Source organism: Triticum aestivum, chromosome 6B (genome assembly GCF_018294505.1).
Source record: "Triticum aestivum cultivar Chinese Spring chromosome 6B, IWGSC CS RefSeq v2.1, whole genome shotgun sequence".
Taxonomy (NCBI): domain Eukaryota; kingdom Viridiplantae; phylum Streptophyta; class Magnoliopsida; order Poales; family Poaceae; genus Triticum; species Triticum aestivum.
Genome location: NC_057810.1, coordinates 307,127,649 through 307,199,737, shown reverse-complemented (window position 1 = coordinate 307,199,737; position 72,089 = coordinate 307,127,649).

Here is a 72,089-nt window from a genome sequence, read left to right as displayed (position 1 = left end):
GCATCACCATCTCCTCTTCAAGGAAAACCAACGCAAGCTCAAGACGTAGCAAGAAGGATTTCTAGCACCGTTGCGGGGGAGGTCTTCGCTCAAGTCAAGACATACCAAGTACCCATCACAAACCCATCTCCCTCGCATTTACATTATTTGCCATTTTCCTCTCGTTTTCCTCTCCCCCACTTCACTCTTGATGTTTTATTTTCCCTCTCTTTCCCAGTCTCCTCCTCTCTTTTGCTTGCTCTTTGTTTGCTTGTCATTATGTCTAGTTCCTTATCCGCTCCTATGTCTCCCAAGTTTGAAGTTCTTCACTTCAAGCAAAGGCAAGGAGAAAACTTAAAAGATGCTTGGTATAGGATGATGGAATCTTATCGCAAATGCACCCTAGAGGTGAACTTTAGAATTCTTCTTTGCAATTTTTATGTTGGATTAAACATGACGCATAGACAACTCTTGGATTGCATTGGCAAGGGAAACTTCATTGAAATTGATCCCAGTATTGCGCACGAAATTATAGAGGGAATAGTGGGAACACTACCTCAAAAGGGAGGATCACATCCTACCCAAGAAGAAACCCAAGTGTTTGGAAAGATTTGCGAAGTAACAAAAAATTTACAAAAGTCTCTTGAACCTCTTAAAAGTGTTAGCGGAAATCTTCACCGCATGAATATGTTGATTACTCTTTGCAATAAGCGGTTCGATTCTTTAGATCTAAAAATTTCCGAGTATGAAGGTAAGCGGAAAGAACCTCCCGTATTTGAGCATGACTCCGCTAAAACACTGAAAATACAAGATGACACTTGTTAGATCTATCTTTGCTTTTATGCCTAGCTAGGGGCGTTAAACGATAGCGCTAGTTGGGAGGCAACCCAATTTTCTTTGTGTTTTTTGTTTTTGTTCCTGTTTAGTAATAAATCTTGCATCTACCTTCTGGTTAGACGTGTTTTTATCTTTTAATTAGTGTTTGTGCCAAGTAGAACCAATAGGATAACCTACGATGATAGTTGATTTGATTCTGCTGAAAAACAGAAATTTGTGCGCACGAATATAATTTTGTTAAATCACAGTAACATGTTTTTGCGTTGATTCGTTTTGCTTCTGATCAATAAACAAATTTTCCAGGACTTCCTATTTTGTTAGGATTTTTAGAGTTCCAGAAGTTTGCATTAGTTACAGATTGCTACAGACTATTCTGTTTTTGATAGATTCTGTTTTTCGTGTGTTGTTTGCTTATTTCCATGCATCTATGGCTAGTAAAATAGTTTATAAACCATAGAGAAGTTGGATTACAGTAGGTTTGACACCAAAATAAATAAAGAATGAGTTCATTACAGTACCTTATGTGGTGGTTTTGTTTTCTTTCACTAACGGAGCTTATAAGATTTCCTGTTGAGTTTTGTGTTGTGAAGTTTTCAAGTTTTGGGTAAAACTTTTATGGACTATGCAATAAAGGGTGGCAAGAGTCTAAGCTTGGGGATTCCCAAGGAACCCCAAGATATTCAAGGATAGCCAAAATCCTAAGCTTGGGGATGCCCCGGGAAGGCATCCCCTCTTTCGTCTTTGTTCATTGGTAACTTTACTTGGAGCTATATTTTTATTCGCCACATGATATGTGTTTTGCTTGGAGCATCGTGTATTATATTAGTCTTTGATTTTTAGTTTACCACAATCATCCTTGCTGTACACACCTTTTGGGAGAAGCCTATTTGATTAGAATTTGCTAGAATACTCTATGTGCTTCACTTATATCTTTTGAGCTTGATAGTTTTCGCTCTAGTGCTTCACTTATATCTTTTAGAGCACGGTGGTGTATTAATTTTGAAGAAATTGCTAGTCTCTCATGCTTCACTTATATTATTTTTAGAGTCTTTTAAAATAGCATGGTATTTGCTATGGTTATAAAATTGGTCCTAGAATGGTAGGCATCCAAGTTGGGTATAATAAAAACTATCATAGGAAGTGAATTGGATGCTATGATCAATTTGATACTTGATAATTGTTTTGAGATATGGAGGTAGTGATATTAAAGTCATGCTAGTTGGGTGATTATGAATTTAAATAATGCTTGTGTTGAAGTTAGCAAGTCTCGTAGCATGCACGTATGGTTAAAGTTGTGTAACAAATTTGAAACATGAAGTGTACCTGGCTTGTGCATCCTTATGAGTGGCGGTCAGGACGAGCGATGGTCTTTTCCTACCAATCTATCCCCCTAGGAGCATGCGCCTAGTACTTGATTTTTGATGACGTCTATATTTTTGCAATAAGTATATGAGTTCTTTTGACTAATGTTGAGTACATGGATTATACGCACTTTTACGTTTCCGCCATTGCTAGCATCTTCGGTACCGTGCATTGCCCTTTCTCACCTTGAGAGTTGGTGCAAACTTCGCCGGTGCATCCAAACCCCGTGATACGATACGCTCTATCACACATAAACCTCCTTATATCTTCCTCAAAACAGCCACCATACCTACCTATTATGGCATTTCCATAGCCATTCCGAGATATATTGCCATGCAACTTTCCACCGTTCCGTTCATCATCTTCATGACATACTTTACTTTTGTCATATTGCCATTGCATGATCATGTAGGTGACATCGTATTTGTGGCAAAGCCACCATGCATTATTTTTCATACATCTCACTCTTGATTCATTGCACCATGCCGGTACTCCGCCAGGGGCATTCATATAGAGTCATATCTTGTTCTAGTTTCGAGTTGTAATTCTGATGTTGTAATTAATAGAAGTGTGATGATCATCATTATTAGAGCATTGCCCAAAAATAAAAAAATAAAAAAATAAGAAAGGCCAAAAGAAAAAAAAGGAAGGCCCAAAAAAAAGAAAAAAAAAGAAAAAAAGGGCAATGTTACCATCTCTTTTTCCGCACTTGTGCTTCAAAGTAGCACCTTGTTTTTCATATAGTGAGTCTCATAAGTTGTCTTGTTCATATTAGTTGGAATTTTTCATTATAGAACTTGGCTACTATATTCCTACGATGGGCTTCCTCAAATGCCCTAGGTCTTCATGAGCAAGCAAGTTGGATGCACACCCACTAGTTTTCTTTTGTTGAGCATTCATTTATAGCTCTAGTGCATCCGTTGCATGGCAATCCCTACTCCTCATGTTGACATCAATTGATGGGCATCTCCATAGCCCGTTGATTATCCTCGTCAATGCGAGACTTTCTCCTTTTTTTGTCTTCTCTACACAATCCCCATCATCATATTCTATTCCATCCATAGTGCTATATCCATGGCTCACGCTCATGTATTGCGTGAAGGTTGAAAAAGTTTGAGATTATTTAAGTATGAAACAATTGCTTGGCTTGTCATTGGGGGTATAGAAGTTGGGAACATCTTTGTGTGAAGAAAATGAAGCATAGCCTAACTATATGATTTTGTAGGGATGAACTTTCTTTTGCCATGTTATTTTGAGAAGACATGATTACTTTGATTAGTATGCTTGAAGTGTTACTATTTCTTTTATCAATATGAACGTTTATTTTGAATCATTTGGATCTGAACATTCATGCCACAATAAAGAAAATTACATTGAGAATTATGCTAGGTAGCATTCCACATCAAAAATTTCTTTTTTATCATTTACCTACTCGAGGACGAGCAGGAATTAAGCTTGGGGATGCTTGATACGTCTCCAACGTATCTATAATTTTTGATTGTTCCATGCTATTATATTACCCCTTTTGGATGTTTATGGGCTTTATTTTACACATTTATATCATTTTTGGGACTGACCTACTAACCGGAGGCCCAACCCATATTGCTGTTTTTTCCCTATTTCAGTATTTCAAAGAAAATGAATATCAAACAGAGTCCAAATGGAATGAAACATTCGGGAGCGTGATTTTTGGAACAAACGTGATCAAGAGGATTTGGAGTGCAAGTCAACAAGTTGCCGAGGCTCCCACGAGATAGGAGGGCGCCCCCCCCCCTATAGGGCGCGCCCCCTGTCTCGTGGGCCCCTCGGGCGGCCACTGACGTACTTCTTCCTCCTATATATACCTACGTACCCCAGAAACATCCAGGGGCAGGACGAAACACAATTTTCACCACCATAACCTTCTGTATCCGCGAGATCTCATCTTGGAGCCTTCGCTGGCACTCTGCCGGAGGGGGAATCGACCATGGAGGGCTTCTACATCAACATCCTTTCCCCTCCGATGAGTTGTGAGTAGTTTACCATAGACCTACGGGTCCATAGTTATTAGCTAGATAGCTTCTTCTCTCTTTTTGGATATCAATACAATGTTCTCCCCCTCTCTTGTGGAGATCTATTCGATGTAAACTCTTTTTGCGATGTGTTTGTCGAGATCCGATGAATTGTGGGTTTATGATCAAGTTTATCTATGAATAATATTTGAATCTTCTCTGAATTCTTTTATGTGTGATTGAGTTATCTTTGCAAGTCTCTTCGAATTATCAGTTTGGTTTGGCCTACTAGATTAATCTTTCTTGCCATGGGAGAAGTGCTTAGCTTTGGGTTCAATCTTGCGGTGTCCTTACCCAGTGACAGAAAGGGTTGCAAGGCGCGTATTGTATTGTTGCCATCGAGGATAACAAGATGGGGTTTATATCATATTGCTTGAGTTTATCCCTCTACATCATGTCATCTTGCTTAATGCGTTACTCTGTTCTTATGAACTTAATACTCTAGATGCATGCTGGATAGCGGTCGATGTGTGGAGTAATAGTAGTAGATGCAGGCAGGAGTCGGTCTACTTGTTGCGGACGTGATGCCTATATACATGATCAAGCCTAGATAATCTCATAATTATTCGCTTTTCTATCAATTGCTCGACAGTAATTTGTTCACCCACCGTAATACTTATGCTATCTTGAGAGAAGCCATTAGTGAAACCTATGGCCCCTGGGTCTATCTCTTATCATATTTGCTTTCAATCTACTTTTATTTGCATCTTTACTTTTTGCATCTATATTATAAAATACCAAAAATATATTTATCTTATCTTACTATCTTTATTAGATATCACTTTTGCAAGTGGCCGTGAAGGGATTGACAACCCCTTTATTGCATTGGTTGCGAGTTCTTAGTTTGTTTGTGTAGGTGTGTGGGACTTTTGAGGAGCCTCCTACTGGATTGATACCTTGGTTCTCAAAAACTGAGGGAAATACTTACGCTACTCTGCTGCATCACCCTCTCCTCTTCGAGGAAAACCAACGCAAGCTCAAGACGTAGCATGCGACAAGTGCACAACCTCTTTGCTACAGCCATGTCGACCTCGGCATCATTGGATTGGTCAGTGAAGAAGTTGAGGTAGAGGTGGTTGTCGGAGGTGTGGAGGAAGATCTGAGGAATCTATAGACGATGTCCAGGGCACTGCTCTGTTGTGATGGATGGTTCCGTCCTTGGAGCAGCTACGGCGAGCCGTAAGACATCGAGGCTGAAGCAGTACAAGACATACATCGTTAATCTCAAGTGGGATTCTAATAGCATCTCCAATAGATGTTGTAAAATACATTACCAAAAAGTGATAGATGTAGCATTTACATCACCAAAAAACACCTGACTACAACAGATGAGATAAAAACTGTTGACTCGGGAGTTAACTGTCAAAACTGAAATTTACTATGGAATCTGAATGTTACTATCGAAACTAAACGCACTGGTAGCAGAGAGGCACTTCACATGTAGTTTAGGTCGCTCGAGCACTAGTAGTAGAGAAACAATGATCTAAATCAGCAGACGATTGATGGGGAACACAGTAGCAGATAGCAGCCGGAGCAGCGGCGCCTAGAGGAGCAGCACAAACTAGAGCCAGAGCAGTAACTTGTGTAGCTGCAACAGCCTGTGTACCAGCATCAGCAGCGCGAGCGAGAGGAAGAGCAGAGCAGCACGAGCGGGGGGAGAGAAGATCAGCAGCACGAGCGAGCGAGCGAGGGTCGGAGCAGCAGTAGCACCACGAGCGAGTGAGCAAGGGCTGGAGCAGCAGCAGCAGCACGAGCGAGCGAGCGCCGGAGCAGCAGCAGCGGCGTGACCGAGAGAACGAGAGCTGGAGCAGCAGCAGGAAGAGCGCGAGCAAGCGAGCAAGAGCTGGAGCAGCAGATCCGGCTGGTATGGACGCCACCGCCGAAGGGGCCTCACGCTGGGGGAGAGCCGCTATGGAGATGTCGCCCGCGGTACCGGCTTCGAGGTAGCCACGCCATGGGGGTGCGGGTTGGAGCACCGCCGGCGCCAGGATTTCAAGTTAAGGAGAAGGTGCAATGCAATGAGTAGGCCTCAACTTCATCTGAGGATCGGTAAGGATGTTGCGGTTCCGGTGGAGCAGGTTAAGGCCACGCTGTGGGGAAGGAGCAGCCTCGATAGACGAGGCGATCATCGGAGCAGATCCTTGGAGGTGGAGGACGGGGCAGCTAAACCGGCGGGACGACAGATCCTCATCCAGGGAGGTGGATGAGGGACGTCAAGCTGTTGCAGTGGATGAAGTCATCAGGGAAGAGGCTCTGGCTGGGCAGCGGTGAAAGTGCAACTATCCCTAGGTGGTTTTGGTAATTCATAACAACATATAGCTCATTTGAGCTAATGCTATTCCAAGACTATTATTTCAGGAAAGCTCAATGAATGGCATGGCATGGATGATGAAAGTGGATCCCTCAAAATACTAAGGACAAAGGATTGGCTCAAGCTCAAAAGCTCAAGACTCTTCATTTTATATTTTAGTGATCCAAGATCACATTGAGTCTATAGGAAAAGCCAATAGTATCAAGGAGGGATGAGGTGTTGCTTAATGAGCCTCTTGCTTCATGTGCTTTGTGATATGCTCCAAAACCCTCAACTACTTTCCCACATACACAAATGACCTAAACCCAAAGCCAAAATTGGTCACACCGATTCTTCCTATCCGGCGCCACCGATTCCAAAAGTCATAGCCACTGCCACAAACCCTAAGCAAATCGGTCTTACCGATAGGGATCTCGGTCTCACCGAGATGGGGTTGTAATCTCTTTGTTCCCCTTTGTAACGTTTCGGTCTAACCGAAGTGAGTGATCGGTCCCACCGAGATTGCAATGTAAACTCTTTGTTTCCTTTTTGTAACATTTCGGTCTCACCGAAAAGAGCAAATCGGTCCCACCGAGTTTACCTGACCAACTCTCTGGAAAGCTTATTACCAAATCGGTCTTACCGATTTTGTGTAATCGGTCTTACCGAGATTATGTTATGCCCTAAACCTAACCGAATCGGTCTCACCGAGATGCATGTCAGTCCCACCGAAAATCACTAACGATCACTAGGTTTACTAAATCGGTCCGACCGAGTCTGTTGAATCGGTCCCACCGAGTTTGATAAATTGTGTGTAACGGTTAGATTTTGTGTGGAGGCTATATATACCCCTCCACCTCCTCTTCATTCGTAAAGAGAGCCATCAGAACGAACCTACACTTCCAACTTACCATTTCTGAGAGAGAACCACCTACTCATGTGTTGAGGCCAAGATATTCCATTCCTACCATATGAATCTTGATCTCTAGCCTTCCCCAAGTTGCTTTCCACTCAAATCTTCTTTCCACCAGATCCAAAACCTATGAGAGAGAGTTGAGTGTTGGGGAGACTATCATTTGAAGCACAAGAGCAAGGAGTTCATCATCAACGCACCATTTGTTACTTCTTGGAGAGTGGTGTCTCCTAGATTGGCTAGGTGTCACTTGGGAGCCTCCGACAAGATTGTGGAGTTGAACCAAGGAGTTTGTAAGGGCAAGGAGATCTCCTACTTCGTGAAGATCTACCGCTAGTGAGGCAAGTCCTTCATGGGCGACGGCCATGGTGGGATAGACAAGGTTGCTTCTTCATGGACCCTTCATGGGTGGAGCCCTCCGTGGACCCGCGCAGCCGTTACCTTTCGTGGGTTGAAGTCTCCATCAACGTGGATGTACGATAGCACCACCTATCGGAACCACTCCAAAAACATCCGTGTCTCCAATTGTGTTTGAATCCTCCAAACCCTTCCCTTTACTTTCTTGCAAGTTGCATGCTTTAATTTCCGCTGCCTATATACTCTTTGCATGCTTGCTTGAATAGTGTGATGATTGCTTGACTTGTCCTAAAGTAGCTAAAATCTGCCAAAGTCTAAAATTGGGAAAAGGTTAAGTTTTTATTGGTCAAGTAGTCTAATCCCCCCCCCCTCTAGACATACTTCAAGGTCCTACAAGTGGTATCAGAGCCTTGGTCTCCATTTGCTTTGATTTCCATAGCTTTTGGTGGTCATATCCTTGGTTTCACAACCTAGGAGAGTATGGCGTCTAGCGAGGGAAATTATCACCGTAGAGGTCCTTATTTTGATGGTACTAATTTTGCTAGTTGGAAGCATAAGATGAAAATGCATATTCTTGGACATAACCCCGTCGTTTGGGCAATTATTTGTATTGGCTTGCAAGGTGAATTTTTCGATGGGAGAGAACCGAACCATGAAGCTAATGCGGAAGAATTGAAGATGCTGCAATACAACGCTCAAGCTTGTGATATCATCTTCAACGGATTGTGCCCCGAAGAATTCAACAAAATCAGCCTTCTTGAGAATGCAAAGGAAATTTGGGATACTTTGATTGATATGCATGAAGGTACCGAGTCCGTCAAGGAATCCAAGTTGGATGTGCTCCAAAGTCAGCTTGACAAGTTCAAAATGAAGGATGGTGAAGATGTCGCTGAAATGTACTTCTAGGCTTGCTCTTATCACAAATGAGATTGCCGGCTTAGGGAGTGAAGAGATGACCGACAAATTCATCATCAAGAAGATCCTAAGAGCATTGGATGGAAAGTATGATACCGTGTGCACATTGATTCAAATGATGCCAAACTACAAAGATCTCAAGCCAACAGAAGTCACTGGAAGAATTGTTGCTCATGAGATGTCACTCAAGGATAAGGAGGAACTTCACAACAAGTCAAGTGGTGCTTACAAAGCCTCAAGTGAAGCCCCCACATCATCAAGTGAGAAACAAACCTTCAATGAAGAATTGAGATTAATGGTGAAGAACTTCAACAAATTCTACAACAGTAGAAGCAAAGGAAAAAGCTCCAAGTCAAGGTCTTACAATGACAAGAGATCTTCTAGTCAAGAGCGCAATTGCTACAATTGTGGGAGACCCGGACACTATTCCAATGAGTGTACGGCACCTTACAAAAGAAGAGAAGATTCTCCAAGAAGAAGGAGCAAAAGAGAAGAATCACCACCAAGAGAGAGGAGGAGTAGAGATGATCGTTATGAACGAAGACCCTCACGGAGAAGCAAGGATTCGGAAAGGAAGGATAAGTCATCAAGGAGCTACACAAAACAAAGACATCAAGCTCATATTGGTGAATGGGTATCCGGCTCCGACTCTGACAATCACTCCGAGAGAAGCTATCACTCCGACTCCGAATATACTCAAGATGAAGGTGTTGCCGGTCTAGCACTTGTGTCAACCAACTCCTACGACATATTTGATTCACCAAATGAAGGTGTTGGAAGATGCTTCATGGCCAAAGGTCCTAAGGTAACACACCCCGAGTATGTTTATTTCAATAGTGATGAAGATGACTTGCTTGTGGATGATGATTTACTTGTTGACAACTCTAGTGATGAATACTATGATGAAACATCAATTAATCATGCTAATCAAGATAAAACGAATGACAATGATAAGGAGAAGATTGAGCTTCTAACTAAAGAACTAAACACTCTTAAGTTTGCTCATGAAACTATCTACGAAGATCATCGAGAACTTTTAAGGGCTCATGAGAAGTTACGCTTTGAAAAGCTCAATCTTGAGCAAGAGCATGAGTTCTTAAAAGAAATCAATGATGATCTCCGCAAGAAAAGTTCTTCTTACATTGCCAAGCGTTTACTCTTATCTACTTACATGCCTCAAGTCAAGTCTAGTAACAAGTACAAGAAAGATACTTCCTCTAGTAGTAACAATAACAATGTCAAATCCAATATTGTTGCTTCTAGTAGTTCTCTTGATTCCACTAATGATTCTCTTAGCCAAGTTACACTTGAGCAAGAAAATAGCTTATTGAAGGAAATTATAGAGAAAGGTGTTTACAAGAGCCTTGCCGGGAGTAAGCAATTCGAGGAAATTGTACGCAAGCAAGGAAGGCACCGGAAGAATCAAGGTGTTGGTTTTGAATGAAAGTTCAATACCAATGGAGTTGAGTGGGAAGAAGATCAATACCCCAAGACGAAGTTTGTTCCTCAACAAGAGAAGTATGATCCTACTTCCTTCAAGGGAACACAAGCTCAAGATGATCTTCCACCACAAGACCACAAGAACAAAGGCAAGGACAAGCTTCAAGAAGAGATTGATGCATTTGAAGAAGCACCTAAAGCCTCGTTCAAGTGGGTTCCCAAGACTACGTCAAGTTCTACATCATCAAGTACAACTACAACTCCAAGGATTACCATCAAGATGATGTGGATCCCAGAGAAGAAGAACTAGAGAGTTCCTGAGGGTGACTCCGTCAACATTCTTCACTCATATCATTTTGGCAAGAACAAGTGCAATCAACTTCCACATCTTGCACTAGTTCAAGGAGTCACAAACCCTCATGTTGGTAAGGCAAGGGACAAGGTAACCTAATGATTTCATGGACATCATCTTGTGTGTGCATCACTCTATGTCTATGGATATTCTTGTTTGTTCCTTGTGGGACTAACCCATGTAGGTAAGTTGAAAGTGCAACTCACTCCAAAGGATTGCTCCAAATGATCTACATCAACATTGAGCATCTACATCTTCAACACCTACATGAAGTCATCATCGACAAAACCCAAGGTTAGTTCATCCCTCTAAGGGGGATCTCACATCCAGGGGGAGCTTAACTCTAAGAATTGAGTCAAAGCAACTCTAATGGTGTGAACACATTAATGCATTATGTAAAAGTGGTAACCCCACTTGAGCTTAAACGATGAGTATGACCTATGATCAAATGTTCTCATTTGACTCCTAAGTCAATATACTCATATATAGATGACCTAGTCATCGCCAATTGTTTGATAGATGCTAGAATTGGTTGTGCATGCTTTGCCACATATTTCATTTGCCATCTTACTGTGTGAGCATGTTGGTGCATATTTTACTCATTCAAGGACATCCACTTGTTGTTTTGATTGTTTGGTTTTTCTTCTTGCCAAGTGGATGGACAAGAATGCCTAAGAACCTTCTTTAGCTATCTATGCTTTTCTCATCTCAAACTCTATTCATGCTACATCACAAAATTTGATCAAGTCATATTCGAACCACTCTGTGTGAGGAGCACTCGGAGTCCCCGATTTGTCATAGACTTAAACTTCCAAAACCTCTTTGTGACTCTCGGTTTGACCGATTCCTCCGTTTTGGTCCTACTGAGATCATTAAGTTGATCTGAGTTTTCAATCTCGGTCCAACCGATTTGAACTTTTCGGTCACACCGATTTGCTGTAACTGTACACAGTTATGCATCTCGGTGCCACCAAGTTGTTCCACTCGGTCACACCGACAGGGTCGGGCTATATATAGTCACGGGCAAAAATTTTGGAAATTTCTCCGAAACCCTTCGCCTGCGCAATAGCTCGCTCTGCCATCGGAGGTCTTCGGATCGTCACCTCGTCGCCAGCAGCCACCAGTAGCTGGTCTCCGCCGCCGTCAACGGATTTCGCCCCCGCCGTTGCCGCCGTAGCGAGTCCATCGCCAAGTTAGGGTATGGACTCAATCTTTGTGCTATCCATGTCTGATTCCTAGCACATTGTATTCTTATGGATTCTTGCCACGATTGAAACACTTCTATCCAGCCAAAGTAATCCGTAGATTAGATGAGATTCAAATTTTTAGGGTTAGGTTTCCGCCGAAACCATCTCGGACCCACCGAGTTGAAAAACTCGATCTCACCGATTTGGCTTATGCCATTGCACTAGTGACTCTCGGTCTGACCGAGGATTACTAATCGGTGCGACTGATTTGAGGATTCTATGAAACCCTAGCAGTCTCGGTGCCACCGAACTGTGACTCGGTCCAACCGAGTTCATCAGTTTAGGTTCCAAAACTGCTTTGCTATCACCGAGTTTGAAAATCGGTTGATCCAAAATGCTTTCTATGGAAAACTAAAACTGAATTTTTGAAACATTCTTTTGCAAAAATCTCTGCATTTTGTGATGCTCATCTATTCTATCTCATCTATAACTCTTCACAGGGTCAGCAGTCAGGTTTTTACAGCATGTCAGACCAGAGTGACCGCCAAAACAGGTCAGAAGAGCAGATGGACTTGAGTGAGGGCACTAGTCCCTCAACTACAGATGAAGGGAGCAGAAGTACTCCTAGCAATCTGCCTAAGGCTGCTACTAGGCAAAGGAGGAAAAGAACATCAGATTCAGAGGATGAAGATTACAAAGCTGAGGAAGATGAGGCTACTTCCAAGAAAGTGGTGCTCAAGAAAGAATATGGCTCTGCACATAGCACTAAGCCTGGACTGAAGAAGAAAGTTCCTATCAAGAGGACACCAATGCCTAAAGCCAGAAAGTCCACTCAAGTGCCAGGTCAGACAGATCCCAAAGAGGCACCTGAGAAGAAAGTCACTTCTTCCAAACCTCAGAAAGTCCCCACTGGAGAGACTATGAAATTCACAATTGAATCAGAGGATGAAGGTGCTCAGGAGAAGAAGGAGAAGGCAGAGAAGGAGAAGGCTGCCAGGATGCCAACTCAAGAGGAGGCATCTGAATATTTCTTGAAGACCAAACAGGAGCAGCTTGGTTACTTGATAGCATCTACACTGAGGATTGAGAAGGGACTGGCCACCCTCACTCAGAATCAGGAGAGCCTTGAGAGAATCATGGAACTCAAATTCCATGACCTTGATGTCAAAGTAACTGAGATTCAGTCAGTTCTGGAGCAGCTGCAGGAGGACATGCAGGAGAAGCAGGGCAAGACAACAACTAATGTGTTTGCCAGAGTGCCCAGAGCCCAGAGGTCAGTTGCAGTGCCAGTGACAGACACTAGAGCAACAACTTCAGCACCAGCCACAGCACCTACAGTTCCAGTGCAACCAGCTCCAGCATCCACTCCAGCACCCTCTACTTCAACTGAAGCCTTTGTCCTCGGAGTCATCAGGACACCACCACCAGAAGATCTAGCCTGAGAGTCGATCTAGCACTATGCATTTTCTATGAACTTTTTGGTAACTTGTTGCCAAAGGGGGAGAAAACTGTATAGATCATAGGCTTCGAGAGAGATAGTGTTGCTTTTGTTCTCTCTTGCTTTATTTGGTGGTTTTTTAAACTTTGTTTACTTTGACTGATTGAGATACTATGCTTGTGAGACAGTGATGATCATGTGTTTGATCATAAGCTACACTTATGCATGTTTGATGATATTATCCTATCTATCTTATGTGATCATTCACTATGCTTGGTGATGAGTGCATGTATTCATTGTTTATTATTTTGAGCGCTCCACCAAGATGTATGTGACATGGAAGAGTAACCCATGAGCCTAATTCATTGTGCATTTGCAGTCCAAAGCAAATCTTAAACTATGCACAAATTTAGGGGGAGCTCTTGCTTATCACATATTTCTCAAAGCGACGACGTTATTCAATCTTATTATCATTTGTCGAAGCTTTGATCTATATGTTGTCATCAATTACCAAAAAGTTGGGAGATTGAAAGTGCAACTATACCTAGGTGGTTTTGGTAATTCATAACAACATATAGCTCATTGAGCTAATGCTATTCCAAGACTATTATTTCAAGAAAGCTCAATGAATGGCATGGCATGGATGATGAAAGTGGATCCCTCAAAATACTAAGGACAAAGGATTGGCTCAAGCTCAAAAGCTCAAGACTCTTCATTTTATATTTTAGTGATCCAAGATCACATTGAGTCTATAGGAAAAGCCAATACTATCAAGGAGGGATGAGGTGTTGCTTAATGAGCCTCTTGCTTCATGTGCTTTGTGATATGCTCCAAAACCCTCAACTACTTTCCCACATCCACAAATGACCTAAACCCAAAGCCAAAATCGGTCACACCGATTCTTCCTATCCGGCGCCACCGATTCCAAAAGTCATAGCCACTGCCACAAACCCTAAGCAAATCGGTCTTACCGATAGGGATCTCGGTCTCACCGAGATGGGGTTGTAATCTCTCTGTTTCCCTTCGTAACGTTTCGGTCTAACCGAAGTGAGCGATCGGTCCCACCGAGATTGCAATGTAAACTCTCTGTTTCCTTTTTGTAACATTTCGGTCTCACCGAAAAGAGCAAATCAGTCCCACCGAGTTTACCTGGCCAACTCTCTGGAAAGCTTATTACCAAATCGGTCTTACCGAGTTTGTGTAATCGGTCTTACCGAGATTACGTTATGCCCTAACCCTAACCGAATCGGTCTCACCGAGATGCATGTCAGTCCCACCGAAAATCACTAACGGTCACTAGGTTTACTAAATCGGTCCGACCGAGTCTGTTGAATCGGTCCCACCGAGTTTGGTAAATTGTGTGTAACGGTTAGATTTTGTGTGGAGGCTATATATACCCCTCCACCTCCTCTTCATTCGTAAAGAGAGCCATCAGAATAAACCTACACTTCCAACTTACCATTTCTGAGAGAGAACTACCTACTCATGTGTTGAGGCCAAGATATTCCATTCCTACCATATGAATCTTGATCTCTAGCCTTCCCCAAGTTGCTTTCCACTCAAATCTTCTTTCCACCAGATCCAAAACCTGTGAGAGAGAGTTGAGTGTTGGGGAGACTATCATTTGAAGCACAAGAGCAAGGAGTTCATCATCAACGCACCATTTGTTACTTCTTGGAGAGTGGTGTCTCCTAGATTGGCTAGGTGTCACTTGGGAGCCTCCGACAAGATTGTGGAGTTGAACCAAGGAGTTTGTAAGGGCAAGGAGATCGCCTACTCCGTGATGATCTACCGCTAGTGAGGCAAGTCCTCCATGGGCGACGGCCATGGTGGGATAGACAAGGTTGCTTCTTCGTGGACCCTTCGTGGGTGGAGCCCTCCGTGGACTCGCGTAGCCGTTACCCTTCGTGGGTTGAAGTCTCCATCAACGTGGATGTACGATAGCACCACCTATCGGAACCACGCCAAAAACATCCGTGTCTCCAATTGCGTTTGAATCCTCCAAACCCTTCCCTTTACTTTCTTGCAAGTTGCATGCTTTAATTTCCGCTGCCTATATACTCTTTGCATGCTTGCTTGAATAGTGTGATGATTGCTTGACTTGTCCTAAAGTAGCTAAAATCTGCCAAAATGTAAAATTGGGAAAAGGTTAAGTTTTTATTGGTCAAGTAGTCTAATCACCCCCCCCCCCTCTAGACATACTTCAAGGTCCTACAAGCGGTGAGGCAGAGGACGGAGGAGGGTGGGGTTTCTTGGCTGGAGCAGAGAGGTTATGGCGGCTTGGGATTTCGAATGGAGAAAAGGAGGCGATGGGAGGGGGGAACCATGACTCGGGGACGCGCTTGTCCAAAATGTAGGGTGTGTTACAAAAGTACCCCCACTGATTTGAACTAGTTGCCCTTTCGGCTCAGGGTTAGAAGGGGGATTTCACGTGTAGGGATTTGGCAGCTGGAGGGAGTTTTCGTGCATGTTGTAATTTCGGGATAGCAAGGTGCGGGGTGTGAAGGCATGAGTTTTGGGAGAACGATATCTGAATTTTCAGGATATAACAAGGCACGGGTTGAACTTTAGGGACAAGCCTAACATGTAATATTGTACGTACCAAATCAATTCGCACTTCCCTCAATGAAAAAACGAGAAAAATAAAGCTATTCACACCACACAAAGAGAGTCTTGTCTTGTTTTACTGTACAAATGCTATTCAAAGCTATGTATGAATCCATGTTATGTCCAATTAAATATTCCGTTGTTTGTATAATGCATGTAACCTACTCATACCAACATTTTAGTTCATTCCAAATGTCTATACTACCGCTGCAATTCGAACTAAATTTGAATTCTTTTCTCTATTTGAATAAGAATCTACAATCATGATTGTTGCCAACTTAAACATCATTCATGTATTATCTTAACAACACACCACATGATTACTATAGAGATAGATATGAACTCGAATTCAAATTTTTGAACACACTTAATGTTGATCCCAAATAATAGTACATTTGATGTACTAACTAGATACTCATGATCTAAACCATGTTCCATAAGTACACCATGTTTATCACACAAGGTATAGTGCCCCGCCCCATACATTGTGACAAGTATTTAGCCCTGAGTTACAAAAGCCACACAATATCCCAAATTATAATCAAGGATCTATATATTATATGTAGTACTAGCAAGATGCCCATGCGTTGCATGGAACATCAAGATACATTTGTATGAGTACTTTATCTTGTGGGAGAAAAGGATGAACGAGGGAAGGCCTTATTTGCAAAAGTGGAGAGGGGTGTGAGTATCTTTTTTCAAAATTACTATAGTTTCCTTCCTATCCGTCAGATATAAAACGAACGGCCTATATTGCAGGATGATAGGAACACCATCATCACCAACTCTATTTATATATATATATATATAGAGAGAGAGAGAGAGTAACACTACTCTAATCCCAGGATTAGAATAACTATTTGGATCACGTCAGGCCCTATATAGCGCGCGAGGGTGTTTCCGAACTCCCCGAACTACCCACCAGCGCTAGAAAAAAATTTGGCCCCGAGGCCACGACCACGAACTGCCCACCATCTCCCCCCGACCCTCGATGAAATCGCCGGCGATCTCGCCCTGGACCCCCCGCCATCGGTGCCCCACCCCAGATCCACTCGCCACTGGGAGCCCCATTGTGGAACGCCCTAGGAGGCTGGGCCGTGGCTCGCCCCCGCCTCTCCTTCCCCGCCCAGGACCTTCTCGTCACCGATGCCTCGCCCTACCTCTCCATCCCATACCCCCCGCCGATGGTGCCCCGCTCGCCTTCGCCCCTGCCAACCACGCGAGCTGCCGCCGTTCCCCGCGAACCGCAGGTGCCGCCGCCCCCGCCAACCACGCGAGTCGCCGCCCTCTCAACCCCAGGTGCCGCTACCGCCGTGCCGCCGCTGCCTGCCTCCTCCCGCAACACCGCTGTCGGCCCCTGCCACCACGTGTCGCCGCGGCCCCCGTCCGGCGCCACAGCCCCACCACCGGTTATCCCCACATCTCCTCTTCCAACTCTGGTACGTCTTCTTTCCTCACCTCAAGATCATCCTCAATGGAGATCCCTGTCCCTGCTCCCCAACCTGGTCTGGGTTCTTCTGCCGCCATCGCCTCCACATCACAGCTCCGGTAGGCACCTCAAGTGCCTCTTCCCCTGCTGGCTCAAAGTATGCTGCAGTCCAAAGTGTCAATTTTCAGCATGCCATGGTGATGTATCAAAGACGAACAGTTTTGTGTAGGAGAAGTCCATGTATTACTTCTCAAATTTAGGGAAGTTCGATTGTTTATGCCTGTGGGACTGTGACCTTTTTATGACTACCAAAATAATTGTGGATGTGCACCTCCTCCCTGCTACGCCCCGACCACCAGCGCCTCCCTCGTTTCTCTGTACGCCGCTGTGCCACCCGCCACCACCGATGGCATGCCTGACAGTGCACCTCCATGGCCAACCTCCAGCCTCTTCCTGGCCCCCACCAGCTTCGCTCGTTGCCATCTTGAACTTCTCTTGGAGGCTAGTTTGACCTTCCTGAGTTTGGTGCATATTTGGTTTTTCTGTTGCTCGATAGTGAGACACTGTTGATATCCTTGAGCTCTCTCGTTCTTCCTGCAAACAAGGCCAGGTTCAGTTTTGGTGGCTTGACCCTGCATGCTTTGGGTGCTACTTGAATTGCATGTTGCATCTGTGACACCTTCTCCTACTCCACAATCAATGGACACAACATGGCTACAATGTTCCTGCTATTCAAATTACTCTAAATTTGTATGGTCGACACTTCAATTTTTTGTACTTCCAGGTGGCATTCAAATGTTCAACTCGGCGCCATGCGGGATGTTGCAGAGCTACTGTGGTGACCATACTTAGGTGAGTCCGAGGCGCTGGAGTCCGTCGGCGCTGCTACATGCTCTTTCTTGCTGAGGTCGAGTAGCTGGAGTGTCGTGGTGTACATGCTCGTCACCCTCGTAGAGTCCACCGCTGCTCTTTGCTTCATCTTGTTGTTTGTCTAACCGTGAGAGAGAGCATGTATTTTCTCTTCCTGTACACTTACTACTCTAAATAATATGATCTCGTCAGTAGGTTGGTATTTTACTAATAATGCAGCATAATTAACATTCTACTAGTTGAAAAATTGTGTTTGGGTCGCACTATTGCTAGTGCATTTAGCTTTGCTAAAAGAAAGTTAAAATTTTGGTAACATTAGAGGTGCTTTGGCATAGTGTTAGAGGATATGCATGCAGCGCATACCCTGATGTGTTCAGTAAAAATGTTGGATGGCCTTAAGGCCCATTTAGCGTCAAAGAAATTAGTTGCAAAAAATTCAAGAAGTTCTACATAGCAAGCCTAGAGACGTACAGTGAAGTTCCACTAAAAACATACGCCGGGTACTACGGTTATGCGTCGTTCGCGGTGAAGTTCTACTACGGCTGTACGCCAAGTGCAACTAATGCTAAAAGACATCATTGGAGAAAACTGCATGCCGCAGGCGTGCCCTTCCGCAGCACAGCCCATCATTACGCCTGTACACAACCAGCCACCACGCAACTCTCCCGAGCGGGTGCAGAACCACTGCTTCTCACATCCTTGACCCCCCTCGCTGCCGTCTTCCAAACTCAAGGCATTGGTCGTGGCAGGCACCAAGAAGCAAGCAAAAGCCCGCTAGTTCATCTTAAATGTGACCTCTACTCCATGTTACGTATAGGGAAACCATGTCTTCTCTGTTCTCTCGATTTTCCTAGATGAGGTTGCAGCTTGAGCTTACTTCAGAAGTTCAGCTGGAGAGAAAAACCAAGAGGTTCAAATTAATATAACATGGTAGTTCGATGTTTCTATACCAAGAATAAAACTAGCATCATCTAGAAGTACGTTAACTCCCGAAGTTCAAATTTGACAACTTGGCGATTTTGAAGAAAATGATATCGGTGCACAAAAAAAATTCCCATGAATTTTGCCGTTACGAAAAAACAATAACCAAAAAGAATTGAATTTTTGCTCAAGTGAACACAAAAATTTGAGTGGTTCTATGTTAAAATAAATAACTGGAAAAACACCAAGAAGTCCAAAATTAAAAAAGGATCAGTTCGATGTTTATATAAAATTCAAATTTTCCTCATTATTGAAAAATGAAATAACAAAGTAAAAAAATAAAAAAACAAGAAGTTCAATTTTTCAAAATAGAGCAGTTCAATAGTCACAAAATAGGTTGTTCACCATTTTAAAAAACCTATAGAAGTTCAAATTTAAATAACGAACCGGTTCAATATTTATTACAAAACTAGGATTTTTTTCCGTTACTACAAGAAATAAACCAAGAAGTCCAAATTACAAAAATAGAGAAGTTCAATATTTATAAAAATCTCAGATTTTCCTTGTTACGAAAGAATGAAAATTATGAAGTTCAAATTAAAATAAAGGTGTGGTTCAATGTATATGGAAAACTGAAACTCTTTTTGTTTCTAGTAAAAATAAAAGTAAGAAGATCAATTTTAAGGAAATTGTATGATTCTAAAACCATATTTTATTCTCCGAAGAATAAAACTAGGAAGTTCAAATCGAAATAATAGAGAAGTTTGAAGTTTATAGAAAATTCAGATTTTCCTTGTTACTAAAGAATAAAATGAAGAAGTTCCAATTTAAATAGGAGAGCGGTTCAATATGTATTACAAAACTAGTACATTTCTTTTACTAACAATTAAAAAACCAAGAAGTCCAAATTATAAAAATAGAGAAATTCAATATTTATAAAAAAATAACTAATGTTTTCCTTGTTACTAAAGAATAAAATGAACAAGTTCAAATTAAAATGAGGGAGTAGTTTGATGTAGACAGAAAACTGAAATGGTTCCTGTTTCTAGAAAAAATAAGAGTATGAAGTTCAATTTAAAGAAAACTAGAAAAATTGAAAGAACAGAGAATGTCAAAAAACGTAGAAGTTCAAATTTGAAAACCATAGAATTTCAATTTGAAATAACCAAGAAGGTAAAAAAACCTAGAAGTTCAAAGCAAAAACCTAGAAAATTGTTTGCTTATTTAAAACCATATTTTTCTCTAAGAAGTTCAAAGTAAAATAAGAGAGAAGTTCAAAGGTTAAAAAAAGTTAGATGTTTTCTCATTACTAAATAATAAACTGAAGAAGTTGAAATTAAAAAATGAATTAAAGAACCGACCATGAAGATAAAAAATAAAAAAAGTCAAAATCATGTTTATTTAAAAATCAAAAACAAAAACTTTACTCAAAAAATAAAAAATGTGAAGTTCAAATTAGAATAACATAGAAGTTCAAAGTATATTAAAACCTAGGATTCAGAAGTTCAAAAAAACAATGTCATTTTGGGCAATTTTCCCCAGTACTAAAGATAAAAACCAAGAAGTTCAATTCTAAAAAATGAAGTAGTTCAATGCATATTAAAAACTTAGTTTTTTCTTTTTATTAAATAATAAAACCAAGAAGTTCAATTTTTAAAAGCGGAGGAGTTTGATATTTATTTGAAAACTCATTTTTTTCTGGTTACTAACGAATAAGACCAATAAGTTATATTCGGAATAATGAAGAAGTTCTATTCAAATAAACCTAGAAGTTGAAATTTAACGAAGCAACTCGATTTCTATCAAAAAAATAGGATTTTTTCGTTACTAAAAAAATAAAACCAGGAAGTTCAAATTAGAAAGATGGAGAAGTTCAATGATTATAGAAAACTCAGATTTTCCTCATTATTAAAGAATGGAAACAAGAAGTTCAAAATAAATAACAAAAGTTCACCTTTTAAAAATAGAGCGCTTCAAAATTAATAAAAAAAGATTATTAAATTCAGATTAAAATTCATAAAAATTCCAGAATTTCTCACGTAACCGAGAGAAATTCAGATTGATAACTGCCAGAAGTTCACACACTACACGATGTGCATTTTGTATTAAAAAGGAATAAAAAAGCAAAGGCTAAAATTTTTATTTTTATAAGTTCAAGTCCTCGGTCGGAGAAAGTTAAAAAAATTATTGGGAGAGGGGGTTGTACAAAAAAAATATCATTTGTGTAACACTGACAAATGGATGAGAAAATTACAAACGAAAATATGTCACAGAAGTTCAACGTGAAAACAGAAGAAGTTCAACTACTAAAGTGAATAAATTTCAGATGAAAAACTTTTAAAATCGCCTCGAGTATGAAAAAACGATCAACACGGGAAAGTTGCGTGTTTACAACAGCTTTCCACCGGTATATCACTTGCTCAATTCCGGTGAGTGGATAGAGAGCTACGAGCAGTGGATAGAGAGCTACGAGCAAACAAAACACGTCAAAAACAGAGTGAAGTTCAAGTAAACATGCCGAGAAGTTCAAGTTCTTCACGCGGTGCATTTTCGAAGAATATGTTTTGCAATAAAAGCAGAACGAATGATCTCGTCATTTTCCAAATTACTTGAAAACGGCTAGGAATTAGATAAAACCATCAACATGAAAAAGTTTGGCATTTTCTGTAGCTCTTCAATAGTATATTATTTGCCCCAATCCGATAAAATTTCTTGAAATTACGACCAAAAAACTTTTTAGCCATTTTCGAAATTGACTTAAAACAGTAAAGAATTGGGAGAAATAATACATACAAACAAGTTTCGCATTTCATCTAGCTTTCCAATGTCATATCATTTGCTGCATTCGGACTTACGGTTCAAAAATTAGCTTCAAAATACAAATTCGCTGGAACTTGTATCGTTTTTTAAATTTCTTATAAACCGTTCAAAATTAGAAAAAACTTTCAACATCAAAAGGTAGCACATTTTCATATGCTTTCCAACGCCGTATTGTTTGCCTCAATTGGATTAGCCGTTTAGAAATGCCATCAAAAATACGAACTCGGCTATTCGGTTTGCGAAATTTTATGATTTTCCAAATTAGTCTTTAACCATAAGAAATTACAGAAAACTATCAACATGTGAAAGGAGCTGTTTTGCAGCAGCTTTCCAACGCCATACTATTTGCCTCATTCTGATAAACGATTTAGAAATGCGATCGAAAATACGATTCATGTTTTTTGTATGAAAAAACGCTTTTCAAAACTGCTCTTAAACCGCTTACATTTTGCCAAAACTTCAACTTGGGTCATGATAGTCGTGTCCATAGCTTTCCAACCATATATCACAAATCTCATTTGGACACTTTTTGGCTGAAGTTTAACCCAGTACTTGGGGAAGGTCAGGCACGTTACTCGGGAAGTTCACGTTGTGATCAGAATATTATTCTGATCCCGTGATCAGAATAGTGTTTATATATATATACATCTCGGCTATTCTGTTACGCGTAACAGAATATTATTCTGTTACCGTACTTGAACTAATGAATTCAAGCGGTTGAACTGATGCTTTCTGTTGCTGTTAAAAATCGTCTTCTTTAGTTCAAATTTTTTTGCAATTTTTTTTGTTGAAATGGGGCGTGTAATATATCGTTGGAAAGCTCTTGACATCCACATTACAGTCTTATAGTTTGATTTTGCAAAAAAATTATGATTTAAGAGCAGTTTTGAAAAACCCCGTTTTTTTCAAAATCAAAAACGTGGATCATATTTTCGACTTAATTTTCAAAACGGTTAGTCGGAATTGAGCAAATGAGATGGCGTTGGAAAGCTTGTGAAAATACGCATCTTCCATATATCTACTATTTTTTCAAATTCTATATGATTTAAAAGTAATTTGAAAAATGGTGAAATTCTGGGTGAAATGTTTTTTCACTATTTTTTGCAAACGGTTTGTCGGATTGATGCAAACGATATGGCATTAGAAAGCTATGGAAAATGTGCAACTTTTGTGAATAGAAAGTTTTTTCTAATTCCTTACGGTTTAAATACGAATTCAAATACGGTTAAAATTGGTTTTGAACACGGTTTTTTTAAAGTTTGTCGAAAAGGGGCAAATAATATACCGTTGGATAGCTATCGAAAATGCAAAACTTAGTCATGTTGGACGTTTTCTCTACCTCGCAACCGTTTAAGAGTAATTTGGAATACGGCAAGACGTATCCTGCTGTTTTCCCGTCTGAAAAATAGAGTACTCATACTGATATGTGTGTGTGTTTGTACTGAGCTATTTTTTGTAGAGTAATTTTGAATTATTCTGAAAAAGAGTACTTGTACTGATGTTTGCATGGGTTTGTACTAAGCATGTTTTCACTAACTAGCTTTTGCTTTGTTTTTGGGTAATATTTTTGCTCGTAAATTTTCAACGGTTTACTGTATCGTCACCCCTGTACTTGCATGGTTTGTATCATCGAACTGAATGATATTTTATTCAAAAAGAAAATATTTTGTTTTGCTTCTTTTTTTTTGAACTTAAAATTTTTTTGACAACGATGTTCTGAACTTCTCTCATTTTACGACTTATACTGAGGTACTTACTAAGCAGGATTTCCATGGGGTTTCTTTTTTTGCTTGAATTTTTACAATTTGAATTTCTGCCATTTCTTTTATTCTGAATAGACCACCGTTTTTAACTCGTACTGAGGTACTTTGTATGCCTGAACTGGGGTGGTTGTCGCGTGTCTCGGCGAGGAAGAAGACGAAGCTCGGGGGCGAGGCTGGATTCGGCCGGCGACTGGTCCGGTCGGTAGGATGTTGCGCAAGGCAGGGGTGACAGGCGCAGGGCAGTGGGGCTCGGAGTGGCGGCGCACGGCGAAGGGGCTCAGGGTGGCGGCGCGGGATACCTTCACTTTCTTCTCGTGGATAGCCCCCTCTATATATATGTTATATCCAGCCTCTGCTTCACACACATTGCATATGTTACTTTTTTGATTGAAATATGATCGACACATATTCCCTGTCTATCTCTCACGCCCCCCACCGCCTCCCACACACTGATAGTCGAGCGCTATAGGTAGGTATCCATGCCACAGAGACAAACTGCACCTATTCGCTCTCACGTTCCAGTAGGCCAGCCACCCTATATCTTTGACGTGGGCACACACAAATTCGATGGCACTCTTTATCGATCGTGCGCACACACACACAGACATCATCCCTCTCTTCGATTCTATGGATACCTCACGCCAATGATACCTCCACTATCTTCTCGTGGATCACCCCCTCTATATATATGATATATCCAGGCCTATATTTCACCCACATTGCATATCTTACATTTTTTGATTGAAATATCATCGACACATATTCCCTGTCTATCTCTCACCCCCTCCCCCCCCCAAATGCAGTCAAGAACCCACACACTATGTCTCTCCGTGTTTGTATCTCTCTCACACAAACCCACGTAGGTGGTGTACGTACATGAAGAGAATAGGTGCATGTACTCACGCTTCGTGTGCAACCACACCCGCGCGGGTACACGGTGGAGCTCATTTCTGTATGAAATGGCAGCCCACGTGCTAGTTTGAGTGCGTGTAGCGGTTGTTTACCTACGGACATCGTGTACCACGTGTGCACAAAACAAAGTTCGACTTGATGCGTCAGTGCGTTATTTTTAAATAAAGTTATATCGCTCAATGGCACGCACAGAGAATATAAAACGATTTTTATGGAGAAAAAGGTAGTCCGCTCCATTATATACAATGGAGCCTGCCTGGCGGGATTTGTCTCTCCTCAGAGTATCTCACACAAGGCGGCAGTGGCCTCATGGGCTCGTCTTCCTCAAGAAATTGTCTTTATCAATGTATTAATATTGGGAATGCATGCGTGAACAACGAATGATTAAACCTTGCATGCAATGTTTTGACAAAGCATTGACTTATGAACATGTGAATGTGAGGGACTACAACCTCAAGCATGCATGCAACAGTCACACGTACACATGGACGCAAAAGACACGCGCGACGCCCTAATGCATGCATCTCGAGCACATGACGGAACACACACGATCATGCTCAAGTGCTCAACCTACACGTGCATGCACACACATACTCAGCCAGGGTGAGCTAGTGACCATATAAACACCGAAAATGTATATATTGAGCGCAATGAGTGTATTATGTTCACTGACCATATTTTTACAAATATATAGTTACAGAGTGTATTTATCTCGTTTCAAATTAAGCCATATTAACCGGAAAGGAGGCAGTATGGACTAGCATTACTTTGCTGTGTCCCGTCAACTTGCCGACAGAGGAGAAGCTTGCACGCGGTGGCTCGCAGGACAAGGAGGAACTTTTTACTAATGCAAGCTCTCCCTCGCTCAGGCGGTTGACGTGCAACAGTTAATTCGGTCTCACATTTGCAGAAGCATACACTATACTAGTGCCATTATTGTTCGACTTCCCGAAGAGGCGAACATCCAAGCGCAAAGTTTACAACTAGTACTACTACTCTACAGGTATGTACTACTAGGAACCGGATGGTGGAGCGTCTGCACTCTTATTTTATTTTAATCTGTGATAAAACAATCTTTAACACATTTGGTTCTCTTCGAGTGTTCTCGCATGTGATAATGGAAGTTGATTACATGGAACACTCGCCACAATTCTCGCTTAATTCTGGCTCCTATATCCTGTTAGAAATAAGAGCGCTCGGTAATATTTTCTCTTTTTTTGTTATTCAGCATGTAAACAGGTCAGCAAACCTTGCGGCGCATCTTTGTGCGAACCGTACCACTACTAGAGAAAAGCTTACTAGTGGCGCTGGTTTTTTACATATCAGTAGCGCTAGCACCCGCGCTACTGCTAGGGCGCTACAGCTAGTATTTAATAGTAGCGCATTTCTAAACAAGCGCTGCAGCTAAAATACTTATTAGTAGCGCCGCTTTCTCCACCAACGCTACTACTATCATAATGTAGTAGTAGCGCCCTATTTTCTCCCCACGCTACAACTAGGCAAATAGAAATAAAAAATAAAAAAAAGCAGTCAGGTGGAATATTCATGGAAATCAAGACAAGTCCAGTGCAAATAAACTAAGTTCACAGAACCATCTCACAAACATTAACGATAGTGACACATTTAATATAACCACACAATCTCACAAACTCATATAGTAGTCAACAACGCATGGATAGATCATAGTTGATAAGTCTACTAGGTAGTCATACTAGCATATATATGGTTCAGCAGCCACACGCATGCATATGTAGTTCTAGATGATGTCGATGACGACCATCATCCTCAAGCCTGGGCGGTGGGTGTTCCTGATAGTAATTAGGATTGCCTGTCCAACATGAAGATTCTTGCCGACGAGGAAGCTCTTTCACCCAACCAAGTTGAAGTGTGTGCGACCGTCCGTGTCCATGCCGTACGCACAAGTGGTAACGGAGCCCCTTGCGGTAAGGCGTATTCCAGCAGAGCCTTCTTCATCAGGCTTGATACCACAACTCTCAGATAGGCTCTTTGGCAATTTCTGAATAAGAAAAACATATCAATTAATAAGTAGCTTCACACATTCTACACGAAGCATATATATCATCGGACTCTACACTAAGTATATATATCATCGGACTATACACTAATTATAACAATAAAGCATATAAGATCCACTAAGCATATAAGATTCACTAAGCATATAAGATTCACTAAGCATATAAGATTCACTAAGCATATATATCATCAGACTCTACACTAAGTATAACAATAAAGCATATAATATTCACTAAGCATATATATCATCGGACTCGACACTAAGTATAACAATAAAGCATATCATCAAATTACTCTAAAAACTACAGTAAATGCAACATACCATGATATGCCGATCAACCATGGTACTTGTCAGGCGGGTCACGAATGGCACCCCGACGAAGTCAGCACGTGGCGAAGTGATGTCCCATAGGTTGCACACCTCCTCCTCGCTCAACTTCATTCTTTGAGCTACGATGGCATCACCGAGTGGGTCGTCATCATCCTCATCATCCTCATCATCCTCATAATCTTCTGCTTTGTTGACATAAATCACGGCCATCTTGGGTCTTTCAGCTCTAAAGGAGAAGTTGATCAACTCACCACCGGTGATACGCATGTTGTCGATGAAACAGACCCATCCATCTCCTCCCACCCATGTGGGCTTTCGTCCTTTCTCGATCTCCATAGTGTAGGGGCCCCCAAGAGCCTCAAAGGTCACAGAGTCTCCAGTCAGATTGTTGAATTCTGACCTCACATTGCATGGGACGATCTGTGTACAAAAATCAAAATGATATATACACGATGCATTAATGCCAATAACACTAAAAACAAAATAGTAGTTACTAGTTTCATATAATTTATTACCGCCGCATGAAGAAACCTAGACTCGAAGTAGGTGCCAAACAGCGTGCCAGTTGCAAGGCTGTTGGCGCTCCTTGACTTGCACCGTCGACATGGTGGTGGTGGTAGCGCCATTTCCCTAAAGCAATATGATTAAAGGATTAACGATCCAAAAAGTAAACATAAAGTTTTCATAGCTAGAGTTCACATAGCTAGAGTTCACATGGCAAGCACAATAATTAAAATTATAAAAGGCAAACACCCCCTTTTCGATCAGATACAACTCTCTGTCTATCTGTGTTTTCTTTTTCAGAAATTTACCAAAAATGGGCTCACTAACAGCATCATAACAACTTGGCAATTTGAGCATCACCACATACAGATCTCTCTTCAACCTGAAAGAGTATCGAATCAAGCATTGATTTTTCCATGAAACCACATAACAGTGAGGGCTTCTTGGCCATATCTTTATATGCATCAACAAAGAAGCTAGTGGTAGTAGCCAAGAATTGAAACCCTCAACCGTTGTTGTCATATCAAAGCTAAAAAAATGCTCACGATTCTACGGTCGAGCACTATGGTTGTTCTAGCAAAGGAATGACAAGTAGTTACAAGTACTACATCAATGATCCTAAATGTCGGAAACAATAGTCACATATTGTGACAACATGATACAATGGGACACTCTCGTCCCCGGCCGATCACGTTAGCTAGCTTAGCTGCTAGCTCCCGCCAGCACACCATCTTCAGGACGAGTGCGCCAGCCCTAGAAGATGCGGTTTGCCCGCCCAATTGTGGACTACGAAATCACGCCCTAGATGACACCAGGGCTCTAGGAGCGTATCTCGAAAGCTCCCATGGCACCATTTCAGAAGGGGGGCCGATCCTAAGACCACCATCAACAAACTTGAGTGTGAGGCGTTCACGCAACCACAGACGATGGATAATCATTCCCATTGCAGAAGCCTATCATCTACATGAAACGGCACATGGCAACCGACGCCGCCCGTGGCTCCTCTCCAGAAAAGGCACGACATGGACGCCCCCTCTCTAAACCCTAGAACAGTAGGCACCGCCTCCGCTGCCACTCCTCCAGGGGCAGCAACCAAGAATTGAAACCCAAGTTTCAATTATATGTGCTAAAAGCCTCTACTTCTCTAGCTACTTCTCTCTACTCTCTCCTAAGTTTCGGTGAGCAACAAAAAGCCTCTACTTCTCTCACCTAACCCCTTTCTCTACTCTCTCCCCAATCACGCGAGGAAACATGACAGGCCAGCACACTGCATATACGAACAACACTTCAAGTGTGCATGCCAAATCTTAAGATCTAGTAACATATAAGATGATATGTGATACTAATTAACAGTAGGATCTAGAAATGCATATGTGATACTAATCCTATTAATCCATATGTGATACTAATCCTATTAATCCATATGTGATACTAATTAACAGAGGGGGCGGAGCGCCACGTAGGGGCAGCAAGGGGAGTGGCGAGCCGCCGCGACAAATCGATTGGAGCCATCGAAGCGCGGAGCCACCGTGCAATCCCTAAATCCCAAAACATGGCGAGCCGCCGCGGCAAATCGATTGGAGCCTAGCTAGTGTGGCGCGCGCAGGGAGGAGGAGATCAAGGGGGACTTACGGGATTGGAGCGTCGGAGGAGGCGAGAGGCAACCGTGCGTGGTGGTGGTGCACGGCACCATCGACGGGGGTGAGGCGGCCGGGGACGAACCCTAACCGCGGCGGTGTCGTCGGGCGGAGGGGATCGATTGTGAGAGTGAGGGGGTGTGGGCACGCTCAGGCCGGTTTTCTTTTGCTATAGTAGTAGCGCTGGTTAGAGGCCGGCGCTACTCCTAAGCCCACCAGTTGTAGCGCCCGTTCAAAACAAACGCTACAGCTAAGTGGGCTATTGTTTTTTCTCTGCGGCCCATGTAACAGTAGAGCGGCCCAAGCAAACAAACGCTGCTGTTATATATTAGTAGTAGCGTGTTTTCTGCCCAGCGCTACTGGTAAATACTAGTAGCCTAGGGTCATAAAAAGGCGCTACTGGTAAACTTCTATCTATAAGCATTTTCCTAGTAGTGCGTGCTTATTGCACTTTGAATGTGACCAAGAGATGGCTTGATTAAACACCTCGCTTCCTCATGACCAGTCTCTTGGCTGATCGTCCTAAGAATGCTTGTATATTAATAAAGCTCTCTCATTTACCCGCAAAAAATATTAAGCCATATTAACCGGAAATGAGGGAATATGGACTAGCACTACTTTTTGGTGTGTCCCGTCAACTTGCAGAACAAGGAGAAGCCTGCATGACAAGGTGAGGCTCGCTTACGCCCTCTCCTTCTACCTCAAGCCTGGTGGCTCGCAGGACGATGGGAAGCTTTTGACTAATGCAACCTACCCTCGCCCGGGCGGTGGACGTGCAACAGTTCATTCGGTGTTTGATTGCCAGAGGCATACACTGTAGTAACATCATTGTTCGACTTCACTAAGAGGCGAAGAGCCAAGAGCAAGGTTTAGTAGTACGAGTAGGACTACTACTAGTATACATGTACTAGGAACTGCATGGTGAAGCGTCTATACTCTTATTTTATTTTAGTTGTTGATAAAGTACACATTTTTATTTGGGACAAGTGTGGAAAATGACAGCCCAATAATACTATTAAAAAACATCGAACATGTCATGATGATATCGATCGGCCATGCTCGAATATATCTTGGCCTCCATGTGAGCCTGTCTGTGTGTTCTTGCTCCTCGTCTCTCTCAAGGAATGGCGGGTTGGCCATTTAGCCGTCAATTGAGATCGGTTTGCTCACACTCCGGTTCCACATGTTAGTGATATGCCAAGAGGAAGTGTGTTGACTGACTGGCCATACGCGTACTTGGTTTTGCACCTTCATACTACTGCTCCCTCTGTCATAGTTTACAAGGCGCGCTTCATTCCCATGCATTTCTCTCCATGCATTTCCACCACCAGAGAGATTTTAGACGTGTTTGGTTTAATGCTCAATTAATTAGGGCGTGGTAACCGCAATCAAGTCCACATTTTCCTCTCGATGTAGGTGTGTACGCGGAGTGGAGTAAGTGCATGCATGTGTGTACCTGGGGTGGAAGCACTGCATGCATGTGTGTACGCATATTTGCTCTAGTAATAGACATGCTATTTTTCAGGCCGATCGCTAGTCTCCTTGGTCCCAGAGATTGTTGAAGCAAACAGTGACGGGGGGAGTAGCATGAGCAGATTCAAAGAAGAGCGTATTGGTGGTTGCTTCTTCCGAGCAACTTATAGTGGGAAAGGTGGGGCTTATGATTTGACTGCTCATTACTCACTATTAGGTGTGGCACAACGATTGGGCTAAGTCTCCCATGTTGTTGTGCACTACTCCCTCCATTCTTAAATATTTGTCTTTCTAGAGATTTCAACGAGTGACTACATACGAAGCAAAATGAGTGGATCTACACTCTAAAATATGTCCATTTGAAATTTCTAAAAAGATAAATATTTAGGAATGGAGGGAGTATAATTTTGTGCATGGCACATGGATCCAGATGCTGAAGAGGCTTCTGGCAATGCTATCAAGCTTCCAGCAACATAATTTATGTACTATACAAATAATTTTCCAGCAACATGAAATTGTACAATGATTTGAGCTTTCACCTTTTGTTTCGTGTGTCTTGCCATCCATGCTCTTTCGAAAAAAATAAAAAACTAACTTCCTTGCTAATGCATCTCAATGATTAGCAAATCAGAGCTAATATTTATATCACAACTGAAGACAAAGTTGTGAGAAGGTGTTAAATTAAAATTGATCCATGCTTTAATTGGCAGCAACTTTCCCCCAGCTCTGTCTAAATCAACAAGGCATGTTGGCAAAAAAAGTAGCTGACGGGAGCATGCAACATTCTGATCATTTTGTGCAGTTCCACTAAAATAGAGCTGAGCGTCCCTGTTCCAAAGATATTAAGTGTGATTACAATAATAGAGGACTGTTGATGAAACAATAAACACAGAAATAGAAGCCGGTCACCTTTGCAGTCTCTCTTAAGACTAACTAGTTGGAGATGATTAAGAAAATAGTTGGAGAAGATTAGGCTAGGAGTTGGATGAGGAGGATAGAGCAAAACCAATCTCCTTTTGTGCAGTCACACTAAAATCTAGAGACGTTGCCTATGTGACATTTTAGTAGAACTGCACAAAACACTCTTAAGGAAAAAGTGATTTGTGCAGTTCACCAAAAGGTTGCAATAGCAACGAGGTGAAATGGATAGCCCTGTTTGCAAAAAAAGAGGTAGAAAGGAAACAATTACTGGCCAATTACAGTTGACAACACATACGACAACAAAAAATAGCATATTCCTTGTCCTAAGAGAAGATAACAGCACGATTGCGTTTATCTAAAACGGTGTGAGGACGAGATTGCAATATGGAAAGTACGTCGGACAAGCTACGTTTTGGGCAAAGAACTAGGGAAGATCCACATGCAAGATTTTCCACATGCAGTGACGTGGGAAGATGGGCAGTGGAGTAAGGCCGGAGGGGATACCTGGGATTGTCAGGATGTAACTAGGAGAGCGGCAGCGGGCGGGATCTGCCCATACTGCGGCAGCAAGCAATTGGCGTAGGCCCTACCGCACCGAAGCTTGGTCAGAGAGAACGGCGGGTACCGCAGATCAGGACGTGCTGCCTCGGTGCTGTCGAACGGAGAAACGATGCACATCCTCCCTTTTCGCCAGCGAGCGGGATACGGCCGGGTCAGTGACCAATGGTGAGAGAGAGAGAATTGAGTACAACGGGGACCAATAAGCCAGGACGGAGGGAGTACAAGTGGTGAAGCGGAAGGAGGGAGTAGGTACTAATAGTACTACATAACAACGTGCAGTAACAAAATTCCTCTATGCGCATCACGTCTATGTATCATGCAAGAAAATAGAGATAAGTACAAGTGAGACTCAGGAACAGTCATACACGTAGGGGGGGTACGTGTAGGGGCCACTCAGGAGCAGGCAGATCACACAGTAAGTTAGTCAGAAGAAGCAACCATCATTTCACTCTTCAATGACACGTACGCAATATAAAATTGTTGAGATGGAGAGAAAAAGAAAACCGCTCCACTATATATACACTAGCAGGAGCCTAAGCTACAAGCCTGCTTGCTTGGAGTGGTCTCTTCACAAGCATAGAATGACGGTGGCCACACCGCCGTTCACAGATCCGGCCTGATCCTGCCGCTGGGGGAAGGGAACGATGTTCCGCATAGACGCGATCAGTAACAGCAAGGGATAAAACCCACTATCAGTGCGTCCCAATCGGGGGTCCCTGTGGTATGGGCTGATGCCACCTCCCAACCGCCCTTCTAGCTACACCCCGACGTCCCAGGTTCAACTTCCTTTTGAGCCGGCTTGCTCCACTGCTGCAACTCCCCACGTAGCTCCATCTCATGTGGATCTTTCTCTACTTCTGCAGGCTTCTATTTGTGATGAGTTTATATCTCATGAACTAGTGCCACTACTATTATTCTAATCACACTTCTTCAATATCTTTGCCAACAAGGATGCTCAGCTCAATTTTAGTGGAACTGCACAAAAGCATTGTATGATCTGAGCATGTCAGCTGTCTTTCCTTCGACAGGTTCTACCTAGCCAGGAAATTAAATCCTATTTGGGGTTTAGGGTTTACGGCATAGAGACCCCATGAGTACTTTTTTTGTACACACTCTCACAACTTTTGTCTTTAGTTGTGAAGTAAATATTGGCTATGATATGTGAATCATTGAGATGCATCAGCATGCATGTTAGTTTTCCTTTGTATTTGATGGAATGTTGTAACGGGGCAACCTTGGAGTAGGAATGAAAATGGAGCGGAAAGTTTCTGTTTTTCTGGAGAAAATGGGAAAGGGAGAGAAACCAACATTTCATTTCGTTGGGTCACGCCATCGAGCAAAACCAACATTTAAATCATGTATGTCGCATTCGTGTCTCACCCTCCTCCACGGCTCCACCCCACACGGTCGCTCGGCATGCCACTCACCGCAAACCGACTATACGATAACTTTCCTGTCTGCTTGTCAATGGATCGCGCCATGGATTACTAGCACTACTGGAAGAGATTAACAAGGAGGGGGAGGACAGCAAGCTGTAGCAAGGACTTCACGGAGCAGTCGCATGCACCGGGAAGCGCCGCGGGCGGCACTCTCTCGGTCGGCATGCTGCTTCAATGCTAGTCTAATGAGAGGTCGCATCCGCTCTAGCCGGGCATGAATGCGGAAATGACCGTTTCGGGCAGGAAGCACGCGCGGGTGATGAAGAGGGTTCGGGTTAGTCAGGAGTGGGCGTCGCAACCGTCCGGACGCCCGTAAACAAGAGATGTTATACGTAAATATTGCTGCGTATATAATTAATAGCATAAATAATGTGCCAGTTGGACAAATATGATTGCAGATGGAGATGGAGATGGAGATGGAATTTTACGTAAACACGGATATGCATGTCTATGTCTATGTGTGTGTGCGCAACGACTCTCGCGACTACCCGTACACACCATCAATATCTCGTTCTCCCTACACACACACAAACTTAGTACCGCCTCATTTTGTTCCTAGGATAGGAATATCATAGGAGTGGGAAAAAACATGAAGTGAGATAAATGGAGTACGACAGACAAGAAGAAATGTACACGCACTCACTCTGCCTCCGAGATACCCGCGAGTACACCATGGAGCACATTTGTACATGAAGAGGCATCTATGTACGTAATAATTTTACCCTTTAATTTTTTTTCAATTAATAATGGAGGGTCGGGGACCACAAGAGAGCGATACAAATTGCGACCTGGAAGCTGGGGCGTGTTTTTGATCAAGTTTTCTTTCTTGGTACGTTAAAAAACGTTGTGTCCGCCAATTTTCGTTTCTTTTTTCTGGGGACGTGCATATTCTATTTAAAACCACTGGTATGGAGAGATTTTCTTACTCCATTGTATATATAGCCTCTTGTTTGATAGGGTTTCTTGCGTCTCACTCTCTCACCCTCTCCATATCTAAAGAAGATGACAGTGTCCAATCCATCTCTCTCCTCACCAGTGGTCATAGATCCGGCCGAAGCCCGTCCGCTGCGGGAGGTGAGGAGGTGCAGCATTGACGTTGTCGCCGTTGGTGATGGAGGAAGCCCATGCGCACCATCCTCTCTGAGCTGGCGCTGGCGTGGATGAAGGTCCTCCGTGCCCTTGTTCGCTGCCGTCGCGTGGGCAGATCCCACCCGCCTGCCTAAGCGACATCTTGCCCAGCTGAGGTATAACTTCTTTTGGATTTCATGCTTCATTGTACTCGTCCAGTTCCCCAGGTTGCTTCATGCGGGTTTTCTTCTATGTCATTACTCCCCACCTCCGCATGTATAGTATCTAGGGTTCGTCGGCTGGTCCAACATCACCTATTTTTTTACTATTATATAGGAAAGGCCACTCGAAAAGTTGTCCTGGTTTATGCCTCAGTGGAGGTATACTTGTTTTTTCGACAAAAAGTACATGGTGGTTGTTTGGTCATTGTCCATATGCTCCTATTACTGTTGCTAATCTAATACTATCACTAGTTAAATGAAGCAATGCCCATTGTGAAGTGACGTCCCTTTACGTAATGTTGATGTCAATCTAGAGGCGTCGATAAATGCTTCTGTCCTACTTTTTTTCTCAGGTATCCTGGTTTAGTTCCCATCAAGATAATCATGATGCTTCTGTTTGTTGGTCTACTTTTCATTAATTCTTATTGACAAATTAGATGTCACTGTTAATTTTGTACCACTTCCAAAACAAACTAACAACACTATATACCCTTTTTATATTTTTGCAAATAGTGATGAGCATCTCCATACCCGGGCATGTCTTCCTCAATTTTAGTGGAATGACGCAAAATTGGATGGCCATTGTTGTTCCACCTCACTATCCTCTTCCATGTGGTTCTTCCTTCCTCGAGCTTGATTACCGAGAAGAAACAGACCACAGTGAGGATTTATCGAACTTCATAGGTGCCTCACACAAACTTGATGCCAAATGGATGATGCTTCACCACGATGACCTATCGATGCTCATGGTTGCGACTCATGGTTGCATCAGTTAGTGAAGTTGGTCGATTTTCGATGACAAACAAGTTGTCTTCCATCAGTGCTCTTTGCTTGTTACCCACAAAGATGATATCCTTCATCAGTTCACCTTCGTTGCATTGGAGATGCAGTCGTCTTTCACGTTGGTGCAATTTTATCACACGATTGGGTATGAACCAAATGTTTCCTCGAAGTAGCATCGACGTTGGTACTAAGAGCATAAGTTTTGTATTGATTTCTAAGCCTTCTCACAACTTTGTCTTCAGCTCCCCTGTAATTTTGTTAGTCCAGCTATTAACTAAATATGTGATCAGACTTTGATTAAAAATATGGTGTGGAGTAAAAACCCGGATGGACATAGTAACCCTCCGTTTTTATTTACTCTGCATATTAGATTTGACTGAAGTCAAACTTCATAAAGTTTGACTGAGTTTAGGCCGAACACAACAAACCATAATTATTGAGAGGGCAAACTGCACATACTCTCAAACCTTTCCAATAATTGAAATTAAAATTCTTTATTTGTACACACTCTCACACCTTTCTGATAATTTGGCGCGTGTGTGGTTGTTCACTTAACAAAGGGTAGTGTACCGCACGTGAAGGACAGGAAGTGCGACCAGGACACGTGGATCGTTAGTTCATCGTAAGTAGTTTTCTTCACTGGTACGTTAAATAAAGAGTTTCGTTTCGTACCTACACAATTTAAAACGATCATTATGGACAGAAAAAGAAAACTACTCCACTATATATTAGTAGTATACACGAGTACTATATAAGTATTATATAAGATGGAGCCTCGGCGCTTGTTCGCTACGGTTTGCGCTCTCCACACTCTCGCCGCACTACATATATATATACACGCTAGAGGCTCAGTGTTCCTTTGCTAGGGTTTGCTATACTCATAGTCTCTCACCCTCTTAACCAGATCTAAACAGGACTGTGTTGGCCTCTATCTCTCTCTCCCCCCTCACAGCCGGTGAAGGTGCTGTCCGGATCCCGTCGCACCGGGAAGGGGAGGAGGTGCAGCATTCACTCTATTGCCTTCGGCGAGGGAGGCAATCCACTGCCGGCTGCATTGTTCTCTTTCACCCAGCGTCTGTGCGGGAGGGCCACTGACCCCTTCTTCCTTGCTGTCGTACGTAGTGTGGGCAGATCCGGCCTCCCGCCGCACGTCTAGCCACATCCCAACAACCCTAAGGTAAACTTTCTTTGAAACCATCATTGCTCTAGCTGCATGCATATCTTTTTCAATTTTGTAGTCGAATCTAGGTCTTGGTTCAAAGAGGAAAGAATGGTGGGGTGGGGTGGAGCATGAATCTAGGACGTAGTTCAATGAGGAAAGGAGGGAGGGAAAGTAGTATAGGCTGGCTATCCAGCCGCTTTGTTGGGCGAAAAGGGGAAAAGGGGGTAAGCCAGTACACACATCTGTAAGGAACCGATCTCTTTGTTCAAAAAGGAAAGAAACTGGGACCTCAGATAGTTTGTCCAGCACTAGATTTACTGCCCTCACATAGGAAAAAGGTTCAAAGAGAATAAATATGGTTCCAACGCAGATATGTTGCATGGCAACATATTCTGCATCACCCATTTATATGTGTGGACGCACATGGTGCTGGCTTGTCCCATGTCCCATACAACTATTTTGCTATTGTTAATCTAAGAATGCTGCTGGAAAATTGAAGTAATGCCACTGTTAAAAGTAAATTACATTTTTAAGGAATGTTGTTTTAAGAGAATGTTTATTAATATGAATCAGTGCAACCGTTTTAGAATGTTACTGTCCTACTTTGTTTTCCATCAAGATAAGTTAGATGCTTATTTTTGCGTCGTATGTTTCATCCTCCTTTATTGGCCAGTAATTGTTTCCTTTTTTGCCTATGTTAAAACAGGGATATCTATTCAACTTGTTGATATGGCGAACTTAAATGTCACATCGACAACTTTGCTTGATTTAGTTGAACTACACAAAACGAGATTGGATTTCCCATTCGTGTTGGTAGATGATAACCCACAAGTATAGGGGATCGCAACAGTTTTCGAGGGTAGAGTATTCAACCCAAATTTATAGATTCGACACAAGGGGAGCCAAAGAATATTTGAAGGTATTAGCAGCTAAGTTGTCAATTCAACCACATACGAAGATTAATTATCTGCAGCAAAGTGATTAATAGCATAGTAGTATGATAGTTTTCATGATAGCAGCAGTACTAACGGTAACAGTAATAGTGTAGTAGTGATATTGTAGGAGTAACTATAGTATTAGCAATAGTAGTAACTTAGCAAGAACAATATAAGATAAATTCATAGACATTGGATCGGTGACTCGTTGGAGATATTCATCATGAGACAGTTATAATCTAGGGCGATACGACACTAGCTCCACTCCATAAATATAATGTAGGCATGTATTCCGTAAATAGTCATACATGCTTATGGAAAGAACTTGCATGACATCTTTTGTCCTACCCTCCCGTGGCTACGGGGTCCTACTGGAAACTGGGGGATATTAAGACCTCCTTTTAGTAGAGAACTGGAACAAAGCATTAGCACACGGTGAATACATGAACTCCTCAAACTATGGTCATCACCGGGAGTGGTCCCGACTATTGTCACTCCGGGGTTGCCGGATCATAACACGAAGTAGGTGACTATAACTTGCAAGATCATATCTAGAGAACATGGATATAATGGTGATAACATAAACGGTTCAGATATGAAATCATGGCACGCGGTCCCAAAGTGACAAGCATTAAGCATGGTAAAGTCATAGCAACATCAATCGCAGAACATAGTGGATACTAGGGATCAGGCTCTAACAAAACTAACTCGATTACATGATGAATCTCATCCAACTCCTCACCGACCGGCAAGCCTACGAAGGAATTACTCACTCCTAGTGGGGAGCATCATGGAATTGGCTATGGAGATGTGCTGGTGATGACGAAGATCGAACATCCCCCTCTCCGGAGCCCCAAATGGACTCCAGATCTGTCCTCCCGATGAAGAATAGGAGACAGCAGCAGCTCCTTCTCATGAAACATGATAATTCTTTCTCCCTTATATTTTTCAAGAAATATGGGATTTCATAGCGTCGATTTGAGGGCCAGCGGCGCCACCAGGTGGGCAGCACCCACCAGGGTGCGCCTGGGGGGCTGGCACACCCTGGTGGGTTGTGCCCACCCAGGTGCGCCCCCCAGGTACCTTGTGTCTCCAGAAATTCTCTTATTTGATATAAAAATCCTCGCAAAGTTTCGTTCCATTCTGAGAACTTTTATTTCTGCACAAAAACAACACCATGGTAGTTCTACTGAAAACAACGTCAGTCCGGGGTTAGTTTCATTCGAATCATGCAAATTAGAGTCCAAAACAAGAGGAAAAGTGTTTGGAAAAGTAGATGTGTTGGAGACGTATCAACTACCCCAAGCTTAAAACTTTGCTTGTCCTCAAGCAATTCAGTTGATAAACTGATAATGAAAAAGAAAAACTTTTACGAACTCTTTTCCTCTATTTTCATAAATAAGCTTAAACAGCACCCAGGTTTTCAGCAAGGATTATAACTAACCATGCCGACAATAACTCTTAAAAATTATATTAACTCATATCAATGACACAAACAACTAGAGAGCAATAATAATATATCTCAAATAGCAACACATTGTCAAAACAACCATGATATAATATGACAATAGTGGTATCTCGCTAGCCCCTTCTGAGACTACAAAACATAAATGCAGAGCACCCCCAAAGTTCAAGCAGCGACTAAACATTGTAATTCATGGTAGAAAAGATCCAGTCATGATGCACCCAACATTAGCTATACACAATGCATTAGCATAACAGCAGTGCTCTCAGGTTCTGTAGCTTATTTGAGAAGGTGATGACACAACATAAAAGTAAATGGATAGTCCCTTCCCAAAGGGAAGTAGTGATTTGTCGAGGTGGCAGAGCTCAAGTTTTTAAAACAGATGTAAATGATATTTTGAGACATGCACCCTTCTCATTCACTTCACGACCGTCAATTATCAATATCTTCCATGCTAAGCACGCTAGCGGTGGTTCCCAAGCGGAATTGTAAAGGTTATGCCTCCATTGGGAGTTTTGCTTTGATTATTTGTAAGCTATTTTCTTTTTGCAGTTTGGGACTGAGCATCCCTATTACCACCCTTTTCTCGTGCGATGGCGAGTGAATAAACACTCGACCTGAGAATAACCCGCTTAGCATGGAAGATACCGACTACCTCCTATCGTTCCATGAATGATCATGCACACAAAAAGGATATTTATTTGAAGTTTTTAGAGGTGGCACATGCAAATTTACTTAGGACGGCAGGGTAATACCGCATATAGGTAGGTATGGTGGACTCATCTGGAATAACTTGGGTTTCAGGTTTTTGGATGTACAAGCAGAGTTCCCACTTGGTACAGGCGAAGGCTAGCAATTAGGTTGGGAAGCGGCCAGCTAGAGAGCACACTACTAGGAAAAGGGATATAGATGGGATGGACACTAATGGCGCACTATACATGTGGTGCGCCATTACTAAATACTAATGGCGCACCATGTGTTGGTGCGCCATTAGTGTGCAAATACTAATGGCGCACCACATCCCATGGTGCGCCATTAGTAAAAAAAATTCAAAACTACTAATGGCGCACCGTGGGGGTGGTGCGCCATTACTAGTTGACATAGTAATGGCGCACCACACCCACCGTGCACCATTAGTAGTTTTGAAAATAAAAAAATAAAAAAAAGTGTTAGTAATGGCGCACCTGTGGACAGTGCGTCATTACTAGTTTTAACTAGTAATGGCGCACTGTCCACTAGTGCGCCATTACTAAGTTTTTTTCAAAAAAAAATCATTTTTTTTCTTTTTTTCTTTTCAAAACTAGTAATGGTGCACCGTAATGGCGCACCACCCCACGGTGCGCCATTACTAACTTGGCCCAAAAGTCCCCGAATGCCCCCCCCCCCCACGTGGACCGCCTTTTCAGTTTTAAAAAAAGTAAAAGAAAATGATAAAAATGTCAAAAAAATAAAAGAAAATAAGTTTCCCATGTGATATGTGGTCTAGTTCTTGGGAAAATTTACAAATACGATTTTCGACTTTATTTGCAAAATCTCTCTAGAAATTTGTAAAATGGCCATAACTTTTGCATACGAACTCGGATTAAAAAGTTTTTTATATGAAAAATCATCTACTCGAAAAGTTACATCCGAATTTAATGGGGGGCACCCCGTTAAACATTTTCAAAATCCCAAAAACCTAACAGAAAAAAGTTACGGGGCTTCCAAGATCTAGAGGCAAAAAAATTCAAACTTACTAGTGGCGCACCATGGATGTGGTGCGCCACTAGTAATAGAAAAAAATTGGTTTTGAATTTTTTTTTGAATTGTTTTTCAAAAAATGATACGTAATATGACCGGGAAGTTTGAAATATTTTTCAAAATTTCATCATAGTCATGAACATGAACAAAGTCCTAGACATCAACAAGGTATAATAGGATTGATATGCTAGATATATCAACAAGTGCATGTGAAGTGAGCTGTTGCTGGGGTTGGATAGACTGAAGTTAAGCGTGCTTGGGCTGGAGTAGTGTGAGGATGGGTGACCTTTCAGGAAGTTTGACCATGGAGTGCGATTTGACCTGAGTTTAAGCATATTGACCCGAGATTAAGCCATAGTGACCTGAGATTAAGAAAAAAACGAAAGAAAAAAATTCTGAAAAAAAAATTTGAAAAAAAATGTTACTAATGGCGCACTTCTATGTGGTGTGCCATTAGTATACCAAATACTAATGGCGCACCGTGGGCTATACTAATGGCGCACCAGTGGTGCGCCATTAGTATACCAGATACTAATGGCGCACCAGTGGTGCGCCATTAGTAAAAAATACTAGTGGCGTGATACTAATGGTGCACCAGTAGTGCGCCATTAGTAGGCAAAACTGGTGTGCCATTAGTAGGCCTTTTCCTAGTAGTGGCAACAACGGTCATGAACATGCATTATGCATAAGTAACATTGGATACTAGCATGAGTAGGATATGAACACCATGAACATAAATATCATAGAGGCTATGTTGGTTTTGATCCAACTACATGCATGAACATGTGCCAAGTCAAGCCACTCGAATATTCAGAGGAGGATACCATATCATCATACTACATCACAATCATTTCAACGCAATGTTGATATCCAAGATAAGTCATTATTCACTCCTAGCTACTTATGCATGCCATGAGAAACTATAATCTCTAATTGTCATTGCAAACATGTTTGATCATAATAGGCTGAAGCATGGATATTAGATTAAACATATTTACAAAAACAGAACAAGTCGAGTTCATACCAGTTTCTCTTTGCCACGGCCAGTTCATCTAATATCGTCATTATTGCCTTTCACTTGCACGACCGAACGATTTGAAATAATAATAGTGTAAGAGTGCCGTGGACTAAACTAGAATTTGCAAACATTTTATTCAAGAGGAGAAGACAAGGTAATATGGGCTTAGATCAACAATGCAAATGAGAGCCACTCAACATTTCCATCGTGGTCTTCTCCTTGGTATGACTCAATAAAAGAAACACACAAAAATATTTTCGGAGTTTTTGTTTTTTCAAAAGCAAGCAAACAAAAAAGGGAAAAGAAAAACGAGAAAAACTATTTACACGAGAAAGCTCCCAACAAGTAAAAGAAGAGCAAGGAAATCTTTTTGGGTTTTATTTTTAGTACTACACAATTTAAACATGGGAGAAAAAATCAAAAAGTAGCAAGAAACATATTTTTGGGATTTTCTTAAAGTTTTTCAAACACAGAAGAAGAAAGCGAGAAAATTAATTTAAGCATGGATGATACAATGAAAAGGTGTGGACACCGACAACTTGAATGAAATGTCTAAACATGAATGTAATGTCGGTGGGAATACGTAGTCCCCCAAGCTTGGGATTTTGGCCTAGCTTGGTAATCAATCAGTAGCCTGGATGGTAGTCGGTGTGGTAGCTCACGGAGGCTCTCGGTGCCGACGCCTCAGCCCACCGTGCTGCCTCCACTACTGTGTTGTGAGCTCGAGCCTTGCTCTCAAGAACAAAATATCTTCCTATGTTGTGGTAGTAAAAAAGAGCAGGCGTAGGCAAATATGTGTGCACAACAGAAGTTTGGTTAAACAACAGATTATAAGTGAAGTCATGAATTTTTCCTTTGAGGATCTTATGTCTTTTTAAAGCATCAAAGTCTAAATACTGCATGGGTAGGATAGGGTCAAAGGACAAAGGTGAAACACCCAGCTGTCGTTCTAAATGCGTGGCATAAATTCCGCCATAGAAATAGCCATTGTTAGCATTACGTTGCAGTCTAGGTTCAACAATCGCTCCAAGGTTATAACTCTTTTCACCGGTGAGAGCGGCGCGTAGGCTCAAGTCTGGAGCACAAAGCGTCCTATATTCTTGCTTGCCTACTGTGCATTCTCCATTAAATAATGCGAAGTACTGAATTGCAGGAAAATGTATGCTCTTTATTCTACCTTGCGTCACTCCCCTAGTTTCACCAAAGCAAAGACTAGTTAAGAATTCTTCAAACTCAGACCTAGGTGGCTCATCGAGCGAACCCCAGAATGGGATTTTGTAGAGGTGAGAAAACCTTTCTAGTGAAATGGTAAATGGATTATCATAAAGTTTAAAAGACACCCTAGACTCATGGGGAAAGAATTTAAATTCTTTGACAAATGATTCAGTGAGGATAAGGTGTTGGTCGCACTTATCTGAAATGTAGGGACCGATCCTGGCATTGTGAACTAATTGCTCAAATTCCTCCTTAATACCAACCCTCACCATGTAATCATTGCATGGCCATAAGCATGTTTTGGTGGTGGCACTTTGAATGGACTTTATGCTTGGGTCAGCATAGGACCAACGAATGGAGCTGCTGTTGGAGGATGCCTCCGAGGATCTCCTCCTCAAAAAACCTTACAAAGAACCTCATAATGTTCACGTACAATTTTCTAAAAAAATTTGGTCATGAAAAATTTATTAACAGAACTTCACAAGAATGATAGCAACTACTCATAGGGATGTAGAGAGGCCATAGCAGGCATTCAAACTACTTAGAACTCTAAGAATTCAACATGCAAGCTCGTCTACAACAGCACCAATGGTAGCTAAATATTCTAAATACAAACCACTAAAACAAAAACTAGTTGGACACATGGAGGAGTCACATACCAAGCAACAAATCCCCGAAACAGTTTCAGAAACGGAGATTCAAGCAAAGAGATCAAAATCTGCGGTTTCAGAGGCAAGCACATGAGAGAGAGTGTGGTGGTGATTTTTTTTTGTGAATGGAGTGGTGTGGGAGGAAGAAGTAAGTGAGGAGGCCCACCAGGTGGGCAGCACCGACCAGGGAGCGCCTGGGGGTCCTGGCGCGCCCAGGTGGGTTGTGCCCACCTGGTGGACCTCCCTCTGATATTATTTGCACTAGAAATTCATAAATATTCAGAAAAAATCGTATCAGAGTTTCAGAGCATTCTGAGAACTTTTATTTTTGGGTCATTTTTTTATTGCATGGAAAACTCATAAAACAGACAAAGCATGGCATTTTATTTTATTTAACTAATAAAAACAGAAAATAAAACATAGGGACAGAAGGTAGTGCTTACTAAATTCATCAACTTCATAGCTCTCAAAAATGATCCATTAATAAGGTTGATCATGTCTTATTAACAACCACTTTCGATTAGCATGAAACCGAAGAACTTTCGTAAATCACTAAGTTACCTCAATGGGGATATGAATGTCCCCAAAAATAAGCATTTCATATTTCTTTTTGATAGTAGGTAGAGGTAGTTGAAAACTTCCAATAGTGATTGTCTGAGATTTTTCAATAACATTAATACCATTCACTTGGAATTGTTTCTTTGAAAAGTGCATTGCATGCTCATTACCATTGATATGAAAAGTGACTTTGCTTTTATTGCAATCAATAACAGCCCCTGTAGTATTCAAGAAGGGTCTACCAAGGATAATCGACATGTTTTCATTCCTCGGGCATCTCAAGTATAACAAAGTCAGTCAAAATAGTAACATTAGCAACAACAACGGGCACATCCTCATAAATACCGATAGGTATTGCAGTTGATTTATCAGCCATTTGCAAAGATATTTCAGTAGGTGTCAGTTTATTCAAATCAAGTATTTTATATAAAGAGAAAGGCATAACACTAACACCAGCTCCCAAATCACACAAGGCAGTTTTCACATAATTTCTTTTAATGGAGCAAGGTATAGTTGGTATTCCCGGACCTCCAAGTTTTTTAGGTACTCCATCTTTGAAAGTGTAGTTAGCAAGCATAGTCGATATTTTAGCTTCCGGTATTTTTCTCTTATTAGTGATGATGTCTTTCATGTACTTTGCAAAAAGAGGCATTTTTAAGATATCAGTTAAGTGAGTACACAAAAAGACTGGCCTAATCATTTCAGCAAAGCGTTCAAATTCTACATCATCTTTCTTTTTAGTTGACTTAGGTGGAAAGGGCATAGGCTTTCGAACCCCTGGTTCTCTTTCCTTTCCATGTTTTCTAGCAACAAAGTCTATTTTGTCATATCTTTTATTTTTAGGTTGTGGGTTATCAAGATCAACAGCTGATTCTACCTCAACGTCATTATCTGGTTCTTTATCATTTGGTTGAGTGTCTTCATGAACCTCACCATTATCTTTTTCATTATCATAAGGTGAGTGTTCATTACCAGATTGAGTTTCAGCATCACAGATAGAAACTTCATTATCATTATCATGAGGTTTTTCTATTTCAGGTTCACTAGAGGCAGGCAAAGTCCTATCATTTTTCTTCTTCTTTTTCCTTTTAGAAGGACTAGGTGTAGTGGTGCTATTTCTTTGTGAATCATGTTCAATTCTCTTTGGGTGTCCCTTAGGATAAAGTGGTTCCTGAGTCATTTTACCTCCTCTAGTTGCTACTCTAACAGCAAAGTCACTTATATTATTGTTCATTTCATCAAGTGACTCTCTTTGAGATTTGGCAACTTGTTCTAATTGAGTTTGAACCATAGAGGCATGCTTTACTACACCTCTAACATCATTTGAGATTCTAAATAACAAGTCACTTAAGCGAGCAATCATATCAGAGTTGTATTTCAATTGTTTCATAACATTTGCATTGAAGTGATCTTGCTTTCTAATGTAATTATCAAACTCATAAAGGCATTGACTAGGATGTTTATTATGGGGATCATCACTATCATTGAATTTCATTAAAGATTTTGCCTCTACCACCAGGGGTGGTGGTGGTGCTTCAAGCCCATGTATTTCTTCGATAGGTGGTGAATTTTTAACATCTTTGGCTCTTTGCCTCTTGCATATCTTCAGGACTGAGATATAAGATACCCCTCTTCTTCGGAGTGGGTTTAATAGGTGTTTCAGGAGGAGTCCAATCATCATGATTTTTGAATATGTTATTTAATAATTCCTCAGCTTGCCCAATAGTTCGTTCCCTGAAAACACAACCAGCACAACTATCTAGGAAGTCTCTAGAAGCATTGGTTAGTCCATTATAGAAGATATCAAGTATTTCAATTTTCTTAAGAGGATGATCAGGCAAAGCATTAAGCAATTGGAGAAGCCTCCCCCAAGCTTGTGGGAGACTCTCTTCTTCAATTTGCACAAAGTTAAATATTTCCTGCAAGGCAGCTTGTTTCTTATGAGCAGGGAAATATTTTTCAGAGAAGTAATAAACCATATCCTAGGGACTACGCACACAACCAAGAGCAAGAATATTGTACCAAGCTTTAGCATCACCCTTTAATGAGAACGGAAATAACTTCATAATATAGTAATAGCAAATCTTCTCATCACGAGCAAAAAGGGTGGCTATGTCATTCAACTTAGTAAGATGTGCCACAACAGTTTCAGTATCATAACCATGGAAAGGATCAGATTCAACCATAGTGATTAACTCTGGGTCGGCAGAGAATTCATAATCCTTATCATCAATAACAATAGGTGAAGTAGCAAACTCAGGATCACATTTCATTTTAGCATTCAGAGATCTTTCCTTATACTTGCATATTTTCTCTAGATCATCTCTATCCTTACAAGCAAGAATATCTCTAGTTGCCTCCTCACTCATAGTATAACCTTCCGATACCTTTGGCAATTCATATCTAGGAGGACTAGTTCTAGTAGGTGTTTCAGTATTTTCAATTTCAAGTTCATATGATCAGATTCAACAATATCATGTTGTCTTACTCTAGCAATTTGTTCATCAGGAAATACACCTAGTGGCACATCATCATCAAGCAAGGTACTAGCATCATCATGAATAGCATTGTAGAAGAAGTAGGATCATTAATAACTTGTGACATATCAAAATTGATAGCATGTTCTGGTGTTGCAAGTTTACTTATAACAGAAGGTGAATCTAAAGCAGAACTGGATGGCAGTTCCTTACCTCCCCTCGTCTTTGAGGGAAAAATCTTAGTCTTAGCATCCTTCAGATTCTTCATAGTGACAATATGATAATAATCCCAAGTGACTCAACAAATATAGCTATGCTCCCCGGCAATGGCGCCAGAAAAAGGTCTTGATAACCCACAAGTATAGGGGGTCGCAAAAGTTTTCGAGGGTAGTGTATTCAACCCAAATTATAGATTCGACACAAGGGGAGCCAAAGAAAATTTGAAGGTATTAGCAGCTGAGTTGTCAATTCAACCACACCCGGAGATTATCTGCAGCAAAGTGATTAGTAGCACAGTAGTATGATAGTTTTGATGATAGCAGTAGTAGTAACGGCAACAGTAATAGTGATGGCAGTGATATTGTAGTAGTAACTATAGCAGTAGCAATAGTAGTAACTTATCAAGAACAATATAAGATAAATTCGTAGGAATTGGATCGGTGGCTCGTTGGATGATATTCATCATGAGACAGCTATAACCTAGGATGATACGGCACTAGCTCCAGTTCATAAATATAATGTAGGCATGTATTCCATAAATAGTCATACCTGCTTATGGAAAGAACTTGCATGACATCTTTTTTACCCTCCCATGGCAGCGGGGTCCTATTGGAAACTAGGGATATTAAGGCCTTCTTTTAATAGAGAACCGGAACAAAGCATTAGCACACGGTGAATACATGAACTCCTCAAACTATGGTCATGACCGGGAGTGGTGCCGACCATTGTCACTCCAGAGTTGCCAGATCATAACACGTAGTAGGTGACTATAACATGCAAGATCGGATTTAGAACATGGATATAATGGTGATAACATAAACGGTTCAGATCTGAAATCATGGCACCCGGGCCCAAAGTGACAAGCATTAAGCATGGCAAAGTCATACCAACATCAATCTCAGAACATAGTGGATGCTAGGGATCAGGCCCTAACAAAACTAACTTGATTACATGATGAATCTCATCCAACTCCTCACCGACCAGCGAGCCTATGAAGGAATTACTCACTCCCGGTGGGGAGCATCATGGAATTGGCGATGGAGATGTGTTGCTGATGACGAAGATCAAAGATCTCCCTCTCCGGAGCCACAAACGGACTCCAGATCTGGCCTCCCGATGAAGAACAGGAGACGGTGGCGGCTCCGTCTCGTGAAACACGATAATTCTTTCTCCCTTATTTTTTCTGGAAATATGGGATTTTATAGCGTCGGTTTAAGGGTCAGCGGGGCCACCTGGTGGGCAGCACCCACCAGGGTGCACCTGGGGGGGCTGGCGTGCCCTGGTGGGTTGTGCCCATGCATGTGGCCCCCTCAGGTACCTCCTGGCTCCAGAAATTCTCTTATTTGATATAAAAAATTCTCGCAAAGTTTCGTTCCATTCCGAGAACTTTTATTTCTGCACAAAAACAACACCATGGTAATTCTGCTGAAAATAGCGTCAGTCCGGGGTTAGTTTCATTCAAATCATGCAAATTAGAGTCCAAAACAAGAGGAAACGCGTTAGGAAAAGTAGATACATTGGAGACGTATCAGTAGATTCGTAAGTGATCTTGTCTCCATCATGAAAGGTCAGTATGTGGCTTCATCCACATGATCATGCAGTGTGCTTTGAGAAGTTGTGCTACTTGTATTGGTACTGTTTTAAATAATTGTTGAATTGAAGCTATTGAATTGTTGTCTTCTCCCATTAAGTGAACAAAAATGGGACCAACCCAAACATGATGCTTGTTGCTTTGGTACAACAAACTTTGCATCACCCCCTTTATAAGTGGATGGAAGCTCATGGTGTTGTTGTGCCCAGTCTCCCCTGGAACTGTTTATGCTTTTTGTTAATCCAATGCCGCTAGTAAAATTCAGAAATGCCACTCTCAGAATTAACTACTGAATCTTAGTTCAAAACTGCAACACTTGTTAGGGATCGATGGGAGTACCATTTCTGTTAGGGATCGGCCGGAGTACATGCTTAAGAAATGTATTGTTGAGATAATGTCTCTTTTAATATATCAGTTATAGTGTTTTACAAATGGTAGTATACTACTTTGTAGTTCTTTCTACATGTTTAACAAAGGCATTGTAAAGATAATGTCTCTCTTAATATGAATCAGTTGCATTGTTCTAGGAATGGTACTTTTCTGCTTTGTCATTTTTATTCATGTTGAAATAAGGCATTGTTAAGATAATGTCTCAGTTAATATGAATGAGTCACACTATTTGAGAATTGCCACTCTCCTTCTTTGTTTCCCATTAAGATAAGGTAAATTTTTTTCTTCTGGGTGTATAAGTCATCAATCATTATTTCTCAGTAATTGTTTCCCTTATACCTATTGTTGCATACAGGGATATCAAGGGGTTGTTTGGTTCTTTCCTCTGTGAGCCTTGCCAATCGGTTTTATTTCAACTTTGATTTTAGTTGAACTGCACAAAAGGAGCCAATGTGTTTAAGGCAAACTGTTGCATTATTAGGCCCAGTTGGTCTTTCCACTTTGAAGAAAGAAGCAGTCATTGTTTGCGCTACATTACACAAGGAATGGTCGAGAAGCTTTACAGAGTATTAGTAGACGCTGGTGACATGACTAGTCTGCTGAGAGCATTGGCAACTCAACAACACGTGGAGTGCAAAATTCACTCCACAAGTAAAGGTATGACCAAGTTAGTTGCCGACGCATTTGTAACAAATGAGGTCAGTATCGGCCTTCATCCACATGTTCAAGGGAAAGAACTCTGTCCAGCAGAATACTACCTTTAAGAAGGGTAATAAGAAAGACAAAAGGAGAGATGGCTGCTGTCGGTGTCAAAACCGGCGGATCTCGGGTAGGGGGTCTTAAACTGTGTGTCTAGGCGGATGGTAACAGGATACAAGGGACACGATGTTTTTACCCAGGTTCGGGCCCTCTCAATGGAGGTAAAACCCTACTCCTGCTTGATTAATATTGATGATATGGGTAGTACAAGAGTAGATCTACCACGAGATTAGAGAGGCTAAACCCTAGAAGCTAGCCTATGGTATGATTGTTGTTCTGTCCTACAGACTAAACCCTCCGGTTTATATAGGCACCGAAGAGGGTTAGGGTTACACAGAGTCGGTTACAATGGTAGGAGATCTACATATCTGTATCGCCAAGCTTGCCTTCCACGCCAAGGAAAGTCCCATCCGGACACGGGACGAAGTCTTCAATCTTGTATCTTCATAGTCCAGGAGTCCGGCCAAAGGCTATAGTCCGGCCATCCGGACACCCCCTAATCCAGGACTCCCTCAGTAGCCCCTGAACCAGGCTTCAATGACGACGAGACCGGCACGCATATTGTCTTCGGCATTGCAAGGCGGGTTCCTCCTCCGAATACTTCATAGAAGATTTTGAACACAAGGATAGTGTCCAGCTTTGTGAAATAAGTTCCACATACCACCGTAGAGAGAATAATATTTACACAAATTCAATCTGCTGACGTATTTCGTGGCGTGACATCAAACCACGGCCAAGCCTTTATTCGAATCATTTTTACTGTCCCACCTCAGCGTGTTTAGCGAGGTGGTTTTCCTTGGCACGTCTTGTCAAAGCAGAGATCGTGTCCCCTTATTCCGAGATTCTCATTAATACAGGCGTGGATAACCCAGTCGTGCCCGTTGGCACGTCTCCTCTATCAAAGGCGAGTCCCGAACGGTCACGGGGAAGGCTCTTGGTATTCAACCTCTTTATAAAGAGACCAAGGCTCCGCTCCTTTCTTTCAATCTCAATCGAATCCGCCCCTCGCCTCGAGTTCCAATACCCAAAGCTCCAGATTCAGGCGCTTCGGACCTTCGATGATGTCCGGCTCCGACCTGCAAGGCCGGTGGATGCCTTCCTCCGTTACGGAAGAAGACGTGCTAAAGCTAAGAGATGCCAGGTATCTAACTGACGAAATTTCGCATAGGCTGCCTGCCCAAGGGCAGGTTATTCCCACTCCCAAGCCTGGCGAAAGCGTAGTGTTTGCGTCTCACTTTCTTTGGGGGCTAGGCTTCCCGACGGACCCCTTCGTGAGGGGGCTCATGTTTTACTATGGGCTGGAATTTCATGACTTGGATCCAGAGTCCATCCTCCACATCTCATCGTTCATTATCATATGCGAAGCCTTCCTCCGCATTACCCCTCACTTCGGATTGTGGCTCAAGACATTCAAAGTGGAGCCGAAGATGATCAAGGGGCAGTTGGCAGAGTGCGGAGGGGCTGTTATAAGCAAGAATGATGCTGCTCCATGGCCCGAGGGCTCTTTTCAAGAGGAGCTCAGCCTATGGCAACAAGAGTGGTTTTATATCACAGCTCCCAGGGGCACCAAATGGGTGGCGCCACCTGCCTTTCGCTCGGGTCCTCCACCGCGGCTGGCGTCATGGGTCAATAAAGGACTTGACTGGGGGCCGTCCAAGGACGTGTCCTTGTTGCAGGGCCGCATTCAAGACCTCCTAGAGAGAGAGAGATCACTCTAGTCATAGTAGCGCAGGTCATGTTGATTCATCGCATCCTGCCCTGCAAACGTCGCCCCCTCTGCCTGTGGGAATTTAACCCGGAGGGACCACGAGCTCTCCAACATTTTATGGGCGCGACGCCCGTGGAGATGTACAAGCTTTTCTTCGAACCACAAGCGATGTGTCCGGACTTGACCGAGGACGCAGGCCTGAGCTGCAATCGCCCGGATACTCAAGTAAGTAGCCCTATACCCGGACACGCTATCCCATATTTATCACGAACTTGCCCTTTAAAAGAGTTGTCCCTTGAACAGGAGTGGATAGTGAAAGCAAAGTTAATTAGGTGTCCGACCCCCCTCCCTGAGACCACGCCGGATCTTGTGTTAACCAGGATGCTGGAGGTTGCGCCTTCGGAAGAAGGTGAAGGGGGGAACAAGGAAGCTACCGCCTCCGCAAAGGAGGCTGTCAGGAAAGGAGGGATCGAGAATCCCTCCATCCAAGGGAAGAAGAGGACCGCCTCTGAAGACCCGGAGACCATGGTCTCAAAGCGGGGGAAGAAATCTTCGTTAGAGGGTCCTGCATCGAGAGATGCCTCGGCCGCATTGTGCCCCCAAGGGGATCAGCCCTCCACCGAGCCGTAAGTAAAAAGGGGAGTTCTTTTTAAAATAAAGGATATCCCTGCCCTATTTCTGATGAAGATAACCGAAATTTTACCTTGTAGTTCGGATCTCAGCCCTTCTCAGCAGAGCTCATCTTCGGGGGATCATCGTCCAGAGATGATGGAGAGCGAAACGCCTCCCCCTGCCGTACCGTCTTGCGAGGCGGGCGACCCCGAGGTGTCGTCACGGAGGGTTTCTCCGAGTCCGGCGGGGCCGGAAGGCAGTCGTATGTCCCCTCAAAGCCCTCCGCGTTCGGCCTTCGAAAAAGGCCATCGGACGAGTCCGGCACCACCTGGTGTACGGTCGGAGGAGCTGAAGGATCTGCTCGGGCGGGCGTCTTCTGACAGTTCCGCATATAAAATGCGCCATGTGTAGATAGTAGCCCATGAGGCTCGGTGTGTTGTCAAAAAATGACAGCACGCCAAGGATCATAATCCTAGGTATAATATGTCGCCCTTCCTATGTAGATGGCGAAGGGTCCGGTGGCTGGCCGGACTGATGAATTTGCCGAACTAAAGCGGCAACTTGACATGGCGGATGCCGACATCGCGCTTGTCAATAAGCGACTTGACGAGTCACAAGGTATGCAATTTCTCCGCGGACACCTAGTAAGGGAGCTTGATGACCGTGCCTTACAACATGTATGCTTGATGCAGATGGTGTCGCTGCCATGGAGAACCTTCGGGCGGAGCTCGCCCGAGCTAAGGAGCAGGCCAGAAAGAGTGATGCGGCTGCCTTAAAGGTGGCCGAAGAGCTAAAAGCCGAACAGGCTGCTCACTGCCGAAGCAAGAAGGAAATGGACGAGATGGCCGTGAAGTTGAAGAATGTTGCTGACCGCTGCAAGATTCTTGAAAAAGAAGATCGAGCGGCACAAGAGGACCTGAAGAAGGCCACTACCAAGGCCAAGGATGCTCGCTCTGCGATGAGAGCAATGAAGGAGGAGCTGCTCAGGTCGGAGATATCGCGGCTGGAAAGCCCTTTCTGCTACGGAGGAAATTCATGGATCCTAAATATGCTCAGTTGGACCGGCTGTGGAGTGCGGAGGATGCTTATCTGGACTTGGCGGCAAGTGCCGCGGACGCGGCCGAACACTTCCGAGATCAAAAGGATCACGAAATGGAAAAGGTTTTTTGGTCGCAGTTCCATAATCCAGAGCGCCCACTTCCATTAACCGATCGCTTGGCCAAATGGGCGGAGCTGAGTAGGTTATCCGGACTTGCCATGAAGGATGTCGTGAGTCTTTTGTGGTCAAAGAGGCCCGAGCCGAAGAGTTATTTTGGCTTGGTGCAGCAGTTCCTTGGTGCGGTGCCGCATATCAATGCAATGAGGAGGTCGGCATGCATAGAGGGTGCGCGGATGGCTCTTGCCCGTGTCAAGACATACTGGGCGGAGATGAAGGCCACCGATGTTGCATCCCAAGATTCGGACGAAAGCCGAGTATCTGTCGAGCACTATTTTCAGGAAGTTCTGCAGGGCGCTCGTTTAATAGAGACGCAGTGCTCAAAGGATATTATGTTCGAATAACATGTATTATTGTGAAACAATGTTTCGATGAAATATAAAAGCTTTTTATACCTGTGCCTTCAAGAATTAAAATACCTCTTATGCGGTCGTTAATGTATATGTGCATATAACCTGAAAGATGGCAGTCTTCGGCTTCAACCCCCACGCATATAATGCGGGGGTGTTTGCAAAAGGCGCATCTTCACACTTGATCCAACGTCTTGGTCCTATAAAGGAGGTGGTAGCGCGGCAAACTAGGTAACCAGACTATAATGCTTTATCACTTTCACTTGGCCATACGAGTTTGACAGTGGGGCTACTATATAGCCCCTAGGGGCACCGCGCTCACCCAAATTCGGGGCGCGTAAGTGCCTGACCGGGAAACGGCCCTTCGTCAAGGCGGAGGGATCCTAAAGATTCCGGCGGGTCATCGAGTGGTTGACCAGTCTCACGCTATATCATGACAGTCAGTTTTCGGCTTTCTCTACTGAGGTGCTCGCCTGGCCGAACCGGGGCACAATCGCAGTAGTTCTCCTAGTGCCGCCTTAGCCGATAGAGCGGAACGTAAGGCAGCAAAATACAGGAGCCGGGCAAACCCAACATTTGACCAAAGACATGATTCGGAGCTGATGCATATAAGGACTAACTCGAGACGCCGAACACTCCCTAAGGTATTCGATCTTTATGAAAATGGGTCGAACAACGCCCTTGGTAATAAGCCCCTGGTGTCCAGGTACGCGCAAAATTCTAACGTGGCCCATGCCAAAACGCCAGCCTCCTCCTCGGTTATAGCAAGAAACCAGGGGATGCGTATCAACAAGAGACAGTAAAAAAGGTTTACGCAGGGTCTTAATCTGAAAAGAATCCTTGTCACGGGTCCCTACTACACGTCTGCGCCTGTGTCTCCGTTGTGCCGTATCCTGGACGGGTGTAGCACGGTGTTCATCTGTAAAAGAGAGGAACTTAGTTGAAAAAGATCATTCAAGAATGTACGTTATATTAAATAAACAAAGTACGATTCAAAAAATGAATAAAGTTGAGCTTTATTGTCTCTTGTTGTACATGCGCGGAGCCCCTTGTGCGGGGGTATGCGGCTAGTAAGCCCTTGTATGTTTATGCCGGACTCGTCTAACCGTGTCCGGGGTCTGAACGACCTGTTTAGGTGCTTTGATTAGTGAAGCCGGTTTACTGTGTGGCTGTCAAGGCAGTCACACAATCTTCCGCTCTCGAGGAACACTCGATATTTCCTTTTAAGGAGATGATGCCTCGCGGACCGGGCATTTTAAGTGTGAGGGATGCATAATGCGGTATTGCGCTAAAGCGGGCGAAAGCTTCACGTCCCAGTAGTACTTGGTAGCTACTTGCAAATAGGGCGAGGTGGAAGGTTAACTTTTCATGGCGGAAGTTGTCGGGTGAGCCGAACACAACTTCTAGCAGTAGAGAGCCCGTACAATGGGCATATGGGCCTGGCATTACCCCTTGAAAGGAAGTGTTGCTATGGCGAATTTTGGTTGGGTCTATCCCCATTTTGCGGATTGTGTCCTGATATAGCAAGTTTAGATCACTGCCGCCGTCCATTAGGACTTGTGTAAATTGGAGTTCGTCGATTATCGGATCTAATATCAAGGCAGTCCATCCTGCATTCTAGATACTTCTAGAGTAATCCTGATGGTCGAAGGTGATTGGTTTTAACAACCAGTGGCGGGACTCCTCTGGGATAGGCCGTATGGCGCGTATCTCTATGGGCGCCATTCTGTTTTTCCCATTTGTCACGTAAAGTGAGTTTACTGTTTTGACTTCTTGTGGGAAATTCTTTTGTTTTCCGGTGCTCTGCTTGTGGGGTTTGTCATCGTCCTCGCTTGGTGTGTCGAGCCCCTTGTGTTCGGTATTGAGTTTGCCGGACTTCTTGAAGACCCAACAATCTCTGTGGGTATGGTTTGCAGGCTTCCCGGGAGTACTGTGGATTTGGCATATCTTGTCCAAGATTTTGTTTAAGTTAGATAGCTCGTCCTTGTTATCCTTAAGGGGCAGTTTTTTATGATTTTGTCGTGAGCTTTTGAATCCGGCGTTGACTGTCGTGCTCTTCGGGCTGTTTCCCTTTGTCCGACGCTGGTCCTTGCTGCGTCACGGTTTCCTGTTTCCATCCCTGACTTCGGATGTACTTGGGTCGCTGGTACTGCATCTTGCCAGCCAGCTATCCTCTCCCGCGCAAAAGTGGGTCATGAGGCATGTTAATGCGGCCATTGTTCTTGGCTTTTCTTGGCCGAGGTGTCCGGCGAGCCATTCGTCTCGGACGTTGTGTTTGAAAGCTGCTAAGGCTTCAGCGTCTGGACAGTCGACTATTTGGTTCTTTTTAGTAAGGAATCTGTTCCAGAATTTTCGGGCTGACTCTCCGGGTTGTTGGGTTATGTGACTTAAATCGTCTGCATCCGGAGGTCGGACATAGGTCCCTTGAAAATTTGCCCGAAAAGCGTCCTCGAGCTCTTCCCAACTTCCAATGGTGTTTTCGGGGAGGCTTTTGAGCCAATGCCGGGCTGGCCCTTTGAGCTTGAGGGGTAAGTATTTTATGGCGTGGAGGTCATCTCCTCTAGCCATGTGTATGTGGAGGATGTAATCCTCGATCCATACTCCAAGGTCTGTTGTTCTGACGTATGCCTCTATGTTTACGGGTTTGAATCCCGCTGGAAATTCGTAATCCAGAAACTCATCGGTGAAACATAGGGGGCATGCGGCACCCCTATATTTAGGTGTACCATAATATTCGGATACTTGATGTGTTGCATTGCTTACTAGAGCTTGCTTTCTTGGCCCGTAGATAGATCTAACTGGGCCATCTTTTTGATGCGAATCCGTGTGTGGATCGTGTGCCGGCTTGTGTGCGGCGCCGTTTGCTGCTGTATGTTTGCCATGGGGTCGTCTATCCGACCCGGTGGTCTCCTTGTTCTTTGATTGCGGGGGCTCTATGGCCTCCTCGTCAAATTCGGGCAGTAGTTTTCGCTTCGGGTAGCTCTTTGTTCGACGACTATCGCCATATTTGTCTGCGGTGTTGAGTACTTTGCTCCATCTGATTCTGAGCGCATCTTCCGCTGTTTTGAGCTTCTGCTTCTGCTTTTTCAGGCTACGCGCAGTGGCGACGAGCCTTTTGTGGAGGTTCTTCTGCTCCAGCAACTTGTCCGGCGTGAGATCGTCCGGACTGTTATCTTCGCCGGGGACGGATTGTTTATCCAGGTTGTCCTGTTCGGACGATTGCTCGATAGCATGTTCGTCGTCCACCGGTTCGCCCTGCTCTATGGCTGGGTCTGTATGGCTACTGTCTTTGTCGAGGCGGGACATTGAGCGGCGCTTACATCGCCGTTTTGACTGCTTTTCGAGGGAATGATCCCTCATGGCGTCCCGTTGTTCCTCGTCGTCGCTTCCTTTAGGTGTGTCCACCATGTATACATCATGAGATGAGGTGGCTATCCAGTGCCCTATAGGTACTGGTTCATGTTTGTCTCCTACATCGTCGTCCATACCGTCGATGTCTTCGGAGTCAAAGTCGAGCACGTCATTTAAACTTTCGACAGTGGCTATGAAGTGGGTGGTGGGTGGGAGTCGAATTTCTTCGTCGTCTGCATCCCAACCTTGCTGACCATAGTCCGACCAGGGCTCTCCTGATAAAGAGAGAGACTTTAGTGAATTCAGGATGTCGCCAAAGGGCGAGTGCTGAAAGATGTCCGCGGTGGTGAACTCCATGATCGGCGCCCAATTGGATTCGATTGGCAGGGGCACGGAAGGTTTGGAGTCCGGAGAGGAGTCCGGCACCTTGGAGTCACGAGCTTCGCAAAGGACAGGGTTGGTGTTCGGCTCAATCACCGTAGAGATCGCAGCCCCCAAGGCGGAGTCCAGCCACCCCTCCTCGATCGGCGCAATCGGCTCCGAACTAAGGGTCGGAGCGGGCACTGGTGCGGCCCCCAGGGCACTATTCGGCGGCAGAGCTAAATCATGCCCATCGTGACAGTGCGGCGCGCTCGGCTGTGGCTCGAACCCGCCGAAGATCAAGTCTCCGCGGACGTCAGCCGTATAGTTCAAACTTCCAAATCTGACCTGATGGCCAGGGGCGTAGCTTTCAATCTGCTCCAGATGGCCAAGCAAATTGGCCCGCAGTGCAAAGCCGCCGAATACGAAGATCTGTCCGGGGAGAAAAGTCTCACCCTGGACCGCATCGTTGTTGATGATCAGAGGAGCCATCGAGCCTAAGGATGACGACACAGAGGAACTCTCAATGAAAGCACCAATGTCGGTGTCAAAATCGGCGGATCTCGGGTAGGGGGTCCCGAACTATGCGTCTAGGCGGATGGTAACAGGAGACAAGGGACACGATGTTTTTACCCAGGTTCGGCCCTCTCGATGGAGGTAAAACCGTACTCCTGCTTGATTAATATTGATGATATGGGTAGTACAAGAGTAGATCTACCACGAGATCAAAGAGGCTAAACCCTAGAAGCTAGCCTATGGTATGATTGTTGTATAGTCCTACGGACTAAACCCTCCGGTTTATATAGGCACCGAAGAGGGTTAGGGTTACACAGAGTCGGTTACAATGGTAGGAGATCTACATATCCGTATCGCCAAGCTTGCCTTCCACGCCAAGGAAAGTCCCATCCGGACACGGGACGAAGTCTTCAATCTTGTATCTTCATAGTCCAGGAGTCCGGCCAAAGGCTATAGTCCGGCCATCTGGACACCCCCTAATCCAGGACTCCCTCAGCTGCTTTACTTGTGGTTTAGAGGAACACTTGGCAAACAAGTGCCCAAACAAGTACAAGAAGCCAGGACAGGACTCCAAGTCTGTCAATGTCACTCTAAAAAAAATGATGGGGCATCTGGGTATGGTAATCTGTTTAACGTACTTTCAGTTTGTCAGTCCACCGATTGGTGGGTTGACACTGGGTCCAATATTCATGTGTGTGCTGATGTGTATTTGTTTTCCTGCAGCATATAAATACAAAATCCACAGGGATGCTTATCTTGATTTGAGTGGAACTGCACAAAATATTCAGATGGTTCGTGTCCTCCATAATACTTCATCATGCACAATACATCGGATGGTTCTCCAATCATTCGTCATCACCTTGAGCCACCGACTATCTACTTGAATGGAGCTGCCAACGTGTTTAATGCTTTGCAACATATAAATACGAAATCCACCATGCTACTCAAGACATTGTTTGATTTCAGTGGAACTGCACAAAAAGATACGTTGGTTAATCCGGCTCCATGTACCATTACAATGTGCAAACTGATGACAAACCATGCCCGTCTGAATGGAGCTAACGTCTTCAAGGCAGAAGAATTCCCCCAAGTTCAAGGGAAAGAACTCTGTCCAGCAGAATACTACCTTTAAGAAGGGAAAGAAGAAATACAAAAAGAGAGATTGCTGCTTTACTTGTGGTTCAGAGGAACACTAGGCAAACAAGTGCCCAAACAAGTACAAGAAGCCAGGATAGGACTCCAAGTCTGTCAATGTCACTCTAAGCAACAATGATCGGGCATATGGGTATGATAATCTGTTTACCATACTTTCAGTTTGTCAGTCCAGCTATTGGTGGGTTGACGCTGGGGCCAATATTCATGTGTGTGTTGATGTGTCCTTGTTTTCTTGCAGCATATAAATACGAAATCCGTAGGGATGCTCAGCTTGATTTTAGTGTAACTGCACAAAATGTTCAGATGGTTCGTGTCCTCCATAATACTTCATCATGCACAATACATCGAATGGTTTCTAATCATTCGTCGGCACCATGATCCTTCGGACTATCAGCTAATAAACTGATGACAAACCCTGCCCGTTTGACAATCTTAGGCATTACATATTTTGAATGGGAAAAGCTTGTCAAAGTTTAATCATTGATGTTAGCTAGAAGACATTAGTTTAATATATTGGAATTGGAAAACCTTGTCAAATTTTGCTCATTGGGACACCCTTTGCTGTGAGCAGCGTCGATTGTTTTTTCCTATTCTTGTGTTCAGTTTAGAACTAAATATTTACTCTGCTGAGATGCATAGTCACATGAATGTTGACTTATGTAATGTATTTTAAGAGTTTGTTCTGAATGTTGTCTATGTAATGCCAGACCTTATGAGTTTGATTGCAATGTTCAGCTTGGAATGTTGTGGCATGCGGCATCATGAGCTGTTCACCGCGCCTCCTGAGAATAATGCTTCATATTGTTTTGCATGTTGATCTAATGCCAGTGATTTGCATGTTAAAATAATCCTCTTTTGTTGTTTCTATGCTTAAGAAGTTCATCGTCTTATGTTTCATTCATAGCCTATACGATAACTCGGGTAGGTTAGAGGTGAAACCATATGATCTTCCGACCAACTCATCATCTTAGGCCGTGATTGGATCGTTGTTTTCCAGCCAAAACCGCTTGTAAAACTGATGCTTGTAAATAAAAGAAGATGGTCTTGAGCGAAGCGCTTGGTTGGTCGATTTCGACTAGTAAAATATACACTGATCTCTTAAATTACACACGTAACTCACCGGTTTTCGTTACAGACCTCGGGTCGTCGGTTTCATTACGCCTGTATTTTATGCGTTGTTTCCGGTGATGAGTTAATTATACATGTATCTTAATACAGGTGTGAAACAATCCAGAGCTCCCAAGCGCGGTCTTACCGTTTCATGCCGGCTCAGTCTCTCGAAGGTGCTCATAGGCGCCCAATGATCCTGGCTTCCTGAATGAGCAGCGGGCACTGTATCAGACCATCCGTAGGGCCCACGAGGCCCTCTCCGTCATCCTTCAAGTTATTGCGCTCGTCGTGGCACCGTGCGTTGTCAACATGGTCAACGAACATGAGGAATTAGGAGATGACTTTACTTGGAGAGGAAGACAGTAGGGACCCACCAAGGCCATAGCCGTACATATGCAAGTTCCTGCTTACTATATACAACTATTTTTTTCCTTCCTCCTTGTTTCCTGACATCACGGTCCCACACCATCGTCAACCTATATAGTCAATAAACGAGAGAATTGCACAAGGAGCGACCGACAGCTGGGACCCAACAGCTCTAGCGGTATTTGTGTTTTTGAGGTGTGAGCAGAGTTTTTCTTGAGCGATGTTTTTCTTATTGTTCAGAGGAGCAGGGTATCAACTGGGTGGGTTGTGATCCATCTGACCGAGGCTATTATTTTATGTCGACCCAATATCCAGCCCAGATATTAATATTTAAATGTGAAAATGGCTAGCCCAGCTATTCTTTTTTTGCGGAATACCCAACCCAGGTCAACTTGTTATTCTCCGGTCCACATTAGACTTGCCAAGAAAATAGGCTTTAAGAAATAATAAATGGTCTGTAATTAAAAATTTTGGCTTTAAATATAAAAAACGCACCGAACAGGTACATTTTTTATTCTTCTCAAAACAGGTAGATTTTTTAATTTCATTACTTGTTGTGCGCGCAAAATTTCGTTGGATTTTTACCTAATACAAATTTATTTTGAAATTATATTTAATCTAACTCTAAATTTCAGGTTAAAAAATATTTCGGATCCTATCAAAATGTTAGAAATTTTGTTGAATTTTTTTGAGCGGTTGGCTGAAATTATTAACAAAGTCCTGGCTAGAAAATGGGTTGTAATTTTAACAAACAGTAAATGGGCTGAGTAAATTCCATTAGAATTAAAAAATGGGATGTACATTATAACAAATAAAAAATGGGCTATATGTTCTATGCCACCGATGTAATGGTCACTTGTGGGCCTACTAAGTTGACGTGTACTCAAGGCTTTGTCAACTTATAGTCAACACACGATTCTGTTAGAAGTGGTCGTTGGATGTCCATCTAACGGTTGTGGTGCTTCTTCAATCTCGGATATTCATGCTTCAGGTGCCCAAACCACTGCCGGCGGTACCGCCTACTACCGCCTCCCATGGCTGGGTGTGCTGCCGCGCAGGCCTCACCGACCCACCCTACTCCCATCATCGTCCAAGCCATTCCTCTACTCAGCAACACCTCATGTTATTCTCCGGCGACGACAGCCTCACACCGCAGCTGAACCAGTGAACCCTCGTACTCCCTTCCGCATGGGCATCTACTGTTGTGTCTTTGCCGGCTTTGGGTTGTTCCCTTCCTAGGCCTCGCCATCGTCCACTGCATTGGTTCTCTCGATACGGCGTGGTCAACTTTGTCAACAAACGACAACCATCAAAAGAGGCATGAACGTGGAGTGGCTGATAGTAGGGACCCACGTGGCCCATGGCCACACGCGAGCAAGTCCCTCCTTATTATGCAAAAACAAATGATTTCTCCACCTGACAGGTTTGAGCCACCAGCTACATCTTCGCACGCAGGGAAGTGTTTCCTTTATTATGTGGAAAAAATGTTACCTCTCCCTAACAGCTGGGACCCACCCGCTTTATTATCATCCATTTCGCAAAAATATAGATTGTATCAAAGATGCTAAATTGTTTTCTTATTATTCTAGCTTGAAAAGAAGAAATTAAAAAACCCAGAAAACATCTTCGCACACAAGGAAGTGCCACCTTATTATGAGCAAAAAAATGATTCCCCTGCTAGCTGGGACTCACCAGATTTGGAGGCTGACTTGTGGGCCAACTAAGTTCATGCGTACGGGCTTTGTCTACTTAGTCAAAACAATTCTAGTTGCACTAGCCGTTGGATGTTAAATCAACGGCTGTGCTGCATCTTCAAACTCTGGTCTTCTTGCTCCAGCCGCCCAAACCAGGCCCGTCGTACCGCCTGCTCCAGCCTCCTGTGGCGGGCTGTGCTGTCGTGCAGGCCTCACGGACCGATGATACTATGACTTGACAGACCTTCCCTCTACTCACCCACACCCCTATTATTCTCCGGCGACAGCAGCCTCATACTACAGCCAAAGCAGCAAACACTCGTAGTCCCCTCCGCGTGGGAAAAAACTGTCGACTCTTCCCCGGCTCCTGGTCATTTCCTTCCTAGGCCTCGCCATCGTCCCCGCCTTGGTGCTCTCGATGCAGCGTGCTCAATGTGGTTAAGGAACGACTTCCATCGGAAGAGGACTGTACGTTGAGAGGCTGAGAGCTTGGTCCACGGCCGCAGCAAGGAAGTGCCTCCTTATTGCGTGCAAAATAATGATTCCTCCGCCTGACAGCAGGGACCCACCGGAAGGGCCTCTGTATTTCACGAAAAACATTCCCGCCGCTGAAAGCTCGGACCCACCCACTATATCTCTTCGCACACAAGTGCCTCCTTATTTCGCAAAAAAAATTGAAGACCTCCACTGCTAGGTGGGACCCATCATATTTGGAGGCTGACTTGTGGGTCTACTAAGTTGACACGGACGCAGGGCTTTGTCAACTTAGTCAATATAAACAATTCTAGCTGCAGTGACTGTACGATCGCGATCCAACGGCTGTCCTTCTTCTCCAACCTATGGTCTTCTTGCTCCAGCCGCCCAAACCATCGCGGGTCGTGCCGCCTGCTCCTGCCTCCCGTGGCCGGCTGTGTTGCCGTGCAGGCCTCACCACCCCCCCCCTACTCCAACCGCTGGCCAGGCCTTCCCTCTACTCACCCACAACCCTAGTTATTATGCGGCGACGGCAGCCTCACACCACAGCCGAACCAGTCAACCCTCATACTCCTCTCTGCACGGGCATCCATTGTCGCGTCTTCCCCGGCTCCGCGTTGTCCCCTTCCTAGGCCTCGCCTTGGTGCTCTCGGCTCAGCGCGGCGTGGTCAATGTGGTCAAGGAACGACTTCCATTGGAAGAGTACTGTACGTGGAGAGACTGACAGTTAGGTCCACGGTCGCAGTAAGGAAGTGCCTCCTTATTATGCGCAAAAATAATGATTCCTCCACCTGACAGCAGGGAACCCCCGGACGGGCCACCATATTTCGTGAAAAAAATGTTTCACCCCTGACAGCTGGGACCCACCAGCTACATCTTCGCACGCAAGGAAGTGCGTCCATACTTCAAAAAAAACATTCCCCCTGATAGCCGGGACACACCAGTTATATCTTTGCACGCAAGGAACAACTGGGACCCACCTGGTCGAAGCGTACGTAGTGTTGTATGTCTGGTCGCGAACATGTACATACATACTGGCCGATTGGTCTCTCTGCAGTGATGAACTGTGGCCGAGTAAGGAGTAGCACGTGTCATAGTAGAGCCGCAGACGTAGCATGTCATGCAGTCCGGTCTATTACGTGTACACATACGTACATCCACGCTGCAAGAAAGTAAATACGACTACGTACGTACATACAGATGTGGTCTCGAAGGCGTACAACGATGTCGTCTTGTTCATCGGCAGCCAATCGGCTGGGTCAGAACGGAGGAAATAGCGCCATGTTCATCGGGAGGCAACCGACTGGGTCGGAATACATCGTGTTCATCGGGAGCCAACCGACTTGGATGGAATAGCTGAAACGAGGTCTGGCATATCGCAGAACGGAGGAAACGGGCCTTCTGTTTGACCGCGTACAGTTGATACGGGGTCCTATTCATCGGCAATGGTCTGGCGTACTGCAAAACAGAGGAAACAGACTTCTGTTCGAGTGCCTACGGTCTAAACGGGGTCCTGTTGATCAGGAGGGGTGTGGCGTACCGCAAAACAGAGGAAACGGACAACTGTTGGAGTGCCTACGGTCGAAACGGGGTCCTGTTCATCCACCGTCTACTACCTCGCTCCAGTCTCCATGAGATACTATTCATCCACCTTCGACCTCCTCCAGCCTCCACGGGCTACTGTTCATCCACGGCTACTGTTCATCCACGGCTACTGTTCATCCAGCCTCCACCGGCTGCTGTTCATAGAGACTCCATGGGGCCCTGTTCATCCACCCCTAACCGGCTGGGGTGCGGCAGCCTCCTCGGGGTCCTGTTCATCCAACCCCCACCGAGAACTATTCATCCACAGCCAACCAACCGGCTTGACTCACCACGTCTCGACTCGTTCTATGTACCGCGTGCACGGTAGCAACGATCACTGTTCATCAAGAGGCAACCCAACACCGGCTGGCTACGTCTCGCACGGGGGCTCGATCGGCTTCAGTAAGCAGCAACAACAGTGATCAATCGCTTGGGTTCAGTTAGCAGCAGTAGCGAAGGAATCGCTCGGGTTCAGTTAACAGCCAAGGGATCGATCGCTCGGGTTCAGTAACGTGCGATCGCTCGGGTTCAGTTAGCCAATGCCTCGCACATACGCGCATACACGAGAGAAACGCGGAAACCTCGATGCATCGCTCGGCCCCGACCACCCACCGTAACCGGGAACTCCCCGATATTTTCCTCGCCCTCGCTTCTACCATGATTTTTTCCATCATTGACGGCCCAAAGAATGTCATGCAGGTGCGTCTCCGGCCCGCCCAAGACGAAAAGACCATTTTCTGTCATGATTTTTTGTCATAGAAGTAGGATCCCACCACATCTATGATGATACCAAGTTTTGTCATAATTATCGTCATAGAAGTGTCATAAGTATGACAAAAAAATCGTTCGGCCCAAAATGTCACGGATGTGTCTTCTTTTTGTAGTGATGACTTGCCGGCGTATTCACTATTCGTTGGCTGGTGTGTGCATGGAAGGTTCCCGTTCCCAGCATGCAAGGGAGCTCTTGAGTTTCATTGGCTTCAGGCCAGTCGCAAGTTTTCTTGCTTCGACTTGCATAGACAGTTCTTGGATCATCGCCATAAGTTCAGGAAAGACAAGAAGAACTTCATCAAAGGTAGAGTTGTCAAAAACTCTGCACCACCTGCGTTGACAGGCCAAGAGACCCTAGATCAGTTAAATGCTCTCGAGCCAGATACAGAGCGTCCAGGGTATTTCAAGGGGTATAATTCAAAACACGCCTCGACTCACAAGACATGCTTGTGGGATCTGCCTTACTTCAAAGACCTCCTTTGCCCACACAACATCGACGTGATGCACACTGAAAAGAATATCGCCGAGGAACTTTTGGTACATTGTTCAGCATAGAGTGGAAGTCAAAGGATAATACAAAGGCTAGAGTCGATCTGCAGGCGCTATGTGATAGACGGTTACAAAACATGCAACCACCAAAAGGAAAGCAGAATTGGACAAAGCCAAAGCCATGGTTCAGTCTTGGAAGGCCATCTATGAGGGAAATTATCTTGTGGGTGAAAATGCAGTTGATCTTCCCCCATGGGTATGTAGTGAATCTAAATAGGGGAGCAGGTCTTGAAAATTTGAAAACATTTGGTCTCAAGAGTCATGATTGGCAGATATGGAATAAGCGGGTAATGTCGGTGATGTTGCATCCCTGAGGATGAATGGATAGTACTGATGTCTACTACACAACATTCTTCTTGTAGACGTTGTTGGGATCCAAGTGCAGAGGTTTGTAGGACAGTAGCACATTTCCCTCAAGTGGATGACCAAAGGTTTATCAATCCGTGGGAGGCGTAGGATGAAGATGGTCTCTCTCAAGCAACCCTGGAACCAAATAACAAAGAGTCTCTTGTGTCCCCAACACACCCAATACAACGGCAAATTGTATAGGTGCACTAGTTCGGCAAAGAGATGGAGATACAAGTGCAATATGGATGGTAGATATAGGTTTTTGTAATCTGAAGTTATAAAAACAGCAAGGTAACTAATGATAAAAGTGAGCACAAACGGTATTGCAATGGTAGGAAACAAGGCCTAGGGTTCATACTTTCACTAGTGCAAGTTCTCTCAACAATAATAACATAATTGGATCATATAACTATCCCTCAACATGCAACAAAGAGTCACTCCAAAGTCACTAATAGCGGAGAACAAACGAAGAGATTATTGTAGGGTACGAAACCACCTCAAAGTTATCATTTCTGATTGATCTATTCAAGAGTCCGTAGTAAAATAACATGAAGCTATTCTTTCTGTTTGATCTATCATAGAGTTCGTATTAGAATAACACCTTAAGACACAAATCAACCAAAACCCTAATGTCACCTAGATACTCCAATGTCACCTCAAGTATTTGTGGGCATGATTATACAATATGCATCACACAATCTCAGATTCATCTATTCAACCAACACAAAGTACTTCAAATAGTGCCCCAAAGTTTCAACCGGAGAGTCAAGACGAAAACATGTGCAAACCCCTATGCATAAGTTCATTGAACCCACAAGTTGATCACCAAAACATACATCAAGTAGATCACGTGAATTCCCATTGTCACCACAGATAAGCATGGCAAGACATACATCAAGTGTTCTCAAATCCTTAAAGACTCAATCCGATAAGATAACTTCAAGAGGAAAACTCAATTCATCACAAGAGAGTAGAGGGGGGGAAACATCATAAGATCCAACTATAATAGCAAAGCTCGTGATACATCAAGATCATAACACCTCAAGAACATGAGAGAGAGAGAGAGAGAGAGATCAAACACATAGCTACTGGTACATACCCTCAGCCCCGAGGGTGAACTTCTCCCTCCTTGTCATGGAGAGCGCCGGGATGATGAAGATGGCCACCGGTGAGGGAACCCCCCTCCGGCAGGGTGCCAGAACAGGCTCCTGAGAGGTTTTTGGTGGCTACAGAGGCTTGCGGCGGCGGAACTCCCGATCTATTGTGTTCCCCGAAGGTTTTAGGGTATAAGGACTTATATAGGCGAAAGAAGTCGGTCGGGGGAGCCTCAAGGGGCCCACGAGGGTGGAGGGCGCGCCCAGCGGGGGTGGGCGCGCCCCCCTGCCTCATGGCCTCCTCGAAGCTTCCCTGACTTCTGCTCCACGTCTCCTGGATCACGTTCGTTCCAAAAATCATGCTCCCGAAGGTTTCATTCTGTTTGGACTCCGTTTGATATTCATTTTCTTCGAAACACTGAAGTAGGCAAGAAAACATCAGTTTGGGCTGGGCCTCCGGTTAATAGGTTAGTCCCAAAAATAATATAAAAGTGCTTAGTAAAGCCCATAAACATCCAAAACAGATAATATAATAGCATGAATGCTTCATAAATTGTAGATACGTTGGAGACGTATCTGCATCCCCAAACTTAATTCCTACTCGTCCTCGAGTAGGTAAATGATAAAAGAATTTATGAAGTGTGAATGCTAGTAGGTGCACAAGTTTGATCAAAGATAATTTCAATCACCTTTTCTAGCATGATTATATGTCATAACAGTAGTTCATCTCATAAAACTTCTCAAGATCAAGTAACAAGCTATTCACATGTTAAAGCATAGACCATAAACTTTCTTGAAAACTAGCAAGCTTTATTCTCAGTCATCAAACAATTACAATTCATCTTATTTTCAGGAAGGGTCTATGTCAGAGCTTTGATTTAGCAAATCTCCACATACTCAACTATCATATAGTCTTCCATGATTGCTACCACTTAGAGCATATTCTTAGAACAAATAGCATCCATCGAACACAGAGAAAGATAGGGGCTTAGTGTTTCGCCTCCCAACCACTTATCATATAGATAATTGTCAACAATAATAATTCATGATCAAATATATTTGCATGGCCATATATGCTTAGATATTTCCCCAACACATGATGCTTGCCAACTAAAGAGTAGGTAGGAAATTGAAGGAATACTACTGACTCTTGCATAAAAGTAAAAGATAGGCCCTTCGCAGAGGGAAGCAGGGATTTGCAGAGGTGCCAGAGCTCGATTTTGTAATAGAGATAAATAATTTTGAGAGGTATGATCTCATTGTCAACATAACAACCAAGAGTTCCCAATATCTTCCATACTACATACATTATAGGCGGTTCCCAAACAGAATGGTAAAGTTTTTACTCCCCCTCCACCAACAATCACACTCCACGGCTTGTCCGAAACAACGGGTGTCGTCCAACTAACATCAAACCTGGGGGAGTTTTGTTTGCAATTATTTTTGATTTGATTTTGATCTTTTGATCATGGGACTGGGCATCCCGGTTACTAGCCATTTTTCTCGTGAATGATGAGCGGAGTCCACTCATCGTGAGAATAACCCACCTAGCATGGAAGATACTGACAGCCCCTAGTCTCTACATGAGCGATTCGGGCATACAAAATAGATTATTATTTGAAGGTTTAGAGTTTGGCACATGCAAATTTACTTGGAACGGCAGGTAAATACCGCATATAGGTAGGTATGGTGGACATTCATGGAAGAAACTTGGTTCAAGGGATTTGGATGCACAAGCAGTATTCCCGTTTAGTACAGATATTTTGGCTAGCAAAAGGATTCTAAAAAGCAAGCACCACATGTTGGAGGATCTATAACAATATAACGTCTATACAAATATACCCAAGCATAAGTCATTACATTGTCTTCCTTGTCCAATTTCAACTAATTTGCTCAGGTTTGAAAATAATTAATGGGGCTCACAATCATAGAAGATGTCTAAGATAGTATATTTATATGTGAAATCTCTCTTCCTTCAATATTCTTTCATGAATTGTTCAAATGACCAATACAATGCTTGCTAACCTTCAATAAATTTACCATCTCTACTTCTTAGATGTGAAGTTATTACTCCCCATGGGAAAAGCAAATGAAACATATATAATTTCATATTTATGACATTCAACTCATTCAACCATTTACTCATAGGATATAAGTGAAGCAGACGAGTAAATGACAAACTACTCCAAAAAGATATAAGTGAAGATCAATGAGTAGCTAAATAATTATGTAGCTATGCGAAGACTCTCTATCATTTAAGAATATCAGATCTTGGTATTTTATTCAAACAGCAAGCAAAGCAAAAGAAAATGATACTCCAAGCAAAACACATATCATGTGGTGAACAAAAATATAGCTCCAAGTAAAGTTACCGATGGACGAAGACGAAAGAGGGGATGCCATCCGGGGCATCCCCAAGCTTAGGCTCTTGGTTGTCCTTGAATATTACCTTGGGGTGCCTTGGGAATCCCCAAGCTTAGGCTCTTGCCACTCCTTATTCCATAGTCCATCGAATCTTTACCCAAAACTTGAAAACTTCACTACACAAAACTCAACAGAAAACTCGTAAGCTCCATTAGTATAAGAAAATAAAACCACCACTTATGTACTGTAGTGAACTCATTCTAAATTCATATAGGTGTAATATATACTGTATTCTAACTTATCTATGGTTCATACCCTCCGATACTACTCAGAGACTCATCAAAATAATCAAACAACACATGGAAAACAGAATCTGTCAAAAACAGAATAGTCTGTAGTAATCTGTATCAAACATATACTTATGTAACTACAAAAATCCTACCAAATTAGGAAGTCCTAAGACATTTGTGTACCAATCCATATCAAAACGAATAAGATCAAAATCACGTTTCTGTGAATTATCAAAACTAATTTACTGGGTGCAAAAGTTTCTGATTTTCAGCAGGATCAACACAACTATCACCGTAAGCTATCCTAAAGGTATTACTTGGCACTTTATTGAAACAAAAGCTATAAAACATGATTACTACAGTAGCATAATCATGTGAACACACAAAAACAGTAGGGGTAAATATTGGGTTGTCTCCCAACAAGCGCTTTTCTTTAATGCCTTTCTAGCTAGGCATGATGATGACAATGATGCTCACATAAAAGATAAGAATTGAAACATAACGGGAGAATCATGAAGCATGTGACTAGCACATTTAAGTCTAACCCACTTCCTATTCATAGGGATTTTATGAGCAAACAACTTATGGGAACAATATCAACTAGCATAGGAAGGCAAAACAAACATAACTTCAAAATTTTAAGCACATAGAGAGGAAACTTGATATTATTGCAATTCCTGCAAGCATATGTTCCTCCCTCATAATAATTTTCAGTAGCATAACAAATGAATTCAACAATATAACCAGCATATAAAGCATTCTTTTCATGATATACAAGCATAGAAATTTTACTACTCTCCACATAAGCAAAATTCTTCCCATTCGAAATAGTGGGAGTATCATAAGAGACTCGAATACTATAAATTGTTTCCACATTAAAAGAGTAATGTTCAGAAAAAGGGTAATCATAATCATGACAAGTTTTATAAATATAATCATCACTACTTTTTATAGCATAAGTTTCATCACAATAATCATCATAAGTAGCAACTTTGTTCTCATCATAATCGATTGAAACCTCTTCCAAGATAGTGGAATCATCACTAAATAAAGTTGACACTCTTCCAAATCCACTTTCATCAATATAATCATAAGTAAGAGGCATGCTATCATGATAAAAATTTTGCATATCAAAACTTGGGAGGCTAAAAATATCATCTTCATTAAACATAGCATCCCCAAGCTTGGGACAAACATTAATTTTAGCAAATATATTCTCAAATATGTCATCCTCATCAAACATAGCATCCCCGAGCTTGGGCCTTTTCATATCATAAGCATAATCACTCTCATCATTAATAGTATGGATAGCACCAATAGTATAGCAATGATCATCATCACAATGAGTAGTAGGAGCAACATCATTTGAGAGAGATATCTTTTTACCTTTGTTGCTCCTTCTTTTCTTTTTCTTTTTCACATTATGTGTGGGTTCAACCTTCTTCTTTGAGCTCCTTATTGATGAGATTGGTTGAATAGAAAACTCCTCGTTACCTGATTCATCATAAGAAATAATAGGAGGGTAATGGGAAGTCTCTTCCCTTTCATTAGTGTTCTCTTCATCTTCTATTTGCTTTATTTTATTTATGTAATTGGCAATATAAGGATTTTCAATGCAATTCTCCGCACAAAACATATAAATTTCCTCTAGATCAAACTCAAGAAGTTTATAACGGGCAAATTCTAGAAGAAACTTAGTTAAACATTTCATTTCTTCGTAACCCATAAGCAAACTAAGTTCATTATAATGTGCAAGGGAAATCAAATCATCACAATTTTTGGACACGATTCGATCAAGAAACAATTTGTATCGGAGATGTAAATGACCACTTTCATTGCAAAGTTCACAAGTACAGCGAAGGAAATATAAATTTTCAGAATTCCCATTTAACCTTTCTTGCAACAATTTACTTTCTAAACACTTATGCCTCTTGCAATATCTATCTTCTCTATTTGGTGTGTCCATGCAAACCCAATGCTCTCCACAAAAATCGACATGCTTATAAGAGATATTTTCATCATGACTAGTGCAATTATCATTAGTACTATGGATATTCAAGAAGTTCATACTAACAACATTGCAATCATGTTCATCATTCTAAGATTTAGTACCAAATATTTTATAGACTTCTTCTTCTAGCACTTGAGCACAACTTTCCTTTTCATTATACTCACGAAAGATATTAAAAAGATGAAGCGTATGAGACAAACTCAATTCCAATTTTTTATAGTTTTCTTTTATATACTAAACTAGTGATAAAACAAGAAATTAAAAGATTCGATTGCAAGACCTAAAGATATACCTTCAAGCACTCACCTCACCAGCAACGGTGCCAGAAAAGAGCTTGACGTCTACTACACAACCTTCTTCTTGTAGACAATGTTGGGCCTCCAAGTGCAGAGGTTTGTAGGACAGTAGCAAATTTCCCTAAAGTGGATGACCTAAGGTTTATCAATCCGTGGGAGGCATAGGATGAAGATGGTCTCTCTCAAGCAACCCTGCAACCAAATAACAAAGAGTCTCTTGTGTCCCCTACACACCCAATACAATGGCAAATTGTATAGGTGCACTAGTTCGGTGAA